Source organism: Melitaea cinxia, chromosome 10 (assembly GCF_905220565.1).
Source record: "Melitaea cinxia chromosome 10, ilMelCinx1.1, whole genome shotgun sequence".
Classification (NCBI taxonomy): domain Eukaryota; kingdom Metazoa; phylum Arthropoda; class Insecta; order Lepidoptera; family Nymphalidae; genus Melitaea; species Melitaea cinxia.
In genome coordinates this window covers 8,389,168-8,461,256 of record NC_059403.1, presented here as the reverse complement: position 1 = coordinate 8,461,256, position 72,089 = coordinate 8,389,168, and the positions used below count along the sequence as shown (strand labels likewise).

General features: G+C 32.4%; 3 protein-coding genes across 3 annotated transcripts; 1 reads left to right on the top strand and 2 right to left on the bottom strand.

Moving 5' to 3' along the window:
• Positions 1-3,439: 3,439 nt before the first annotated feature.
• On the bottom strand, positions 3,440-4,645 carry LOC123657238 (polyglutamylase complex subunit TTLL1-like). The gene has a single exon (XM_045592814.1). The coding sequence runs from the start codon at positions 4,643-4,645 to the stop codon at positions 3,440-3,442; it is 1,206 nt and encodes a 401-aa protein (XP_045448770.1).
• Positions 4,646-19,048: 14,403 nt separating this feature from the next.
• Positions 19,049-19,624, bottom strand: LOC123657237 (KRAB-A domain-containing protein 2-like). Its single transcript, XM_045592813.1, has 2 exons — positions 19,282-19,624; positions 19,049-19,197 (listed from the first exon to the last, which is right to left on the bottom strand). Exons 1-2 carry the CDS (start codon positions 19,622-19,624, stop codon positions 19,049-19,051), a joined length of 492 nt encoding a protein of 163 aa, XP_045448769.1.
• A 20,010-nt stretch (positions 19,625-39,634) lies between these two features.
• LOC123657005 lies at positions 39,635-62,252 on the top strand. Its single transcript, XM_045592608.1, has 12 exons — positions 39,635-39,702; positions 45,653-45,722; positions 46,296-46,389; positions 46,793-46,950; positions 51,346-51,492; positions 51,891-52,097; positions 53,572-53,874; positions 54,980-55,116; positions 56,879-57,024; positions 58,213-58,379; positions 60,843-60,994; positions 61,999-62,252. The coding sequence occupies exons 1-12, from the start codon at positions 39,635-39,637 to the stop codon at positions 62,138-62,140; spliced, it is 1,791 nt and encodes a 596-aa protein (XP_045448564.1). The 3' UTR covers positions 62,141-62,252.
• The last annotated feature ends 9,837 nt before the right edge of the window (positions 62,253-72,089 follow it).

Genomic DNA, 72,089 nt, shown 5'->3' with positions numbered 1-72,089 from the left:
TCCATGCATATTGTTTAAACATGTGAAAGTGATATGTTGCTAAAAACATGGGCATTAAGCTACCTACGAGTACCTTAGGAACAGACTATGTATCAATTTTGAAATGAAATATTATTATTGTGAACGCTGTTTTTTAACAGCCTAATTATTGCCAACCATAAAATTATATATTATATCGACCTTATTCTTTTTAATATGTGGTATCAAAAATAAACTAAAACTATTCTATAGTGCGCATTGGATACAGCACTGGCTTATGGCTGTTGCGCTGGCAGTTGCGGGTTCGATCCTAACATGCATGGCAAACATTTGTATTGGTTGTTACCATGTACACTCATGTAGGTACACACTGTTACTCATAGTAGGAAATATGTCCACCAACCCGCATTGGAGTAGCGCATCGTGGTGGATTAAGCTCTGATCCTTCTCCTTGGGAAAAAGGCATATGCCCAGCAGCGGGATATTACAGACTCAAGCGAACAATCAGGTTCAATTAATAATTTTATTGATTGGAAATACTGTAAGCTGATGATAAATATTAAAATATTACCAACGAGTGACCGTATTTCAAAGTAATACAATAACTGAATAACATATTATGCGTGCACAGTTAATTTATTAATATGAAGAAATAGGGACATGTATGTTTGTACATACATACTTTTACATCCAAACGATGAGAGGATATGTTGCTGGAGAGACGATTGCCGCATTACTGTCACATAAATCAAAGTTGCATAAGTAGACGATGTAGACTCATGAAAAGAAAGCAGAAAACGCAAACATCGGCCGTTTTTGTAAATATTGAAACAAAACAAACCTAAGTATGTGTTGTCTTGATGTTCATACCGTAGCAAAATGATATAAGGTAAGCTTTTTAGTATTTAATATAATAATTAAGTTTTGATAGTTTAAAAAAAAAATAAGGAAATGTATCAACAGAAAAAGGTAGAATAGGTATAATCAAATTCAAAACTACCTTTTATACTTCGTAGTTCTTTTAATCAGTACTAATGGTCTCCCAGAGGTAGAAATTCGACCAAAATCAGAAATTTAAATTAAAGAAAACCAAAACAATTATGAAAATAAATCACCTTTTTTAAAAATTTGCAATTTGACTATAGACTTTGACAATCAACAAAAGAGTATAATATACGTGTGTGTATCATATGACATGATTAATATATTTTTATTTATTATTTAAAAAAAATATTAGCGTTCTGCACTCCTTCTCTATATAAACTAAGTGAACGAAATTTCATACTACGCCGTCCACGCATATTTCGTTAAAAAGGGTACTAAGTTTTTTCTTCACGTATTAATATATAGATTAATTTTCAAAATGATTGTGATATGATTTAGTTAAACTATACAGTAGATAATAAAGAAACCAATCTCTACTTTTAAGCAGCAATGATTTATCGTTTTAGCATTCCCTAGCGGGAAGATAACAACTTCATCACATTTATAAAACTTCGCTATCTAGCCACCATAAGTTAAATAAATAAAATACTTAAACAGCTGAAATTCTCACAGAATATATAGTATTACGATACATGAAAAAACCAATCATTAAATCAGTAACAGATAAAAAGGGTATTTATATTTGGCTCATAATTTCTTGCAGCGTGACAAGGGAATTTACTTTACTTGTACAATTGCTGACCAACCGACAATATGCTGCATTGAAGCGAGGTTAAAGTCACACACGTCAGAAAAAACGCGTGCTGCATCTTTTGTTGCAGGCGTTCATAGATTGTGATGAATGCTTATAATCAGACGTGCCATATATGTTATTAACTCCCTTACTCCACCCCCCTTATGACTTAAGAGGTATGAAAAATAGAGTCCTATTCTCAGACCTACCCGATATGCACACAAAATTTCATAAAAATTGGTACTAACACTGTGACACGAGAATTTTATATATAAGATTAAACAAATGTATGTCGATACAGAACACTTTCTTTTAGAGTTCATCTAACACTTCGCCGACGGTTGTTATTAATTATACCAAAATCCATTAGAGAGAAAATATGAACGTTAACTAGTGTTTCGTAGCGATGAAAATTTATAATAAATAACATCCTGCGCTTGTTTTGGAGTAAAAAAATAAAAAAAGTTTGAAGATATTTTTCGGACGACTTTGTTCATAAAATATGAGATAGAAAATATTTTCAATTGGATTATTTCTTCACAGTATAATTTACATTCTAAAAATGTATTGGTTTATTTTTGATCGACTGTTTACATGTTATGGTAACAAAAGATCCATTATCCTGTTAGATAAAGCGTAATGCGCGAATCGTAATCCCCTTGGAGAGTACGTTAAGCTGCCAGGCCTGGTGTCTATGAGGGACTGTTAATGATTTTTCCTTTGGAGGATACACCAACCTATGGTCACACATCGTGGCTGATGATCGATTTGATTTTGGTATAGGAGAAACAGTATTTATCCAGATAAGGCTAAGAGGAGAAATATTTACACCCCGTTTATTCTCTCGACTAAAAAAATATTATTTTCAATTAAAATATTTAAAGTTTATCATCACAGCTAAAAGAATAGAGAGGGCAGCATTATATCGAGATTGAAAAGTCAACTGCAGTTGTGTTAAAGAATATTGTCTTCCTAATTCAATAAAGCTCACCAGATGGTAAGATACAGCTTCATCTATCCGAATGGACGGGAGAAAATTTCACAATAGTAAAAAATAATGTTCTAACTCCGTCCAACATTGCTCGGATGTTATAAGTTGGCTTGCGGGCCGGTCGTAACTCAAGGCGCACGTGCTGACCAAAATGCAATTTCATCTCGACTGCCAGATACCGGCATTTAAAAATAATTTCAAAAAAAAATATCACACGTGTTTTTGACAATTGTTCGTAAAATAAATATTTTGTTTGTTTTAAAGTTAAATCCTTAGTCAAGATGTAAATATTTTTTGAAAATCTTATACCATATAGAAAATACATACATACCTTATATAGATTTTGCTGTGTAATCCTTTTGTATAAGTAACTTACCAACTTATGTATTTTATTTATTTATTACTAGCTGTGCCCATGTCTTTGTCCGCGTAGAATTTAATAAAAAAGTTATTGTTCAGTTTGCAGAGTTATAAAAGAAATAAATTGTAAAATAAAAGTAACCTAAGTTACTCCTTACTAAATCAACTATCTGCTAGTGAAAGTCCCGTCAAAATCGGTCCATCCGTTTCAGAGATTAGTCGAAACAAACAGACAGGCAGACAGACAGACAAAAATTGTAAAAAATGTTATTTTGATATATGTACCATACCATCTATACATTCATATGCATTTAATAAGCGTTTATTTTAATTTTACAGATACTCCAATTTTATTTATTTGTATAGATGTATAAATTTATTTAAAATATAATATTAATTCGAAGAATTTTTTTATTTAAAACTGATTGTATTTATTTGTTGCTTAAACCTTCTTTGAGAATAAAATCTTCATCGACGAGTATTTCGAAATCCCCTAAAGCGTTTGCGTTAGGCGTTTTGTTCCATCGCGCGTCAGGAATTCCGCTCGGCGGTAAGACGAGGGATAAAATATTTTCAAAGAGATTACATTTAAGTATTCTGTCGTTTGTCGTTGTCGCAGTCATAGAAGGAGAGGCGTTAACTTCAATGAGCCACGGCTTTAACTCGTCGTCGATGATGATATCATAACCGTAACATTCGAAGCAATGTCGATCATTAGACATAATTCCAGCAACCGCTTTCAAAGAATGAATTATTATCCACTTAATATTTTCAAATAGACGTGTTGTTATTTCTTGTCCCCTTGTTCCCTCTAAAAATAGTTTTAAATTATTGAGACTAAATTTGCCTCCATGTTGTTTGTTATATTTATCACCGTGTTTTTGCACGCTAACATTTGTTATGTGAATATACATGTTGTCGAGTTCCGAAACACTTGTGTCGTATTTTGCCGTACAAAATCTGCAAAATCCGTTTCGAAACATATAAGCTTTTAAAGGACGAAACGATGTCACTAGAACGTAAATCCTCAAATCGAATTTCTTTTCTCCGATCAGAAGCGGATTATTTATATAGCGTGATATAACGTACATATTTTTACTGGTTACATTATTTTGAATATATTTCCTCGTCTTTCTAGACCATATCTTAAGTGAGGATAATTTGTTTACTAAGAAAATTCCTTCGGCTTTAGATTTTCCACATGGTTTCAAAATCCACGTCGATTGCGGAAATCTCCGGTATTCTTGTACGAAGAAACTGTAGTTTAAGGGAAGTACGTATGTTGTCGGTATGAAATCTAAATATAAATAACGTGTAACGTTCTGACCACTTGAAAGTGTTTCTTGAATTTTCTCCGCGAGCGGATGACCCAATTTCTCGAGGTTCTTTTGATAACAACGAATATTTTTAACTAACAAATCTTTTCTCACTAACTCGTAGTGATTAGGGAAATGGTTTATAAACTGATTATCTTGAAGTCTATGTCCATTTTCTGAATCGAATAAAGAACGACAGTTGAACGTATTTGACCAGTAAATATTCCAATCTTCGCACGATGCTACTTGTTTCCATCCGCGTCTTTGAAAACTGTCAATCACAACTGGATTATCGAAATCAGTAGAAAATTTTAATCGCATTTTACCTTGTTTGTTTGGTTTACCATCACTGTTTAAGTATTTATTTTTATAAATAGTCGTCATATATAATATAAATATTGCGTAACAAATGTCATTAAGTAGTGTTTTATGTCAAATGAAATGTTTTTACAATTTCGAAAGAGAATAAATAACATTAAAAATCTCATTTTTTTTAATTTTCTTAAAAAACTGGATATAAATTTTAAATAAATTTTAACATAGTAATTAAGCATTTTGTGGTATACTTGGCTTATTGACTATTCGAGAATGAGTTTATAAAATGAGAAAGCTTAAATAAAGTATTATAAAATAAAATTATATAAATAAATAAAAAACAGATTTATGTGCTTTTAACACCTTTGCTTTATTGTATATTCTCTAAAGGCGTGTACATGTACGCTCAATGCTCAATGGCTCAAACATGTATATCAATGTGTAAATCTTTATATAGAACTATACAACTTTGTCCCACATATAAATGTATGACTGCTGTTTTGTAAACAATTTATCATTACAAAATGAACAGATTAACCAACAAGTAAAAGATACATTGGTTACAACCATAAATTGCAAACAAAAGCACATAATACATAATTCCACGAGTCTGTTCCGATGTGTGCCTTGCGGGATCCGCGCCCAACCTATTAGACTCCATTCAATATGCAGATAACAGACTATTTGCAATGCAATCACACTATGAAATATCGCCACTTCGAATCAATATTGACTTTCCGAATGAAACCGCCAGCCTCGCTCGGTTTATTCAAACATTCCGTTGATCGCATGATACAATAATGTCTATACCACACTGTTAACGTTTTTTATTATTTGTTTTATTTCCTTGAAGTATGTGTAAAAACAAAAATTGACTAAGACAAATATTTACAATGTATGTATATCCAGCCTTAAAATAGACACTTAGTGAGGTTAGTCATCTATATTTTATAATGTAATCCAAGTTTGTGTTTATTTGATAGCTTTAACTTTTATAGCCTGCTTATGCTAATTTAAGGAATGCTAAGACTCGTAGACCTATAAGAATATATAAATAAATTAATAAAGCACGCTATTTATTTCGTAATTATATAAAATTAAAGTAATATTATTAGATAAAGTAAGTAATAATCAACACAATTAAAAATAATCATATTTTATCAAATATTACAATTCAGCGCCCCTACACGCAGACTCGTCCCGAAGTGATTTTCTCACGTCATTCCCACCGCTTATTTATCAGACAACTGTAAGATAAAGGACCGAATAAAATTAGTAACAGACATTGCGTTAAATCTACTAACACACAATCACAAAATACTTTTATAACTGAACAAAAATTATGTATACACATAAAATTACGATTAAAGACACGCAAAATTTAATATATTAATAAAACGAACGGCGAAGTCACAAATATTGCTCGATATACTTTTTAACATTTCTTATACGACTAAGTTGGCGAACAATGATGACAGGCGGGCCACATGACGGAAAGCGGTTACCCTAGCCTATAGACGCTTGCAGTACCAGAAGCGTTCCAGGGGCGTTACTGACCCTACTCCCGACCCTCCCAGGATCTATAGCCACCTTACCCACTACAGGAACACAACACTACTTGAGAACAGTAGTATTAAGCTGTGATCTTCTGTAAGGTTGAGATAATTACCCAATCGGGCTGCTCCCGATTTTAAGCAGGGTATATCCTTCTGTGCCTATTTTATTAAAAAATAATAATAAAAAAATTAATTAATTAATCCATTTAAATTGTTGTATGAGCGTTAAATGACTTTTCTAGTTGAAATTTTATTGAATAAGGTTTATCTAGAAGTAACGAAATTAATATTATAGAAATCTTAGATAATGCTAGAGAAATAGCCTTGACACTTTAAACACCAGAAAACTCCAGAGGAGCTGATTAATTGTGCTATTGAGAAATCTTACATGTGAATGTAAAATGTCTCAATAGCACAATTAATAATATACACTTGTTACACAAATGTTTCTCTTCGGTTCAAGGGACGTTACTAAATCCTAGTGCAATCGCGACAAGCCTGGAGACATATTAATGGGTTTACCTGGCGGCTGACTGTGACGAATGGGGCCACGCCGCCCTGTTGACCCAATACCTTCCAGTGAAGGCTATTTGTTTTGCATTTGCTATGCGCTCGTATATAAGTTGAACGTACCCTTTTTAATAAAGATAAACCTGAACAGAATTTTAAGAGTTTCTACCTACTTGGTTGGGCTAAATATTTTACAAGACATTTAATAAACTTATTTTATTTACATCAGTGGAATACTTTAATAAAAGTTGCACCCTAAAACCACTTTTCAAATCAGCAATCCAAAATAATATGATTAACAAAATGTTAATTATTCTTTCTCTGCGGTTTTTGTGCACGATGTTTCTGTCCTAATTAGAATCTGTGTCTTAATTAGAAGCTGATGTGACTCAACGAACAGAATATGTTATGCACTAACTGACGTCTTAGTATTCAAAAAAAGTTGTTATGGCTGGTATTGGGCCAGTGAAATTGTTTTTTTTTTTTTTTGGTCAACCTCACGCTAAATTTTCGATTCAATAATTTTTTATAACATTTAGGATCATTTACTTAGTATAAAATCATAAAATGCTGAAAGATCATACGTTTTTAGTCGATTTCTTGGAAACTACGCACCTTCTCTTTACTTCTTGCACCTTAGAGCAAAAGTTATTAGGACCATTATTGCAAAGAATAAAATCTTTTGTTTCTTGTAAACTTTTTTGTAAAACTTACTATTTTTGATTTATGGCCAATTAAATGTTATAGTTTTAGGAATAAATTATAACATATATTAATAATCTATAAATAATTTAATAATGTATAAATAATTCAATGATAAATAACCTACAGTTAATTTTAAAAATATATTCTATTGAACCACAATGATATTTAATATTTGCACAGCGCAAGGTTGAAAATGTTTGGACTCTACTAATGTTACTCTTGTACAACTTCAACACCATGTCTTGCAAATAAATAATAAAATGAAGCGGTAGAACATATAGTATATTTTCATGTCTTGCAAATAAACAATAAAATGAAGCGGTAGAACATATAGTATATTTTCATGTCTTGCAAATAAACAATAAAATGAAGCTGTAGAACATATAGTATATTTTTGAGATTTATTGGCCGAGATAGAATAATCGGAAATTTTGTGCTTAATAGAGATTAAATTTTATTTTTACTGGCGTATATGGATAATTAAGAGAAGATTGTGCACAACTATACACAATTATTTATTAATTGTTTTACTGGAGTGCCAACTGTCGGTGACCACCTCGTGGGTGCACCACGAGCACCTGGGCAACGGGAGGGGCAGCAATTCCACAGTTGCGGTACTCCTGCTTATCGCGGCTAACGACCGACTAGGGTGGGCGCGCTGCGCGTACCTCTCTGACCTACCAGAGTGAACCTCTAAGTGGATACATGGTGGGCACAGAATTGCAGAAGGCCCTGGGTCACTAGAACCACCGGGAACTGATCGGCCTTGAGGAGGAAAGCACGCTTAGTGTTCGAGTACTCATTCCGGAGAACTGTCAGCAGAACGGGCCTGCGAGATCAAACGCTGCCGGGATTGCAGACTGCCATAATCGCGACGAAGGGACAACCCAGGGGTTTTTGTCGATGCGGGTCCGACATAACCTACGACTCCCCCGGGCCGTAATGTATCCATAAGGGATTTCCCCTGGGTCATTACTTCTCTATTTTAGTATCATAACATGATTCTTATGAGTTATGAGTTTATTGAAAAATTGTTTTTTTTTAACAAATATGTTTGGTTCTGATTCATATTAATCTATTTATCTTTGTATTAAATATATTTTACTTCATTTAATTTTATTTTTATTTTAATATGACTTCATAATATCTTAAACATAAATCAGAATATGTTTGCGTCTAATTCAACAAAGTCAAATAAAGCTACGAAAGTTTTTAATGTTTGTTTTTGTTTCAAGATTTGCATCTTCATGAAAATTTGTTAAAATGAATGTTACAGAGCAGTCTCTGACGTTTCGTGGAACTTTGTTACTAGATTTGTTCCACCGAAAGTTTTACCTATTTGTTATAATTGCAAAATATTCGTTACTCTTACAAATAGTGTGCAGAAAGTGTCAATAAATAAATATTATATATTATATAAAAAATTTGTATATATATATATATATATATATATATATATATATATATATATATACACACCATATAAAAAATGTACTGTGTGGCGTGTCTAAATAATATTATTGAGATCCTGAAAATCGATCTATATATTTAGCGAAGCGCGATGATCATTATTTAATTACAGATGTCATCTGAACATTACCAAAATCAATGATCGGCTTTCTAGTTAGTCGGACGAATAAACGTTTTTTTTTTTTTTTTTTAATATAAATTCGATTACAAGTAAGATTAAATTAGATCAGTAGGCTTACATTATTTTTATTCAAGAGTTTCGTATGATTTATTTTTATGTTACCCACACACGAGGAAATTCTAAACAATTTTTAATATCATATCAAAAATCGACCATTCCAGCGGGACCGAACCTGCATCTCCGACTTACCGTGTCGGTGCTTTTTAGCCAATTAAGCTATGGAACGATGTAACCGCTAGATCGAAATTTTTGATATGATGATTTTATATTCGGTCTAAGCGACCGTGGCGCCGTCTATAGTGAGTCCTTTACAGCACTCGTAACTATTTAAAGTTTTACATCACAATGAATTCTTTGACAGGAGACGACACCACGCTATTTTTGATTCGTATGATTTATTTTTGTGTTACCCACACATGAGGAAATTCTAAATAATTTTTAATATCATATCAAAAATCGACCGTTCCAGCGGGGACCGAACCCGCATCTCCGACTTATCGTGTCGGTGCTTTTTTGATTTTATATTCGGTCTAAGCGACCGTGGCGCCGTCTATAGTGATAAGATGCAGGTTCGAACCCCGCTGGAACGGTCGATTTTTGATATGATATTAAAAATTGGTTAGTGTTTGTGTTTGTTTGTCGTGTTCAAAATGTTGAGTTTTGTCGTAACTTTTGGGATTGTTCTTAAATTTTAAATCTAAGTTGTATAGAAAGCTTTATATTTCATAGATAATTCATTTTTTTTCATATATATACGGAAAAATATGTTACTAATATTAGTACAATATATTGCTCTGTGATTACGACAGTAAAGAATATAGTCACCCCCTCTCTTCCCGTGGATGTGGTAAGAGGCGACTAAGGGACTTCCTACTACCACCTTGGAAATTAAAAAGACGACACAGGCCGAAGGCGGGCAGCAGCGTCTTCAGTGCGACAAAGCCAGCACTGCGGTCACCACTCCGCCTGCCCAGCATGGTGACTATAGGCAACACACATAAGTTCACGCCATTTTTGGCGCGAACTCAAGGAGGCCTATGTCCAGCAGTAGACTGCAAAAAGCTGAAGTGATGATTAGTACGATATTATTATTTTTCTACAAATAACTATGAAAGTAAGTGGACCAGAATATAACATGTACCTATAGACCATTAACCCGTCAGTGTCGAACATCTTACCTCTTTAAGCCAGTCGCCTTACATTTCCTGTACACAAAGGTTTCAAATAATCCACGGTAAAGCTCTTAGAGTGCGCCTAACTACTGTCAGGAAGGGTCTGAAAGGGAGAGACTAAATAGCGACCATTTGTTCATTTTGAAAAGGCTTGGTAGCTTAACATAAACGAGTTCTTTAGAGCACGTAATAGGATACAGTGTAAAATACAACCTATAACCATATAATGATTTCCCTTACAAATTAAATAATTTCGTCATACTTTTAGTTTGTTAAAAACTTTCACAGAATTTAACAAAGTTGTTTCGAAGCGTTCCTTTCGTTTCCGATTACGGAACTCTCAAAGTGAGAATTTATACCCGAATGAGATTATTTAATCCAAATAATTCTGGAAATCGAAAATTATCTATAGAGTTATGTTATCCAGCAAAAGGCATTCTTGTTATCCTTGTTTATAATTATCCTATCTTTGTATATAAACAATTCTGTAAACAGCTCAAATATTATACGGTAGGGGGCTCAAATATGTAGGTATAATATATAGGATGCTCGACTCTTAACTGCGTTCCTTCAAATTAAGGATTGTTTAGGTGTTACAGATTACGTTTCACTTTAAAAAAACTAGTCCGTTTTTTAATTTTACTTTGTCTTAATGTGTCCTGCCCTGGCAACGTACTTATGCATAACCTTACTTACTCCTCTGGCTCAGCGATCCGTAGTGGATCTTAGCCTCCAATACTACAAGTCTCCAGCGATCGCGCCAGTCCGCTGTCACCAGCTCGTAGGTATATGCATAGCCCTCCAATATTATTTTTCTTAGCCCTAAAAATGTTGATGAAGTGAAATAATCGCATACAACTAAAGAACCACATATGGCAACGAATTCGTTTTTATGTAAACTATTGTCGTGTTTTTTCGCGCTAACGAAAGGTACCTACGATGCGAAAAGAATCTATAAAATTACCTAACCGGTTTTTCAAAAAAAGCCAAATTTAAAAATGGGCGAAGATTTTTTTATTCAGAACGTGATTTATCATACTTACAGAACCACTCATTTGAAGGAACGTAGCTAGAAGTCGAACATCCTATATATTTTCTGTTCAACAGAGCTGCGTCTCTTACATGAACAGGTTTCTCCAGAAATTGCATTAATTACCATTACAAATTGACAAAGGAGAAAGTGGAAAGGGAACGCTTAAAATCTAATCAGATATATTAAATTTCCTAATATAATTTTCTATAGCAAAGTTTTCTATAATATTAAATTAATTTACTGAATTATATATATAATTTAAGTGCGTAAGGATAAAGATCCGATTCCGCTTTATCCGAACTAATATCGATTTGTATTTATTTATGTAAATTCGTTTAAAATAAAAATAATAAAAATTATTTTCATTTTTATTTCATTCATTTTGCAACAAGCAATACTCCAAAAAAGGTAAATAAATTCCTACTAATGTTAACATGGGAGTCGACGTAATTATTTATATTATTATGTGCCTTATAAGACGAAATATATGTCACAAATTGGCTCTCTCGTTAATAGCATGATTGAACCAACAAGGTTATTGAAAACATATAAAAAATACAAACGTCGAGTATAATAATTTTGTGTATAATCTTTATTCTTTTGTAGCTTTTACCCGCGGCTTCACTCGCGTTAATTTTTTTAAATAAAAAGTATCCTATGCTACTTGTGATATCTCCAAGAATATGTGTACAAAGTTTCATGATGATCAGTTAAGTAATTTTCGCGTGAAAACGTAACAAACACACTTACATTCATATTTATAATATTAGTAGGGATAAAATGACAATAGCGCTGTGATAAAGAACACTTTGTGAAATGAAATATACTGCAACTATTTTGAATAATTGAATAACTTATCTGCTCGTTAAGATATTTAAGAATTTACAACGAAAACAGCTCTTAAACGGAACAATGATTGAATTATTCTTATTTTTATTCCTTTTATATAACGATTATTGTATCGTTAATTTAAATAAATAAGTAATCTATACAAATATATAAATATGGAGTGTCTGTGTATAATATTAAAATAACTGCTTTTCACTAAATACATATGTATGTGAACATGGTACATGTATCAAAATAACATGTTATACAATTTTTGTCTGTCTGTCTGTCTGTTTGTTCCGGCTAATCTCTGAAATGACTGGACCGATTTTGACGGGACTTTCACTGGCTAATGTAGTAAGGAATAACATAGGCTACTTTTATTTTAGAAATTTATTTATTTTAAAACTATGTGAACTGAACAATAACTTTTTTGTTATATTCCACGCGGACTAAGTCGCGGATATTGCTAGTTTTTTTTAATATCTGAAGGTATATAAGGTTAATAAATATAGCTCATTTTGGAAGCGAATATGAATGTGTAAACTGACTATACATAACAACTATAAATCCCGATGATTACTTATATGTCAGGTTAACCTTAAAACGAAATAAAAAAAGTTTGTTCTAAATGAACTACATTGTTACATGTATAGATAAAACCACGAGATCGTATACAAGTAGGCCGTTAAAAGCATGAAACATTGCGAACATAGGAACCACAAACATATACGATAACATAAATTTATTTTGTTACGTTCGAAGTTTTGTACAAGTACGTACAGTAACTTTATTCAATACACAGGCTTTGCATTTGCGCAAGTTGCATTAAGTTTGGATTGAATGGAATACACAATACGTATAGTTTGTTTAAGTAGTAACTTTAAACTTTAGGAACTTTAATGAACTGCCAGCGCTAATTTTATCTTGGTACTTCACTTCACTTATAGTCGTGTACACGTACATTTGTTCATTAAATTTCTTTAAGTAACTTTGACGTAGATACCATTTTCATAACATTTAATTACAAGGAATAAATCGAAAATGTATTCATAAAATTTGCAATTTAATTAGTTAGGTGTGTTTTATAACTGTTACTACAAAAATTAATTCTAATAATTTTGAAATATTTTTTATACTATTTAACGATTCATACCCATTGACCAGGCTTTATTTTTATTTTCTTTTTATCTATTATATCTCTGCCTCTATTATATCAATTATGTAATACATATGTTTTATTGTTTATTACATATAATTTATGAACAATAGTTAAATTACCAAACATAAACTTAAAATACACTACTAATATCAAATCGACATGTAAAACTTATTTATATCGAATGATACAATAATGATGAAACCAAAAATTCATACAATATGACGCTTTATTACGCTGATTTATTTTTACTTTATTTTAAAATTGTACATTTTGTGTAAATATATAGAAAAGTAGTTTAGATTGAGATCATATAAAAATATATAACGATACGATTCAGCCTATAACTTTCCACTGCTGGGCATATGCCTCTTTCTCCGTGTAGGTAACGGATCGGAGCTTAATCCACCACGGTGCGGATGACGGATATATTCCCTACTATGAGTAACATTCGCTATCAGTTGTAGGTATATGATACCGGAAAGAAATATCTGCACAGATACAAATACCCATCTCGAACGGGAGTCTAACCCGCAAACCGCTGGTGTTTAGGTGCGTACATGGAACGTTAATCGGGACACGCACCACTACACTTGAACGGTTGTTATATATATCCAAAATTAGAATTAAAACTTAAAATTATGTTAATAACTGTTAAAAAAATACCTACGAAATTGTAGACCTAACATTAAATCTATCACTCAGACATGAGCACAACGTTCGACAATACGTGACTAGAATTAACAGGCATGCCAATGCCCAAACTTTACGCCTTTGGGTCATAGTGCCCAAATCACTTTGACACTCTGATACCTATTATAGTGTTCGATACGACTCATCAAAGCCACGTTTGAATTAAAATGTAGAATTATACAACCCACTCATTAGTATTAACACACCCGCAACTTCTCTTATGTTACAGATGTCCATGGGCGACGGTAGCTGTTTAACATCAGATGGCTTCGTCTGCTCGTTTGCCCAAATTGTTATGAAAAAGAAATACTTTCATGAAATGCATTATTATAATACATTATTCGTTTCGCATGACTTATAGGTATTTTATCAAATATTGTTGTATAAGCTACCCGTAAAAAGACGAACAATATTGTTACACAAGTCCCTCATTTCGATTTACACAGATTGATTCGATTATGTATAAAAGGGAAAATGGGATGAAATAAATGGAATGAAGGAGCCACGAAATTGTGTCCGAGATTATATGACAACCAGATTGTGGTGAACTTAGGTATTGTTTTTGTTTTTTCTGCATTATTGCAACTTATTCGATTAAAGTCATACGAGTACATGAGTGTGATGTAAGCTTATTTTACAGGACTATTATTTGCATCTCTAGGGGTTTTTCATTCATTCCGTCTAATAATAATACTTTTAATAAATTTATTTCTGTATTTAATTATTTATTAACGTCAATACCCCTCTGTTCAGTCAATTACCGAGCATTTAGGTGTTGCTCAGCAAAACAACACCTCACATGCATGGCGCCGCACTAAATAAATTAGGCCAACGCCGTGCATGTTACTTCAGTGCATATTTCACCATGTCTATAATCGGAGGCGCTCATTAACATTCATTAACATTAATAACATTTAAATTTAATAAACATTTTGAACCTATAGTTCTTTCTAATTTTAACATTTAAACATAAAACATTTCGCTAAGGCTCAAGCACCTTACACCCTCGGAGAATACTTAGTAGGTTAAAAAACTATACTTTCTTTTAATACTATAATTAAATTTGTAAAGAAAAATTATTCAAATGTAATAGTTTATTTTAGTAACTTTTAGACTTTATAACAGCCTTAACTATCTCACCACAATAGAAGAGAGTTGGAGCAGCTGCTTTATTGCGGGTTAAGGAATAATCCATCTGTCTACCAAGAATAACGTTTGTTATCAGGTGTCTACAACAACAATCGGGATCAATGGCTTTATTTCGTCTTCGAACAGATGACGGTCGTGACTTCGTCCAGATGGCTATAAACATAAATATGCAGAAAAACGATTTGTACAAAAACAAATACCTTCTCCTTGCGAATTAAACAATAAACCGCCACTACACTTTAATCACATACAACAATTTTTATGTATAAAAATAGCAAAAGCGATCGAATGGTAAAATCGTTGAATTTAGACGAACGTATTACTTATATACGATAATGTGATACAGAATCAACAAGCTATCTCATATAGGTATCTGATCCATCAATTCCGATCGATCCATCGATTAGCAGTAACATGAAGTTTTATATCATGATACTTAAAAAAAATACAGTAAAATAAAATGTTTTAATAGATTTTGGGGTTCATTATATTTGTTAAATTTATAATTAAAACAAAATAAATACTTTTTTAGATATCGGGATTGACGCCATTTGACGTACAACATTGATTGATATTTATCTTCAGATTTTTAGATTTAGATTGCATACCTATATTCTTTTATCGCACGTAAACGTTAAACAAATTAAAGTAGATTCTGTTATTTGAATACACCTACTTCAAAATTAAATATCCACAGCGCTGCGGGGAACTACATCCTTGTTTGCCCGCGTCTTATGAACGCTCTGTCTTAAGCTGTTGTGAAGTTTACAAATGTCACCACTTGATGAGGGTTATACGATACGACACGTGGATAAAGAGACATGTGTCTCGGTGTACTTTGAATATTAGATGATGGTGTAATTCGTGTATAAGTTTATTATATACTAGATGAAGCCGTTTTTTCCGTCTTGATGCTTTTAAAATTTGATCCACATATTATTTTTATCCGGAGTACCGACTACAATTCATTAATATCCTAAATAAAATTATTACAATCGCTACTTTATATTCAATATAAACTGTATTCACATGTAACTGTTCCTAAGAATCTATGTATAAAGTTTTTCAATGGGGACTTTGTTTTATAAATGAAAATAAAACAATCAATTTAGATTATGAACGAAAAATGTTATCTGTTAAATGTCCACCACGACCATTGTTAAAGATGTTGATTCTTTTATCAATTTTTTTATAACTTTTTGATAAAATTTCGTTAATCATGAATGTTAGTTGAATATAATTTTGATTCATAAACAAAGTTTTTGTTGAAAACCTTTATTAAAGCTTTTTACTAATTATGTCCATTTTAAGATTTAATTGAGCTTAATCAATATTTATTTTAATATTTTGAAGATTTTTTATATATCGGTAAGCGTGCTTAATGTACAAAAACAAAAGCAATAATATTTTTTTTAGTTGTGAATGCTGGTAGAGTAAGCAATTATGTACGAAATGATATATAATAATTTATGTGGAGTAATTTTATTGGAAGGTTTTTTTTCTAAAAATGGTGGAAAACATCATAACCTTAGCGTATTAATATATATGTTACCGGCCAAACCCGATTTCAGGACAAACTAGTTTTGTCTAGGCTAAACTAGTTCTTCCTATACGTGTTAGGATTAACTAGTATAGCCTAGGCAAAACTAGTTTGTCCTTAACCCGATAGGATAAACCAGCTTAGGCTAGTCCAAACTAATTTGTCCTAAGCCCGATAGGATAGACCAGTTTAGGCCAGGCCAAACTAGTTGATCCTGATATAAATACGCACACTTTAGGATAAACTGGTATGGCCTAGTCTAAACATTATAGTATATCAAGAAAGTCAAAATAAATGGATAAAATGAATAAAATACTCTGTAATTGAAAAAATAATCATTTTTATTAAAACTATAATGATTCGTCGTTAAAAATTATGCATAATTGGTAATACAAACAATCATACTATAACAAATAATAAGTGTTTTTTAATAGAAGCAATAATCATATCTCAATTATTAAAATTGTTATTTATTTTTAAACGGTTTTATTTAGCTCACCCCGTTTGTTTTTTTATTTTTTCTTTATTTATTCTTGGGTCAAATTTAGTAATTCAAATTTCACCCTCTTCCTGTCAACCGATTAATCTGAAATTTTGTATACACTTTGGATTTTGGTGACAATACAATTATGTTTATTCATTATCATTATAAATTCAAGATGGCCGCCGCTACAAAATGGCGGATAATTTATGTTTTATTAATCCCATCAATATGGGTATCAAATGAAAGGGCTCAACAAGCAAAATACAATATACTATAAAAAATTGAAATCCAAGATGGCGGCCGCTACAAAATGGCGGATAACGTAGGTTTTATCGATTCCATCAATATGGGTATCAAATGAAAGGGCTCAACAAGCAGAATACAATATACTATAAAAAATTGAAATACAAGATGGCGGCCACTACAAAATGGCGGATAAGGTAGGTTTTATCGATCCCATCAATATGGGTATCAAATGAAAGTGCTCAACCAGTATAATCAATGTACTATATAAAATTAAAATCCAAGATGGCGGCCTCTACAAAATGGCGGATAACTTAGGTTTTATCAATCCCATCAACATTTGTATCAAATGAAAGGTCTCAACAAGTAGAATACAATTTACTATGCAAAATTGAAATCTAAGCTGGCCGCCGCTACCAAATGTCTGATAACAATTTTTTATCAATCCCACCAATATGGGTATCAAATAAAAGGGCTTGACAAGAAGAATACAGTGCACTATACAACCTCAATATTTAAGATGGGCCTTGCAATAATGAAGCACTAAATGAATTAAACAGAATGCGAAATAAAAACTAAAAACTAGAAAATAAAAATAGGTAAAAAAACTTTTTAAGTTAAACGGTTTTATGTTAAACATACATTGCAATGTTTAAGATAAATGTACTAAAAACCAAAAAATAATAAAATAGATACAGTCGTGGGAATTATAAACATATGCATAGACTAGACTAAAATAAAACCGTGGGGCACGTCAATTGTCTACAAATTATCGACTTAATGTGCGATAGAAGAATCGTTTAATTCGTCGTTAAAATAGGCAGTTGGCCCGCAGACGGTGAGGAAATTGCTTACTATTTTCTTGCTCATGGAAATTCCAATAGTTATACACTCCATGTAAATAAAAGAGATGTTTCAACTAGTTTAACGTTGGACATTCACACTGCTGGCTGGCGAGGAATCGTTTCACTGCTCGTAGTTTGTCTTTAATCGACAAAACATATGATAAAAGTACTACTCGCTCACCACTATGAAACCCTAAAACTCGCTTATAATCGAGCTTGCTAGCTTGTTTCCACATTCTAGCCCTACTTATCACACGTCCATCGTTGTCGGTTGAACAACTGCCTAATTATAGTGTAACATTACAAAACAAACATTTTAATCAACGATTGTAGACAATTGACGTGCCCCACGGTTTTATTTTAGTCTAGTCTATGCATATGTTTATAATTCCCACGACTGTATCTATTTTATTATTTTTTGGTTTTTAGTACATTTATCTTAAACATTGCAATGTATGTTTAACATAAAACCGTTTAACTTAAAAAGTTTTTTTACCTATTTTTTTACATGGTTTACTTTGGTGGCACTTAGAATTGCAGAGTATGAGTGCCTTCTTGCACTGGCATCTGTTTGTGGAACAGTTTTTGTAGCAGCTGCGTCTCACAAAACCTTGGCCTGATCCAACTGAATGTTTCGTAGCTGCAGTCCTTAACGATATTTCAGAGCCTTGGTTTACATCTGCTACCTCTAGAAAAATTTGATTGCAAATGGCGAATTCTGATCTGAAAAAATAAAGTAAAAACATATAAGGTACTTTAAAATATCATTAAAGCTTCAGAAAGATAGATAGGTAAGTAATTAAGTAACAAAAAAATAAAACCTGCAATATTGATTCGTCATTCAGTCAACTTCGACAACGTTATCATTTCTATCTTCTGTTAGGTTAACATTACGATCATCTTTTATTACCTTCCTTAAATCATCTTCATCCTGAATATCATTTATGATTTCTTGCGGCAAAGAGGAAGTCGAAAGTCCTACTCTGGGTTCTATTCCAAATAATGCCTTGTATGGTGATTATTTTATCCCTGAATGGTAGGCGCGGTTTTTCATGAATTGAACGTATCTCAAACCTTCTGACCATTTCGTTGAAGCGTTGTCATTCATCCACCCTATCATATTCTCAATATCTTGATTGGCACGTTCAACTGAGCCCTGGCTTTGACTGTGTCTGGCAAGCTCACTTATAACATTATTTACAAATTCCCTAGCGTTATCAGATTGAAGAATGCACGGCGCTCCTATAGTTACAAATATATCATTCAAATGATAAGCCGCCTCTGCCGCCCTCTTACATTGTAGAGCGCGAAGCAGAACAAATTTTGTTAGATAGTCTTGGTAAACCATAATAAATTTAAAATTTCCATCTGGTTGTGTCTGAAAATCAATCAGATCTACCTGGCACCTACTATTCATTTCCGAATGAAGAATGAGCTTAGAGACTAATCCTCTTTTCTTCTTTGTTTTATTTTGATGACAGACACTACACATAGATAAATACAAGCTTATCATTTCTTTTGTGATATTGGCATATTTTTTTGATGTTTCGGCTAACATCCTGTCCCGAAATTTTTTTTAGACTATTTAGACTAGGCCATACCAGTTTATCCTAAAGTGTGCGTATTTATATCAGGATCAACTAGTTTGGCCTGGCCTAAACTGGTCTATCCTATCGGGCTTAGGACAAATTAGTTTGGACTAGCCTAAGCTGGTTTATCCTATCGGGTTAAGGACAAACTAGTTTTGCCTAGGCTATACTAGTTAATCCTAACACGTATAGGAAGAACTAGTTTAGCCTAGGCAAAACTAGTTTGTCCTGAAATCGGGTTTGGCCGGTAACATATATAATTAAAATTTACCAACCAAATAATTTTAAAACTGTTACCTCGAATTCTCGAACGAAAGTGCACGTAACGATTTTTAGAACGATTTACTGCGAAGCAAGGGTAGACTCGTAGATAGGTCGTGCCGTAATTTGCGCCAGTAATGCGTCGCAGACATGCAATTTCCTAATAAACGACAACATTGCTGTGGCTACGTATCCGCAAACACCATCTGCGGGAACGATTCGATTCAATGATGTTAACTCGTTGAATGAATAAGCCATTTGTCAAAATTAGTTTACAAGTACGTGAACAATGAATATTTCCAGTATTATTATTTTCTGTGTATTGAATAGAGAAATGTTACTGGTGACGTAATAATCAACACCCCCTTCTAATAAAAATATGTTAAGAGTTCAATTACCTCTGTAATTATATTAGACATCAAATAAATCTGTAATCTTAATAGAAAACCTGAAAACGTTAGATGGATTAGTCAGAGTAGTAGACTCACAATGATATTTTTTATACGTGCTACATGAGACAATTTTAAGGTCATATAACTAATATACCAAATATTTTCTATCAACTTCAGTCATAAGATGTAGTACAAAACCCTAATAGCGAACTCCATATAAATGATAATAAAGTGTAAAAACAATTCATAATTATATTATTCTACTAGCTGTGCCCGCGACTTCGTTCGCGTGGAATTTAACAAAATAGGTATTGTTCAGTTCACAGAGTTACAAAATAAATGATCGGATTAATATATTATGTTGACGATGGTACATAAATTAAAATAGAAATATGTAACAAAATAAGTGAGTCAAAAGTATACTTCAAAAAACTTCCATGTCATATTGGAATCGGAAAGTAATATCAAAGAATAATATATCTCTATTTTTGTCATTCCGTACACTTTGATTTCGGCTGTTTTCGTTCCCGTAGTCATTATTACGGAACATATTTTCTACGTTTGATTTTTTGTATTTCCAATTTATTACTAACTAGCTACTATCCGCGGTTTTTCTTTTACGTGCAATTCGATTGTAGGCATTGAGAATGTAAGATGATAGATATCTTCAAAATTTTGCGAAATTAAATCTTATACACTTCTTAAACAATTTGATCTCTGATCTGGGCAAAACACATGAGTTTGCGCCATAATGACTGGCGCAAACTTGGAAGGCCTATGTCCAGCAGTGGACTATATAGGATCATTTAATAAAGATCAAAAAGAGTTTGTCGTCTAAGATCCAACCTAAGTCGATCTTCACCGAGCTGATAATAGAATGAAACATATTTTATAATAAAATTAGTATATTAGATCATATTTATTTATTTATTTTTTGGGAGGAACAACAGCTGAGAAATAAAATGTACAAAATTATATAGAAATAAAAAGCTACCAATAGTTCCCCACTGGCAGTCACAGAATATTAAAAGCAAAACTTACGCTACATATAAGCCGTAGTAACAATAACAAGTATAGATTACAAAATATGGTTAGTAAAATGATGTAAGTAAACAGAGAGATATATTAAAAGTTAGAGTAATATATTAAAAATGGATTACCTAAAAAAATCCTGGCCTGACTATTGTTGATTATTTTTTTTAAATGATTTTTAATTGATAATTTCAATATCAAGATAATGAGAAAATGTTATCATGTCCATGTTTTCCAGTTTTCCATTTATGTATGAAACGTATAAAATGTGTAGTCGTTAGATTGCCTATTATTTACCTGGACGAACTACTGGGTTGCCAGGTATAAACAGGTATGTCGAATTGTCGATACCAGTTACTTTTACTTGATAGGATAATAGCAAAAATTTTATATCAACGTAAGCGCTGTTTTATTGCGAACGCGTTATTATTATTTTACTTATTTTATTATATTTAAGATACGTATAAGAATATAAAATAAATTACTAATAATAAGATGCCTCATAAACTCATTTGAGTTTTACCGGACATCAGTATTGTCGACATTATCACTAGGTAACTAGGTACGTACATAATATATTCGACTTAATGATGAAGTACATCATTTTATTTTCAAAGCATTTATTAATTATATAATAATTGTCACATATCAATCGGTTAAACGCTGTATGTCGATAGAACGACCAACCAGTTTAATTTAATTCAGTTAATTTTTTTATTTAAATTTGTGATATGGTGTTAGTGTATATTATTAACAAAAAAGTTTTTTTTAAATCTTTATGTTTTTTGCTGTTAAAGATTCCCATAAAGCTAAAGGAAGATCTCATAAAAGACGTGGAATTATATAGCTTAAATTTTTTTTACCATACAAGTTGTTGTATTTCGGTAACAGTAACATATAAGTTACTTTTTTTCGGATGACAATACTATTGTGGTATAAATCCTTAAATATTTTTAAGGAGTCGTTAAAAAATTCTTCATTCAATAAAGTGAACTTAATCTTATCATGTATAGGTATTATTTTACAATAGTCAAATAATTTGTAATAATTATTTTTAAATTTATTTTTAATTTTAATAGGTACAATTTCTTTTAAAATTTGTAATTGTAATGTATATATTTTATCTAAGTGAGTTGATATAGGATTGTCTGAAAAAAAAATTCTATTCTAATAGGGATTTGCGAGTTTTAAAGATTTAAATTCTGACGCGAGTGTGTGTGACGGAAAGATTCAAGGTAAGTGTGTCGTATAATAAATAAATAAAAAAATACATTGTAACCATGCAATAAATAAAAAATATATATACTATAGGACTCAACATTGCAGTCGCTAAAATTCTAAGTAGGCTATTGATATATTTATTATTTACTTTATCATATTTTGAGTTACAAAAACTTTTCTATTATAGATATATTATTTATTATACTTATAAGCCTGTATATGATATATAATATATACCCAAGTCAGTCAAAATACTTCGAGAAACTTCGGAGATTTTTTTTCGCTTCTTTCTTATCATGGTTAATATACAACTGGATTATCTTATACTTTACGATAATTATTGAAATGTTAATGCTGTTAGACTATCCAACTGCATTGATTTAAATACACAATAGCTATTAGAAATTAATAAATAAAATATCATTACATAACTTATTACAAAATGTATAAATATCTGAGCTGTACGGAAAAGTAGTAAAAAATATCAAAAAAATTCCCTCTGTCAAAAAATTAACATTCAAGTACAGTATTCGAAGAGATAAGAATTAATTTCAAAGTATCGTAAAACGTTCTTCAACATGCTATAAAAACTTACTTTTAGGTTTACGCCTTACCCAAAAGTTTTCATTATTCCGTTCATATCTCTCGTTTCTCCTTTGATGACTTTTATTTATTTCAATAATAGTAATGTTTATATGCTGAGTCGTTACGGCATTAAGGAATATAGCCACCCCTTCTCTTCTCGTGGGTGTCGTAAGAAGCGACTAAGGGATAACACAGTTCCACTACCACCTCGGAACTTAAAAAGCCGACCGATAGCGGGATAACCATCCAACTACTGGCTTTGAAATACACAGGCCGAAGACGGGTAGCAGCGTCTTCGGTACGACAAAGCCAGCCAGAAATTGTGGAGGCCTATGTCCAGTAGTGGACTGCGATAGGCTGAAATGATGATGAGGAATGTTTATATTGTTTCTGAACCAAACACACACGCTAAGACTGACTACGTTCTTTTTTAGTCACGTCAACGTTTCTAGGTATCGGAACGAGTTTTTCATAAAAAACAACAACTTCCTCGACAAATAAGCTATCAATAAATAATCTACTCCTCTAAAAAACGTAGAAGTGAATAGATAATACATATATCGGCCATCCCATACTTCTCCTACATGTGAAAGAGGACTATAGGCAGCAATGATACAGACTGAATCAATTAAATCGAACAAGAATGGTAAAATTTCCATGGGCTATCGAACAAGCAAATTCATAAAATTTATTATAAAAACACCCTCACTTTCAATGTTTACATCTATATCTTTTTATCATTAATTAAAATGTTCTACAGTTTACTAATTATAATTTGGGCGTCCATATGAGTATCAATCTTATGACCATGTATCAAATTCGTAATCATATGACAACTTAACAGTTCAATCGGCATTTCGTAAACGTTGTCATCAGTACCAATCAGGTAATGAATAACGCATTTCAGTCGCATCAGCATCACAAAATGCGTTGACCAAATTTAAACGAATTTATATAAATAAAAATGAATCGCTCAAATAAATGAACTCGCATAACTTCCGAGCGACTTGGAATAATTCTATTCTTTCTAATGATTTATTATCAAGACAAAGTTTCCATAAACAAAAATTAAAAACATATATATTTACCAACGAATGACGCCGCGTTGGCGCAACGATTACAGCTATGGATTGTACTTGTTGCGCTGGCTGTTGCGGGTTCGATCCCCGCACATGACAAACATTTGTATTGGCCATACAGGTGTTTCCGTGGTCTGGGTGTTTATGCAGTCCTTATGGGTCTCCCCACCGTGCCTTGGAGAACACGTTAAACCGTCTGTCCCGGTTGTTATCATGTACACCTGATAGCGATCGTTACTCATAGTAGGGAATATATCCGCCAACCCGCATTGGAGCAGCGGGGTGGATTAAGCTCTGATTCTTCTCCTACATGGGGAAAGAGGCCTATGACCAGTACTGGGATATTACAGGCTGAAGCGAATATTTACCAACAAAGCGGTGGTACGAAAATTGCTGCAACTAGTTAATGTAAAACCTGAAATGAAAAATAAAAATAACACTAATATAAAATTTTCATGTATTCTATTTGTTTTTTTATGAAATTAAGCTTAAAATACAAATATAGTTTGTAGCTCGTTCTGTCGAAAGTATACGTTGCGTAACCTATGAATAAATTATTTATTTCGAGCTGTACAGATTTTACCCATTACCTCTTCATAATTATATATTGTTCTATTGATTAACCATTTGCGGGAATAAATAAACATTTATAATATATACATAATACATAATAAATATACATTTATGGTACATGAAAAATAGTATAAGCTATTGTTTATATATAAATTTGTTGTATAAAAGAACTATTTAACAGTTATTTGCTTTTTATATATTTGTCGAAAAATAAAACGTATTCTAACTCTTTTTTTGTTAAAAAAAAAATCTTACATAACTTCATTTTAACGTGCACTTTGCACGTTTCATCATTTTATTGAGTAATTATTTTTATTCTTATTTTTTTTTTAAATTTCAATTTTCCACAACACTAGCAAAGTAAAATAAACAGTTCGACCGTAAAAATTAAAAAGTACATAATAATAAATAGATGATTTTGATTAAGTCGACAATCACTTATAATCTACAGCGAACATATTTCAGTCAATACATAAACGAGAACATTTATTTAAGCTTGCTATAATTACGTTTATTTTATTCTACAAAATTTCCAATAATGCGTGTCCATAATAATAAATTGTAACGAACAATTTTGTATTAAAAACATCTGCTGAATTGTATTTTGTAGATACATTAATATGCATGAGATTTGTGTATTCGTGTGCTAGTGATCATAATTAGAACGTAGCAGTAACGTATGATGTTCACTGAAATGTTAGTTTATTTCAACAACAACAAACAGTAATTTGTTTGTGTCGAAGTGAAGCATATTATACTATATGTATTTTTAATTGTCAATACAATACATGTTATCTGGATTCACTCAAATTAACAAGGAGCTAATTAATTATATATATATACCACCTTTTCACCATCTAGAGAGCATACATTTTAAATTTCAAGTCTCTTACTTCAATAAAAATAGGTAAAAAAACTTTTTAAGTTAAACGGTTTTATGTTAAACATACATTGCAATGTTTAAGATAAATGTACTAAAAACCAAAAAATAATAAAATAGATACAGTCGTGGGAATTATAAACATGTGCATAGACTAGACTAAAATAAAACCGTGGGGCACGTCAATTGTCTACAATCGTTGATTAAAATGTTTGTTTTGTAATGTTACACTATAATTAGGCAGTTGTTCAACCGACAACGATGGACGTGTGATAAGTAGGGCTAGAATGTGGAAACAAGCTAGCAAGCTCGATTATAAGCGAGTTTTAGGGTTTCATAGTGGTGAGCGAGTAGTACTTTTATCATATGTTTTGTCGATTAAAGACAAACTACGAGCAGTGAAACGATTCCTCGCCAGCCAGCAGTGTGAATGTCCAACGATAAACTAGTTGAAACATCTCTTTTATTTACATGGAGTGTATAACTATTGGAATTTCCATGAGCAAGAAAATAGTAAGTAATTTCTTCACCGTCTGCGGGCCAACTGCCTATTTTAACGACGAATTAAACGATTCTTCTATCGCACATTAAGTCGATAATTTGTAGACAATTGACGTGCCCCACGGTTTTATTTTAGTCTAGTCTATGCATATGTTTATAATTCCCACGACTGTATCTATTTTATTATTTTTTGGTTTTTAGTACATTTATCTTAAACATTGCAATGTATGTTTAACATAAAACCGTTTAACTTAAAAAGTTTTTTTACCTATTTTTATTTTCTAGTTTTTAGTTTTTATTTCGCATTCTGTTTAATTCATTTAGTGCTTCATTATTGCAAGGCCCATCTTAAATATTGAGGTTGTATAGTGCACTGTATTCTTCTTGTCAAGCCCTTTTATTTGATACCCATATTGGTGGGATTGATAAAAAATTGTTATCAGACATTTGGTAGCGGCGGCCAGCTTAGATTTCAATTTTGCATAGTAAATTGTATTCTACTTGTTGAGCACTTTCATTTGATACCCATATTGATGGGATCGATAAAACCTACGTTATCCGCCATTTTGTAGCGGCCGCCATCTTGTATTTCAATTTTTTATAGTATATTGTATTCTGCTTCTTGAGCCCTTTCATTTGATACCCATATTGATGGGATTGATAAAACCTACGTTATCCACTATTTTGTAGCGGCCGCCATCTTGGATTTCAATTTTTTATAGTATATTGTATTTTACTTGATGAGTCCTTTCATTTGATACCCATATTGATGGGATAAATAAAACATAAATTATCCGCCATTTTGTAGCGGCGGCCATCTTAAATTTATAATGATAATAAATAAACATAATTGTATTGTCACCAAAATCCAAAGTGTATACAAAATTTCAGATTAATCGGTTGACAGGAAGAGGGTGAAATTTGAATTACTAAATTTGACCCAAGAATAAAAAATAAAACAAACGGGGTGAGCTAAATAAAACCGTTTAAAAACATAGGACTTTCATACAAACTTCCAACCCCCGTTTTACCTCCTTAGGGGTCGAGTTTCGTAAAATTCGTTCTTAGCGGATGTCTACGTTTTATAAGGAGCCTATCTGCCAAATTTCAAGTTTGTAGGTGTTATAGTTTCGGAGATTTCGTGATGAGTGAGTGACCTTTCGCTTTTTGCAAATGTTGAGGTTCTGCGTCGAATGAATAAAAGGTTGGAGATAATGAGGATTGTGAAGGAGAGGAAGCTGCAGTATTTTGGTCACATAATGAGAGGACACAGATATCGGATTCTTCAGCTTGTGATTGAAGGAAAAATCGAGGGAAAACGCCGACCTGGCAGAAGGAAAATATCCTGGCTGAAGAACCTCCGTGAATGGTTTAATCTAAGTACTCGCTCTCTCTTCCGTGCTGCAGCTTCGAAGATTAAGATAGGCATGATGGTCGCTAACTTTCGTAGAGAAGAGGCACCGTGAGAAGAAGAAGAAGTTATTTAGCACTTTTATTATATTATCTTTATTATTACACTAAGGAATTTTACAATAATCATTATAATAAGTATAGGAAGTTGACAACGGCAAACTTATCTCTAAAAGAGTCTTCTTCCAGTCAAGTATTTAACATTCTATTGCTTAATTGAAATTGAATAAGGAAAAAAAAAAACAATAATATAACTTAAAAAAGTGCAATGGTGGTCTTATCACTAATAGTGATCCCTTACAGACAACTTATAAATATATAATTGTAACGGAATTATGCCTATAAACGGCCCCTTTCTGAAGTCAGATAGATTATGGTAATTTTTTTTTATTCATGTCATGTTTTTCACTTCATTATTTTTTTTATTTTTTTATTTATTGTCATATAAAATGAACTAAAATATTGAGTATTTTTTGTATATAACAGTAAATAAATAAATATAAAATATATATAATTAAAAAACATAACATGAAACAAGGCTGTATGGTCTTAGACCTTTGCCTTAACAGTTATTTAAACAAAAACAATGAATTTTATTATTAATTTTATATTTATGCTTACATTGCTTTGGAGCGAAACGATAAGTGGCGCGCCATTTTCTTTTTAAAGCATCTATATCTCAGTCATTAAACATCAGTTGTATCGTTTGTTAAAAAAACCGTGTGAAAACAATTACTTAACGTCTGAAATGTTAATATCAAGTGCGAAATGTGAATATAACATCTGAAAGCTACGGAACTAAGCATGGTTACCGCAAGTTGTATCGTTAGTTGATCTTGGTTGGAGTCGAGATCGTTTTTACGTACTTCTGTACGAAAATAACTTATAAAGTTGCGAAATGGCGCACGGGTGGCACTCCCCATAGCGCCGGAGCTAAGGTGAAGTCAGACGCGGAGCTCAAAGGTATTATAATAGCTTTAAATTCTTTCTCTAATCTTAAAACTTTAACCATAGATATCTCCATAACCATGGAGTTACGAAGTGTGACAGTGTTACCTTGTATAGCTTCCCCTAAAACCTCCGCCCTCCACCCCCAAAAACCCCATAATTCGGTTTTTCCTAGTCTAAAGCTTAGCCCAGTAATGTCCCAGAAGGTTTTGATCGGTATTGCACCACCAAGTGCTGAAGCCGACATACGGTCTAGGAATGCATACCCGGGCATCCTGGATATAACCCGTAAATGGGTTTGGGTAAAAAAAAATAGCCTTCTTTTATAGAAAATCTCAAGTCTAGTCTAGTATAGTCTATTGTATTAAAGTAACGGAAATTATGTTAAAATTATCTACCACTTTAATTAAAAATGTGTTTTTATTTGGTACAAATATAACTGTACAGAATGAACGGTTCAGAATTTTTTTACAAACACTTATTTAATAGTCAACAGTCGAAAGTTTTACAAAGGTACTTGTCCAAGCAGATTTATTCAAACAAAGGATTCTGTCCTTGATAACACAGTCAAACATTAAAAAAGCTATTTATTCATCTTTTGTTGCGAGTACTAACGAATAGTCGTTGAACGAAAACAAAGAAAATCAATTAATATAAAAATCTCGCTTTCTTTGTTTGTGCCGTAAAACGTCAAATATTTTTCTTAATAATAATTATTACTACCCGTATTTATTTTTCTGCTAAAAATATCTAAGTTGGTTTTTGTATCACCAGCCACTTATTACTATTTTTTATTAATTACCTAATTGATTAAACACATTAGAAAAAATTAAAAATAATAACATACAAAAATTCATTTTATGTCAGTTCAGCTATTTTATTTCTTAACAAGCCTTTCAAAACCGTCATTTAAAAGGTAATAAACCATTTTACCAGTCTCAACAACCAGACATCGCAATCTATTGTACGCACTTCGTTATTTTTAAGTGCTGTTCAACAATATTCGAGCGATATTCGTAATTGCACGGCACTGCGATCGACAAAGATTGACAAGCGTGGGGTGACTCGAGCATGACTGTTGATGCGATTATTCAACGCTCAAACCGGTACTATTAATTTAACATTAAATTTGAATATTTTGATAATAATAATAATAACAACAATAATAAATTTTGATGTCACAAAATTATGCAAAAAAAGAACATAAATTGTTAACAATTTACAGTGTTATTTTTTTGCTTTTATATATTTATATGTATTTGTATAAATAAATTAAAAGTAAAAAATCTTTTAAAAAACAAGCTTTTATTTGAATGCGCTAAAACGATTTTTTTTTTTTAATTTTTACTATCTAATTATAAAGTCATTACATAATTTATATAACATTTTATATTAAACATGCGTTATTTTGTTTTAACAGCGCGTTTAACTGTTTATGTAAGTTAGGTACAATATAATACCACTATTTACTAAGTGAATGCATGAAGAGAGCGTTACGAAAAGTGTGATTTTGTAAGGCGACCGAAGTTTAGAGGGAGATATAAGTTAGATGGAGCTCAAGAAGTTTTACTTCAGTCGTGTGGTCTAAAAAGCACACGCGTTTTTTTTTATTAGTTATATATTGTGATTATTTTTCTTTTTACTTTTACCGTGTAAAATATAAATTTAATAAAAATATTAACAAAATAACATTGAATTATATAGAGATATGAAACATTTATCAATATTAGTTTGCAATTGAAAAAAATAAATAAAAGAATGTTGAAAATATATGTTATTAGTAAGTGCTATTTCAAAAACACGGAACTATATAGACAGTTATTTTTTTTTTTATAAAACGTCAAAATAATATTATTATATAGGTATGTTAGTTAAGCTACTATCAAACGAAAAAGCTTTACAAAGTCAAAATTGATTTTCATCTACGAGTATAGTAATAAATGGAAAGCCGGTTTTTTGTTCGGTTATGCTGCGAAAACAACTGAACCGATCGGAATAATACTTATACCATAAGATGCATAATGTTGATGATTACTTATCGTGTAAAAAAGTACGGACAGACAGAGCTCGCTATATTATATCTGTATATTTCTTTTGAACGGCTAAAATAACATTTACTTTTATCACATAATACGCATTCAAACAGGATAACGCCGTTAAAAAAATAATGAGTAATCAGACAGAATCTCCCACGTGAACGAAGTTGCGGGTACAGCTGGTTTAAAATATAATTAAGACTAAAAATAATACTCATCATTAAAGCAGTAATTGTTGTGAATATTTTGTAAAAAAATCTAGTATTTCTCTTACTCTTCGTCATTTGTGTAAAGACAAAAAAAATGTGATACATAGGTTACACTACAATAAAACTACTGATAAAAAATTATCTAGCAAATAAACTAGAGTTGAACAGTGAAATAGAAAAAAACATAATTTAGATTTTACTTATACATTAGATACCGTCAGATAACTAACTGAACTTTATAAGCAGCTAATTAAATTGGTCCAAGTCGTGTGTTTCTTGGCATTGACATTGAAAGCTTTTGTGTATGAAACCATAAAAACAACCTTAACAGTTAAATATGAATTAATCCAATCTGAAAGCAATATACCGATCCTTCGTAATACCTTAATCCACTTACGGTTGTGTATCTAATTTTATTAATATGTAGTAATATATATGGAGAGGCTTAGTGACTGGCCTTTATCTCAACTTTTTTTAGTTTTTTTTATATTTTAAGAGAGTTGTAAGCGACCGCTAACCATTAATGACGTTTAAACGTAATGTTAGTATCAGTCTACTTTTAAAGCTGTCTATTAGTTAAGTATTTGATTCGCTCGAAAAAACTTTTAATCACAGTTAAAATGAAAAGTGTAAAATTAAAAAGGAATATAACGATTAGACGAAAGTCAAAATGTTAAAAAATTCGAAATAGCAAAATCATATTTGTTTGTATGTGATTCATAAATAGGAATTAATATGAAGTCTCCATAACTAAGTCTCTAATTAATGTGCAAATTAACTATTATTATTATAACGGTATTACCATAGCGTTTGTTAGACGTGTGTGTTCCTTTAAAGCCTTACTAGTGTTGAAGTAACACGTATGCGAACTTTGCAAGGCGTTGACTGAAGACAGTTTTCTGCTGTTAAAAAAATCATATTAGTATCTGGATGATCTGATTCGATTATCCAAATCTGAATTACATAAATGAATTCTTGAAAATTATAGTACATTAATATTAACATTAGTAAATTTATCATTATAAATTAAGCAGCTTTTAAATATAAATTAAATGTCTTAAACAAACACATGATCCAAGGTAAATCTAAGGTAAAGGGTCCAATTGCCAAAGGTAAGCAACTTGATGCTTGTGTGATAGGAATAGCTGAATGATATAGAATTTTATTTTAATCAGTCTTATTGATTTATAGTATAAAATCGTCAATAGATAAAAAAAAAAAATCATAATTTTACTAACTCTTTTTTGAATAGAGAAATTTTATAATAGATTAAATAATATATTGTGCTGTATGAATATTTTGTGCGCTTTGTCGGTCAATCAAAAACTTTGAAATTTCATTTGTTGTGTCAAACTGAATGTTTGAAAAAATTTCCGAATAATACGTATTAAACTACAATAGCTTTTTTTCATATAAAAAAGGCTTACCTCGCGTTTACAATCCTTGACAGGAAGTTATTTATGTTGTAATTTGTTTTAGGCATTATAGAATATTTTAAAGTGAAATTTAGTGGAGGGGCCGACCGGTCAGCAACTATGAAACCATATTTCAAAGAAACGCAACACTATTTGGTTACAACCTCACTGCGAGTGTTACGGTAAATATTTCATAATTACTCAATTTTTACCGGCAAATTCCAACGTAGAGTTTGGTATAATACCTATCAAGTATATTAAACATCACAGTTGCCATGGATAACTACAAGTCTACACTTTCCACTTAAGCTAGTTACCTGAGCTTTAAATCACTTTTAATTCTTAATTTTGCTTTATAATAAATATCTTATTACATACACATAGTCATCTGTTCCTATCGTAAGCAACTTAATGCTTGTGTTATATGTAACAGCTGACTATTATTACACCCAGACTCAGGTGGGAATCGAACCCACAACAATACTGCTGTGTGGCTAAAGCATTAAAGAGTATAGCCACCCCCTCTCTTCCCGTGGATGTCGTAAGAGGCGACTAGGGGATAAAAAAATTCCACTACCACCTTGGAACTTAAAAAGTCGACCGATGGCGGGTAACCATCTAACTACTGGCTTTCAAATACACAAGCCGAAAAAGAGCAGCAGCGCCTTCGCTGCGACAAAGTCAGCCCGCCTGCGTGGTGACTATAGGCAAAACGCATAAGTTCGCGCCATTTTTGGCATGAACTTGGGGAGGCCTATGTCCACCAGTGGACTGCGATAGGCTGAAGTGGTATATAGTATAAATTATTGAGTAAAACAAAAGCAAACTACACTTTTATGTATACGAGACTTTTTAAAATTCTCGATTTCTGGCGATTTTACAGAGATTATTACGATGTTATGTACTATGACTCGTACCGTTTAAAATTTTATTATTATTACAATTGTGGTAAATCCTTTACACGTAAAAGAATTAGTGGTGATCGTGAAAGCTTGAAAACTCCTCTAAAATCATACTATTTCATACTTAAGAAAGTCTAAATTAATATATATACAACAATAAGTAAACAAAAATATACGATTTCAATTTATCTCGACAAGTAATAAAATGAGAAATCAAATACGTATTGTTAAAGATAATACAATATCTAATCGTAAGATCTCGATCAAATTAAAATGGGACAACGTGACAAATAGCTTTTGAATAGAAAAAAAGAATTCATACTTAAATAAAAAAATAATAAATAATGATTTTGAAAAAGTTTAAAAGGAATCAAGGTCGGTACAAACAAAATGCAAAATTAAACATTTTATTAAAGTTTTCAAATAAATTCTCTATTCATAATATATACATATATAAATTTTACTCATCGGATTTCATTTTAACTACGAGTACGTCTCCGTTACGTTCACTCGTATCCTACGCGATTTGTCACAGAATCCCAGGTTGTATCGTCTTGCATATAAATCGCCTACATAACGACTGACTGTGACAAATGGGGTAACAATGCTCGCTGTTGACCCGATACCTTTACTTCGAAGCCTATGTATTTTATTCTACCGTATTGCGAATTCATGTATACGTGATGATCTATGTTTTACCAGGTGCTAATGTGCTGTTTCTTTACACAATATTTTGTTTCATTACTAACTTAAAGGCCGATGAAAATTTGTACTAATTGTTCAATTATAGAAAATACTGTAAACACAAAAAGGTGTCAGAGATATAATTTAATAGAAGACACCTAATACGTAAAGTTAGTGAGCGTGTGAGAACAGCAATCTACTTGTTTCCGGTCATTTTTCCTTGATTGGTTAACACTGGCGTCTTTATTAAGCTAACGTTTCACAGTAAGGATACAAAAAAATGTGTAGTTTAGTTTCAATTCAATAATATGACTCTAATATCAGTACTGTTAAATATTCTTTTCTTTAAAATTAAATTAAAACTGTTTATTAACATTACGCATATGCAAATCGCATTTGCATATGAAGAACTTTTTAAATTTTAAGTTACTAATATTATAAAGTAAGTTCACGTCTTCATAATTCAAATGAAAATTTATAAATTGTTTGTTTTTATTTTAAACGTAATTTATGTTTTTGTGATTATTTCATAACAAGGAAACAACATTTTTTTTTAATAATTTCTAGCAAATAAATAAATATTAAACAATTTTAAAAATCTTTTGATTGTTGCAAATTAAGTAAACGTACGCTACTTTATTATAAAAAAAATTCTCTTTTAAGATTTTTTGCTAACGCAGACAATTTACCCTATATTGAGAGAATAAAATTATATTATTAAAAACCGTAATTACAGAGCTCGAGGTAAACTTTTGTTAGAAAAACGTAGCTTTTTCCATGCGTTTGTTTAGACTTTTGCTTTGTATTTTTACTTTTTTAAAGGCTCAGCGTACTTGAAACCAGATTTATGACTACCGTTTACAACAATGAGCCATTTTGTTAAAGAATATAACGGTTCGGTATTTTTTTTTTTCTTAAAATCTTTACTAGAAACATTTCTTATTCTGATGCACTAAAGTTGTTCGTCCTAAAAGTATCATATTGTGTTAACGGGACTGACAGCTGACCAGGACCAGGTAACCAAAACTAGGAGCACATACAAATATTTATATAAATTAATACAAAATAAATATCTGCTCCAAGCGGGAATAGAATCCGTAATCACCAGTGTTTAGGAAACTACGCGCATAACTACAAAAAATTGTCATAATTATAATACATTGTATGTGAATGGAAATAAATCATTTTTAATTCGTATGCACTGGTTACATTCAACAAAAAAAAAAAAAATTAACAATAAGAACTAATGCTACTAATGATAACACACCATGTTATAGTATGACGAAATGACAATCTACTAACATGTGTTGCAGTATAATTGTACAATAATAGCTGGCAAAATAAAATAATAACATTTCATCATTTCAATTCTCCTACGTGTGTTCTGCACTCTACGTGACATTGGCGGAATCAACCGTGCTTCTCTGGCACAACTGAAAGCCATTAAACCAATCAATCAATCAAACAATCATTTCAATAATATTTCCAAAGAGAAGCTATCTAATACCTAATTCTTATGAGTTTCCAAATAATTTTATATAATGAACAAATATACATATACTACAGAGGTACATGTATCTGTCACGCTCAAAACTATTCAATACATAGGTTATTAGTAGAAATTCCTTTGGTTTCCATTTGCGTTGTTAATTAAGGCTCTTTTGCTATTATCATTTGATAAATATATCTGTTCAGCATTGTTTTCCTATACATATGAGTATATTCACATATAAGGAGATAGTAAACCAAAAAATACTAATTTTTTTAATATTTTTTTTATCTTTATAGTCGACGTATATATTAAATAACATCGTAAATTTTCGTTAGTGAGTTTCAAATGAAGTATTAGACACAATATTTGTGCAGATCACGTGAATCAGTCGTGATTATATATCCGGGCCATTGTTATTCAGCTGTTGACGTCAAATCCTGTATTCCGTACTTGTTCAAACGCGCCATCTACACGACATTTATAACGTAGATGCGAAATTATTAGTTCGCTCCACATTTCACAAAGAGAACACTTATTTTTTAAACACAATATATGCTAGAATTTTTTAGTTTAATATAAGTTAATCGCAGTTATTCGAAACGGTAAAATGGATATTAAATAATAAAATTACAAAGAAAAATAAGCGCTGTAGTGATTAGTACCCATTCTAATCGATACCTATTGTTAATATTTATGGATACAGAGATATTTGAATGCATAAATTAATTTATTTACTTTTCGTCGCCGGTAACAGGATTATAATCCAAAAACTTGTAAATCAACGAGTTAACTTTTCTGAATATATATATGAAACTAATTTAAATGTTTACCTTAGTTTGTATCGAATTAAGAAAACGAAGAATTTTATGGATTGGACAGGTATCAGCAAGCGTTTTTCAAATTTCGTAGAAAAAAAATAAAGTAATTATTGTGGTTTACTCATTACTTAAAATGATAAACTTTATTTTTTCACACATCAATTTATGATGGTTTTACAAACTTTAAATTTTCGAAAAATTAAAAAAATAACAAAGTTTTAACAATACACTCTCAAACAATAAATTCTCAAATTATTGATTTAGCTACAAACAATAAATGCAACAAATTACGGAGATTTTAAGACCAAATAGTTTTCAAAGGTTTTATTGAGTTAACAAACAAGAATTTTCAAGTTCGTTTTCAATTTAAAATCGAACATTCTTTCACAAAATACTGATGCTTTTGTGAAAGATTATTTTGCATTAGTAATTATTGTGTTTTAGTAACCGACTTCAAAAAAGGAGGAGGTTCTCAATTCGATTGTTTTTAATTAATTTTATAATATGCAGGAGCGTATTTTTTTATGTGTATTTATGTATATAATATTTTATTTGATGTTTTTTTTTATTCGAAAGCTAGTGATTGTCATGTGATCCCACTTAAATTTGACAATTCGATTTTGAGTTATGCCTAATAATGCGTACCTCTTTGCCGTTTACATGATGCTGTAGTTTCAAGTCGATGTTAACCGACTTCAAAAAAGGAGGAGATTTCAATTTGATCGTATTAATTTTGTTTGTCCTCAACTTTTTACTATGTATACTGATTTTGATGATTCTTTTTTAATAAAAAGCTCGTACTTGTCATGTGGTCGCATTTAAATTTGGTCGAGATCAGACGACTACTTTTTGAGCTTACTTGTCTATTCTTTCGTCTACCTGCGACGTATTACTTGTCGATGTAATCGAAGTCGATTTTTTTTTGTTTGCTAACAAACACATTTTTTTTTCCTGAAATAAACACAACTATTTGTTATTTAAAGGTAAAAGCATGTTTATGTTTTCGTCTTCATTTATTACTTCCGACAAAGACTTAGTACGATGTATATAATCCAAGTCGCAGTCTGGTTAAATTAACTAAGTTTTAGAAATTCCATTATACTCAAATATGTCAGACATTCTAAACTTGTCTAAGTAGTGTAGTATTAAATTTAAGCTTAAATGAACCTACATTTCATTGATTGTCATTAAATCTATATGCCTTTAAATAAGAAACTGTAAAAGTGTTTCTGGTAATTATTTATTATTTTTAAATTTCGAAAATAACCTGAGATTAATTTTACTTATCGTTGTTCTAGTTTTAACTTTTTTGTTAAATTTATCGTATTTTGAATGTTTTATTTTTTTTTATCTGCTTAATTTTAAACCTTTTTCGTTACTTTTTAGGTGTAACCGGACGATTCGTTTCATATTTTTATAGAATATTTTACACGCAAAAACGAATGTGTTTATTTTTTCACTTAGAAAATAATAGAATACTACATTATACCACAATTACATTTACATTATAAAAATATATTTTGGTAATTGTTGTGAAAAAGTTAAGTAGTCAGTCATTCAATTAAATAGAAATAATGTGCTCTGCGTTCGGCGTAGTTAATAACAATAAATAAAATTTATATTTAAAATCTCTTATATAGTGCTTCAACAAAAATATTACAGCATTTTTCTACTAAACAACGCGTTGGCGCAACTGTCACAGCACTTGTTTGTGGTTGTTGCACTGACGGTTGCGGGTTCGATCCCCGCACATATTGGCCATACAGCACATATTACCGTGGGTTGGGTGTTTGTGCAGTCCATGTGGGTCTCCCCACCGTGCCTCGAAGAGCACGTTAAGCCGTCGATCCCGGTTGTTATCATGTACACCTGATAGCGATCGTTACTCATAGCCGCAGCGTGGTGGATTAAGCTCTGACCATTATCCTACGTAGGAAAAGAGGCCTATGCCCAGCAGGGGGATATTACAGACTGAAGCGTAAGCGTATTCTACTGAAGCCTAACAACGAAAAATATTACATGAAAAAAAAAGTCCTTTTTATTCAAAGATGAAGCGAAGACGCAAGCAGTTCATTTCTACAAGGGCTAAGACTAATGTAGTAAATTAAACCAAGACTTCAATATAATGGATTGAAGGGTCGACGTTTAACGACGAACCCGACGATATAATTCATGAATAGGAGAGCGGCCTTTGTCATAAAGAAATGTAAATACGGAGAATTCGTGTGAGTATATACTTTAATCTTATAAATTTGTGTTATAGATCGTGTAGTATAAGAGTTATAACTCTTACAACTTTTTTTTCAAGATTTAATACGGAGTTTCTTGGCGTTTCTTCTCTGCAGAATTTATACATTCCGATTCGGTGGTAGCTTTATTTTGAACTATAATTATTTAGTAACAAAAAGTATATATTTTTAAACTGTTTTGTTTTAAATAAATACATCGTTTATGTATATATTTTTTTCTTCATTGGCCAAAAGGATACAAGATAATGCTAGTAGGCATTAAGTCCGCATTTTTCTTTATTTGTTGGTCAAAAAATTTCTTAAATTAAGAATTAAGAAATACAAAAATGAAAACAAAGATAACAAATTACAAATTAACTTACGCCCAGCTAAATAAAAGCAACTTTAAGTGTTTGTTTTGTATTAAATTTTTTGTATACAGAATATTTTTTCTGGTCTGTGTAAAAATATATATCTAACGTATATATGAAATAGTAACTGAATTAATATTCGATTTCAGTTTTCCATTTGATCGTAAAGAAATCGTAAAATCATATAAAGCTTTATGGTAGTTGTATGTGGCTAAGCATAAAATTTTCGTTCCGATATACGATCTAATTCGCTTTATAAGTTCATTTCTGCCATAAAATTGATTAAATTATAATGGCCCACTGTATAGGTAAACTACGTGGGTTGTTCTGTTGTCTGTTGAGTGAAATTCAAAAATATTCAAGTATCAAAGTAAGAAAGTTCAAAAAATTAAATTTTCATGTAACATGTATTCACATATAATACACGTACTCCATTATAACATCAGACTAATTAATTTTAACATATTATTTTAAAATTTACATAAATAATACATTGATTAAATAATAATATATTATTTAATTTTAAGCGGATGGGTGGTCGTAATTGGCCTTACATTGTATTTAATTCTTGTATTTTATAACGTTTTCTGTGATATACTACCTCCAATAAATAAGTAAATAATGAGAATTTTTTTATAAAAATACTTCAAATTAAAATCAAAAGCCTTTCGTTTACTACATAAGTATGAAATACCGTCATGGCCTTCTAGATTAAAAACCATTATAAATATATCAAACTCACTTCACCGCTTTAATACGCTTATAAACCGAGCGAATTTAATTTTATATATTAATTTAAAAATGAGAAAAAAGTTAGTGCCCGAAGAAAGACCAATATGCAATGCAGTGACCGTGTATCGTGAAAGAGGGTAAGCGGTAATGAAAAACAAATATTTACCGAGAGCTAACATTTACGCTAGAATATACACGTAGAATAAATCTATAACGAGGCCATGTCTGACGTTGAATATTTTATTAAAAAGTTTATTATGAACAGCGTCATTTTTAATGTTTAAAGTAAAAATGGAACTTTAGAATCTTATTTTGTTTGATCGTCGAAAACTGAATGGATTTTAATTTAAGATCGACAAAAAGAGAGTCGACATTTTAAGCATGTTAAAAGAAATTTACAGAGTTTACATTGAGTGTAAAAGCGTTTCTTTTTTACACCTTAATTTGTAATTTCTATTTATCTATCAATTTACACCCAACGTAAATAAGCTCGATAAAATACGATCTATATTTTTTTACGACGATACATAAACATATAACCCGAGAAAGTGAGTTTTTTTTACGTTTAATATAATTAAATGAGCCGCACAGTTGTACCCGCTTTTTAAGTTTGAATTAGAACGGTAGAATGTTAGATTAGGGCTGCAAATACACAGAAAATTCAAAAGGCAATTGTATTTATTTATAAATGAGCAGGCTTATGCAAATATTTTAAATAATTTAGCATCTGACGTGAATAATTAGGAGTTGTGGATTAGGTCAAGGTTCTTTAAATTTTTATTCCGTACAGCTGAAAACCTATAATCACCATTTAAAGAGTGACCTACATATTAAAATAAACTATACAACTTTTATATGTCAAGAAACAGCATCTACACGAAAACCCTTTTCATAATTGTGTAAATTATCAAGATGCGGATTAAAATAGATTTATTGCCTTGTATAACTCATGATAATGACCCTTTTGACTTACAATAGCGCCATCATAAATGTTAGAGATATTTGCTGTTCAGTCCAATTTTGAATCCCAAAAACTTTTACTGATTGATAGTGGAGAAATGCCTATAAATAATACTTAACCAATTGAACAAAAAGTGATTGATGACATTGATGTTTGAACGCAAGAGTAAAAGTGAGTCTTAGAACAAGAAGACATGAATACAATATCTAAAAAACTAAAATAACAAATAAATAATAAAAGCCTTATACTTAATGACCGGGACACGCATAATGCACAAGCACAAACGCCTGACCCAAGAAATTATATTTTATACTAGCTGTGCCCGCGACTTTGTCGGTGTGATATTTAAAAAAAAAGGCTGTTCAGTTTGCAGAGCTACAAAAATAATAAATCTCTAAACTAAATCAGCTATCTGCCAGTGAAAGTCCCGTAAAAATCGGTCCAGCAGTTTCAGAGATTAGTCGGAACAAACAGACAGACGAAAATTCTAAAAAAATGTTATTTTGTATGTACCGTGTATATATACATATGAATTGAGTAAAAAGTGGTTATTTTAATATTACAAACAGACACTAACACAAATAAATAAAATTGGCCTATTTATTACATCCTTATTTCTCAAAACTAGCATGTATCTCATACTTACAAATTATTTACTTATTTGTTTCCATTACTTACCGTTGAATAAGTAATGGTAACAAATGTATGTAAAGTTAAGTAATGTAAGTATGGTAATAATGTGTAAGTTAAATCTAATCTCTTGAACAATTAAAAACCTGCAAACTCATTCCGTATAATTAATGGTAACAAATAAGTAAATAGTGTGTAAGTTAAATCTAATTTCTTGAACAATTAAACAAATATTTTATCATACTACTACTGCTATATAAAAGGAAAGTAATAATAACAAAAACTACGTTACTACTAAGTTACCAGAATTGGCAACTACAAAGCCAATCACAATCGTGCTACTAAAGTTCACTTTGCATTAGAACAAACCGCCAAGATGATTCTTCAAAACAGAAAGAAATTTAAGGAAAGCACATTAAAACAGATGAACTAAACTTTCGGATAACAAATGGAGGAGATAATATACAAATCAAGCACATAAAAGGCATACCTAAAATTGTAAACTCAGCTCCATAAAACTCCAAGATTTGAGAAACCACCCTAAAAAAATTGAAGACACAATACACCAACCTTTAAACTACGAAAATATACGAATTATTCGAATTGCATTAGAAGTAATCATACAATAGTAAAGACATTACCTGATAAAAGCCTTAGCGTAAACAGCGCCAAAGACGAAGACCAAATTACTTCCCAAGTGACAAACAATAACGACAACCTTATAATTAACACACAATCCTTGAAGTTCCTATACGCAAATATTTGCAGTATTGCGACGCCCAGAAAATTTGACGAATTAAAATGTATCGTTCAATCGTTCAAAAGCATAATACATGTGATAGTTTTGGCAGAAACGTGGCCTTATCTCTATCTCTAGTTTCTCTCTAAATCTAGTGGATGAAAATCATTACCAATCGATATTGGTGCAATATATCGACGCTAGAAAGCAAACAGGTAGTAATCCACAAAAGTACAATTGTTCACCAGAGCAGAAAAACTTTTTGTTTTTTTTAATTTTAATCATAACTTGCGTTATAATGGACCTAGAGTTACCATTTTTTGACACTATATTTATGATTTTTTGCTAAATAGCTTATCTTAAATGGATTTAACCTAAAGTTTATTTAAAATAATATTTTGTGGGTTACGACATTTGACAATATATTTTACAATCCATTCAAACGTAGTAACTGAAGTAAGTAAACGTATGGAACGACAAAAATCGCACTTTTTTTTGGAAAGCAAAAATGTGGTAACCATCATTACTTTAGGTAACATCACCTATAAAAACCTCATAATAATGAACAATGTTTGATATTTTGTCATCAGTACGTAGTAACTAGTATTATTTTGCATAACCCGAAAAATCTAATTGTAGTAAAGGTAAATCAATTGAACTGAGTTTGCTAAACAGCCTGCAGTAAGAGTCAAAGAAATAAAACGTATATAATAGAAATAAATGTACTTTTGATATTATGTTTATGTAAAAAAATCAGAAAGTATTTTTAACATATTGTTTCGTTTTTTAGACCATAATTTGACCAATTGAATTTAAGAATACAAATCAGTTTAATTTAATATTTGAAAAAAAAAATTACAATTAGACCTAAACAAAACATGATGTACCTTCTTGCACTAATCGAAATTAAAACAATCATTATTACGTATTAATCCATAAAACATTAACAATCAACAGTTTCTGTCATAACATATAAGTATAAATAAAAAACAATTTTTGTTATAATAAACCCTACAAACCTTTAAAAATAATCAGTACTTTCTTTACCTTCAATAAACTAAAAATAATTACTTTAACAATCGTCTTCAACATCGGTGTCAGGTAAACAATCTTTGACTTTTGAGCTGGTCTTTAAATCTAAATATTCTTTTGCGAAAGCGAATCTTTTCGGAATTACCAGTTTTTCTACATTTTTTTTTAAATCTGATATTTCTTTTGACAAATTGGCAACTTTGAAGAGTACAACTTCTGTTTTGGGGTCACAAAGGGGTGGGGTTTTATGAGAAACGACCCCTAAGGGGATAAAACGGGGGTTGGAAGTTTGTATGAAAGTCCTATGTTTTTGATGTAAGAGACTTGAAATTTCAAATGTAAGCTCTATAGATGGTGAAAAGGTGTCCAAATAATGTATCTTTAGAAATCAACCCCTTTTTGGGGTTAAAACGGGGGATCGTAGGTTTACTCACTCATCACGAAATCTCCGAAACTATAACACCTACAAACTTGAAATTTGGCAAATAGGTTTTGTATAGGACGTAAAAGATAAAACGGGGGTCGGAAGTTTGTATGAAAGGCCTATGTTTTTAAAGTAAGAGACGAAATTTAAAATGTATGCTCTATAGATGGTGAAAAGGAGTCCAAATAATGTATCGTAATCTATATATATATATATATATATATATATATATATATAGATATATATATATATATATAAGAGAAGGGTCACTGACTCACTCATCACGAGAACTCAAAAACCGCTGGATAGTCCATCCATCCAGGATGGACAAAGATGAAATTTAGCAGGGAGGTAGATTATAGCTAGTAAACGTCCGATAAGAACGGATTTTTTGATATTCCACTGCTAAGGGCGTTTGATTGAGGTTGATAGTTTGTATGAAACATATACAGCAACTATAATTCGCCTGCTAGGTTATTTATACTGCAGCCTGAAAATAAAACTAAAAATGTGGTGTATAGAGAGGTTTTATAAAAATAACTAATAAATTATACTAAATTGTGCGTTAGAAAAAGTTACTCAGAGTGATAAGTATTTCAAGTGACTGAAATAAAAAAATAATTTGCTTAAACATCTTGATTGTAATGTATATCTCCATAACCACGCGAACGTAGTCGCGGGCAACAGTTAGTGTATTATAACAATAAGTCCCCAAAAGTGTATGTGATCGATTCCCTCAAAATTTACTGAACGGCTTTTCATGCGGTTTTACCAATGGAGAGAGGGCTTCAAGAGGAAGGTTTACGGAACGCCTAAGCCGATTTTGATGAGATTTTGAGTTTCACTGGAAGTTTGCCGGGAAAACTTTGTGACTCACTGATTTAAACGCGGACGAAGCCGCGGGCACAGCTAGTTTAGTATATATGCGTTGTGTTGAACCTAAAATCTTTAGTAGTGTTGTGAAACAAAGTTACTTGTTTCATTGAATCCTTGTAAATGGTGTAAACAAAGTGAAAAAAATAAAATAATCCGTGTAAAGCGTTATAAGCATCACAATATAAAAAAATATCACCTACTAAAAGGTATTAAACGCAAGTGACCATAATTTTACGAGCAGCAAAATTGTAGTAACCCGCATTAGATATGGAATTATTGATGTTGTAACTTTTAGATTAGTTTTTTTTGTAGAAAACAAATTGTCGTAAGACACAGAGTAAGAAATAATACCTGTTTTTTTGTTATTTACATCGTTTTATTGGTGCAAGAATGAAAAAAATATGGCAATTTTGAAAATCCTATATTTTTTATTATCAGTCGTACAGTTACTTGACATATACCATTCGACGCGTAATTTTTTTCTTATTCTAATGACGCAATAAAAAAATATTTCGATGGGTGTTGGTTACTACGTGTTTGCTTTCTAGCGTCGATATAAACCTGGCAGAACTAGCGTTAAAAACTTTTTAGAAACTTTTGCATTATAATTGAATCAAAGAAAAAGGGCCGTGCACGGGCCGTGGTATTTGGTGATTTTAACCTGGATCTACTAAGCCCTGATAGCTCTGTTGAAGCATACACAGATACACTATTAGAAAACGGGTACGCAATAAATAATTCTTTTTTTGTTGGAAAGGGGATATCCCTCCCGTGGTACCATGATAAGGAAACCAGGATCTGATGACGGGATCCCAGAGAAATGAATGAGAAACCTTTGAAAATCCGCATAACTTTTTACTGAGTGTGCCAATTTTGATGATTTTTAATTTAATCGAAAGCCGATGTTTATCAAGTGGTCACATTTCAATTTCATCGAGATCTGATAACATCTTTTGGAGTAATCTTTGATATTAATGCGTATTAACTTGACTATTTTTTCATCTACCTACGTTGTATAACTTGTCGATATAATTGAAGTCAGTTTTTTTTTTTGTTAGCCCGCAAACACGTTTATAATTTTTTTCTGCATAGTGACGGGTCTTACCACCGATGTAGACCGTTTCTACCCTCACTTTTTGCTTTTTGTGACGATGTTTACTGACTATTGTATATTACCGACACGCTTGGCTAGAATTATTGTAAACTTATAGTTATTTAAAAATGTATTCTTTCAAATGTATTTCTCATATGTGAATTTGTAATTCTTATGAGAATAAATATGTTTGACCTGAATTACGGTAGATAGAAATGACGAAGTAAGGGAAACAGGGAAAAAGTGTAGTAAAGTTGAAAGGGCTATGAGACGATAAACGTGTATCAACATATACATAACCCGTAGACTCGTGACAACGTTTCCATCCACAGAAATTACTTGCAGCGCTTGGAGCAATTCGAGAAAGCAATTCTCGCTTACAACGAAGCTCTACGGTGGAATGTGAGTAACAAATTTTTTGTGAATACAAATCATGTTTCTCATAACTGAATTTTATAAATAAATTTTTGCGTCAACGTCTGGCTTGAAATACGTATGAATGTACTTCATAAATCAAACGAATATCTCTTGAATTGAATACAATATTTATTATTTATTATTCAATAATTTTATTTAAAAATGTATTAAAAACGTTATGTACCTACTAATTTGTTTTTGTTAGATTATTATAAAGTTTGAATTCAAGCCAGTAAACTTAATGAATAGGTAAATGCATGCAAAGTTTGTGACCGATCATTTGTTTAATTCGCTAACATGTAACCAATAACTTTGACTAAGTTACTGAGTCACATACATAATAAAATATTTACACCAATACATTTTCGATCGAGCAAAATGATATTTTGCTGTAATGAAACAAATATCTTGTGAAGTAATAACTTAGTAACGGCACATAAATCTAACACAATGTTCTAATAAAACTTGGACATGTTACTGAAACTGTGAATTTTATTAAAAGAAAACTTATTCCTTATAATGAGGTTTCAAACGATCTTGTCTGTTTTATATTCGCAGAACTCCGACGTCGGTTCCCTCCTCGGTAGAAGTTTGGCTCTTGCGAAGGCTACTCATTATGCCGGTGCTTTAGAAGATGCTGCACATGCCGCTCGTATGCTCTTTTAATATGATTACGATTATGCTCTATTAATATGATAGTAATATTATTATTGAACGGAAAAATGGTAGTTCATCCATACCGTCCTAATATTATCAATATAATTTGTTCAAAATAACGAAACACAATGCGACAACCTTTAATATAGTTATTATTATTTAATATACTTTATTAATGTTTGGAGTTTGACAATTTTCTTTTATGCGTTAGCATGTAATCCTTAAACTTTAACTTTAAGATGATATTATATAAATTTATTAGAATATAAAAAGTGAGGTTTTTTGCTTTTATAAAAAAATGATTTTTTATTTGATTTGGGTATATCAATTAAAACAATTTATTAAATAATTAAAAAAAAAAAACTAATAATGTCTGCATTATAATTTCTTTCATACAGAACTGGAGCCTGAAAATATGACAGCTCTGCAAATAAGAGCTCAAGTAGAATATGAAAAATGTGAATTTGAAAGAGCCTTGGTGCTTGCTTATAGAGGTCAGAGATGTAGATTTTTTCCACCGAACTTCGCGGACTGTATCCGATGTGCCGAAGAAACGGTACTTATTTACATATAAATTTTGTATACTAGAACTATAGTTATAAAATAAATTATTTAACATTGATAAGCAAACCACCATTATTTATAATTCAGCATTGCAGTGATTTCAATATATTAACATTATGAAACAATTGAATTTTTTTTATGGAGAACTCGTACTAGAAAAATCTTTCTTGACAAAAATTATGTTCTATAATATATAAGATATAGGATGTTCGACTCCTAACTGTGTTCCATCAAATGTGGGTTTTGTAGGTGGTATAAATTATTCCTAGCCCATTTTTATTTTATTTTTTGTCTTAAAATATGAGCTACTCTAGCAAGGTACTTCTGCATAACCGTCCAATACTGTTTTTTTTAGCCCTGAAAACGTCCATAAAGTTATATATTAATACTAACTGCTTTATTCATCTAAAGAACCACATATGGAAACGAATTATATTTCTTGTAGAATGTTTTTATTATAAATTATACTTACGCTTACTCACGCGTGAAAGGTATCATATGGAACGTCTATCAAAGTGGCGCGTCTATTTAAGCAAAGTAATATTTAATAATGGGCTTGGCAGACACACACAAAACCTTCCTCTTTGAAGGAATGCAGTTAAGAGTCGAACACCATATTTATATTGCAAATATAATTCTCATTAAAGTCACCAGCAACTTCGTATGCGTTAGGATTGGGTGTAATGAAATTGATTTTATCTACACTAATGTTGTAACATTCTACTTATGTTTCCAATACTTGACTTATAATTACTACTGTTATAGCGCAGACAACAAAACACTCAATTTAAGCAATTTCACATGATGGTATAATATCCACATCGATATCGTAAAATCTCATTATAACATCGCGCGCATGCGCGCAGCTGCGCTCTCATTGGTTAGATTTTAATGGCGGCAAAATCACTGTGACAATACACGTACGCGTGAATTTAATTTAATAAATTAAAAGTTAAAAATGGATAGCGACGATGATATTTGTACGCCTCCGGATATTCTAGAATTGGCAACAAAATTAACTCACAATCTTTTGCCAGAAAAATCTAGAAAATTATATGAAAAAAAATATAAACTACATCATTTTCTGAAAATGTCATTCTTGCGTATCTCAAAGACCTCTCCGACAAATTCAAGCCATCTTCTATGTGGGCTAAATATTCTATGCTCAAGTCCACACTAAGTATCTACAACAATATTGATATCACGAAGTATTCAAAAGTCATAGCGTTCCTGAAACGCAGTTCAGAAGGACACAAGGGAAAAAAGTCCTTGACGTTTACATCAGGTCAAATAAAGATGTTCCTGGAAGATTCACCAGATATTTTGTATCTTTTTGAAAAGGTAAGTGTATTTTAGTTCTGTTATTTAATCTACCTAGTACTTACGTACTACACACGCAAGTTATCTAGACACTCCGTTTAAGCGCTTTGTGTATAAATTTGGTAGTAGGTACCTACACTTTACTACTTCATAAATCATAGTTTTTGCCTTGGCTATGTACCTCAAGCTTATTATATCGTTTATTGTTACAGGTTGCACTAATCTTCGGCATAATGGGGGCATGCCGAAGGCAAGAGCTATACAAAATCCAGTTCGATGAAGTCTCTAACATAGATGACAGTACAATCATGGTGAAAGTTTCGAAAACAAAAACGAAAATAGATCGTTCTTTTGTTGTGACGGGCAACTGCTATGCCGTATGTAAAAAATACATGGAACTTCGACCAACCCCCTGTCGAAACCCTGCCTTTTTCTTGAGCTTTAGATTGGGTAAGTGCGTCGATCAAAGAACTGGTATTAATAAATTTGGTGCTCTGGGAAAAACTATCGCAAGTTTTCTGAATCTGCCTAACCCAGCGTTGTACACGGGGCATTGCTTCCGGCGCACCTCGGCGACCCTTCTCATAGATAGCGGTGGTGATTTGACCGCACTGAAACGACACGGAGGGTGGAAGTTTTCTACTGTGGCTGAAAGCTACATTGATGAGTCTTTAATGAATAAAATTCAAGTCTCAAATACGATCTTGAACAGTATAGAAAACAAGACGAATGAAGTAATTATAAATATTCCGACTCCGTCTACGAGCTCTACTGCTTGCCCCGCGACTGCTACAGCTGCTGGATCAATAATTAACATTAACTTTCAGAATTGTACCATCCAAAATTTGAACAATTATTATAAATAAACTATTGTCAGCTTTTACTCTTGTTGTTTGATTAATTGCATTAGTGAAGATAAAGTAGTGTATGCAACTGCATATAACACGGGTATTAAAACACTCGTTACTATTATGAAACGAGCGCAGTTTTAATACCCTTCATTATATGACAGTTGCATAAACTACTATTATTGAATTACTAGCTGACTCGGCAAACGTTGTCTTGCCGCTAAACGCAATTTAAAAATAGGGGTTGGTGGTAGAAGGGTGAAAATTTAGGGTCGTATGTATTTTTCAACGCCAAATCATAATAAAATAAAAAATAAATTGTTGTGTATTGGCCTCGGTTTTCCGCATTTAGACGCAAAGGTGGTCCATTATGCGTGAAAAGAGGGCTGACTAGTTCAGCCAGCCCAGCTCCTTCCAGAAGCTCAGAAGCCTCCTGGGGCGTTCACAGGCTTCTCGGAGCGTCCTTATTTCCTTAAGGATGGTAGCCCGGTGTGCGGCCACTCCCTCGCATTCCATGATTACGTGGGCGGCTGTTTCCTTAGCAGCCAGACAGCCCCTGCAAAGAGGGCTGTCTGTTGCATTCATGATGAATAGGTGGTGATTAAGTGCCATGTGGCCGGTAATTGTGCCAACAACTATTTTGATGTCCAGGCGGTTAAGACTGAGCAATCGGCACGCTAGGTGCGGTGACTACCCTTAACATTTAGGGGGATGAAAAAATAGATGTTGTTCGATTCTCAGACCTACCCAATATCCACACAAAATTTCATGAAAATCGTTCAAGCTGTTTCGAAGGAGTTTAACTACAAACACCGCGACACGAGAATTTTATATATTAGATAGATTTAGGTAAATAAGCATTTATATTCATAATTCGATAAGTTTAGGCAACTCAAGGTCTAGGTGACATCAAAGTTTAAGTTAAACATAAAATCAGAAAAAAAAGTATTTTAATGTTCGTTACTTAAAATATCTCTTTCTTAAAAAATCTCTATGTACCAACTGCTCTTTAATTTAACGATTTTTTTTTAATTTGAGTTATTTTATTTATATTTTCTAACAAATCTAAAGACTTCAGAAATCCTTCCTCTAAAGGCTAATCGAATCGTCACCTGAGAGTTAATCTAGTGATTTTAGTTCTTCGACTTTTCACGAAAACTGCTTAATCGTTCGGATTTAAAAATCCTTAACTGTAACGGCTTATAAGCTACCATCTTTCCGAGTTTTATTTGAATTCAGTTTCGATATTAAAGAAAAAAAATGTTGGAGATTTTTTCAGTATTCTATGTACAGTATATTATTACTTCAAATTTATTGCAGTTATATGCAATTTTATTACGGACTAGCTATTCCCGCGACTTCGTCCGCGTAGAATTTAACAAAAAAAGTTATTGTTCAATTCGCAGCTATAAATGAATAAAATTCTAAAATAAAACTAGCCTAAGTTACTCCTTATTATATCAGCTATCTGCTAGTGAAAGTCCCGTGAAAATCGGTCCAGCCTTATCTGAGATTAGCTGGAACAAAGAGACCAACAGACAGACAGACCGATAGACAGACAGACAGACAGACAAATAAAAATTGTATTTTTTTTATTTGGGTATATGTATCGTGTATACATCCATATGTATTTATTAAAAAGCGATTATTTCAATATTACAAACAGACACTTCAATTGTATTAATTTGTATAGATAGACTTTTGTTCGTTAATTTTTATTGTTATAATTGTAAACTGTGCTCGCTGTGTATTTTAATAATTAGTATAAAGCACTTTTATACTGGAGGGCCAATTAGTAAACTGGGATAGAGTTCGAAAAAAGGCAACAAAATATTCTACAAACGTTAACCCATCCTTGTGCGACCCAGAATACTCACACCAAGCAATATCACGGATCGAGAGACACAAACTGTCCTTTATTGCAACCTGTAATAAAATTCTCATCGTTCCAGCTTCATGTTGAACGCTTGAAATAATGAATACAACAAAAATACAGCTGTTCAATTTATAAGTTTTAAAAATGATAATAATACCAATTTGCAGAAAAATGTTCAAGTGAAACCGCAAATTATTATTATTATTTTTTCACTTTAAATATAATATAGGCAATTTTTCCCAGTTAAGAAATTTAATATCAACCACAAAAATTACATCTCGGCAAAAGAATTTGTAGGCATTTTTTTATTTTACATGTAAATATTTATATGAAATATTTTAAGATACGAGAATGTACTGGTGATGTCGCTGCAAAGACTTTGTCAACAGTCAAATTAATACATGAAATAAATGTGATGGACAAGGCTTTAAGTGTCACTGCTAATGTACCCGTACGAAAACCCAGAATGCAGCCGCGTACAAACCGCCAAGTAAATACATTGTTCATTTCACTATATGCTGTTAAATATTCACTTCAGCCTATCTTAGTCCATTGCTGGACATAGGCATCCACAATTTCGCGCTAAAAATGGCGTGAACTTATGTGTGTTGCCCATAGTCACCACGCTGGGCAGGCGGGTTGGTGACCGCAGGGCTGGCTTTGTCGCACCGAAGACTCTGCTGCCAGTCTTCGGCCTGTGTATTTCAAAGCCAGCTGTTGGATGATTATCCCACCATTTGTCGGTTAATATCATCATATCATCAAATATTAATTATCATCAAACAAGCACTCATTTAAAAGATATCCAAGTGATTTGTGTATTTAAACTTAAACATTGAATTAAATTAAAACTAAAACGAAAAATTCCTTGCAATCTTTACGTTTTAGATTCAAGAGATATCTCGAGTGGAAAAACAGAACGCTGAACATATATCCCGTGTAATGGCTTCCAAGTATTTGGAGCAAATGGCTCATGACAAATATTTCCTCACTAAACTTTGTAAAGATGAAAGACTGAACTCCGCAAATAAACAAGGATCGCAGACACTTCAAATGTTGGCTAAAAAAGCGTTGGCCGATATCGAAAAAAGACAAGTATGTCTGTGATATTAAACTTCGAAATACTACTTTACCATAAAACATAATAAGAATCTTATAATTATCTAGCTAGCCCGATAGACGTCCTATCCATCCCTCCCGTCTTGAAAACTATCACACACTTATATTATTAACACGTGAACTTTAATTAATTTTACCGCTTTTTGAAATTTTCTGAATTTCTGTTCTTCAAAAATTTAGAAAATTGTCCTAATTCTTAATTTCATAGGAACCTTCTACAAAGCATTAGAAAAATTAAAAAAAAAAATAGCTGAATAGATCGAGTTATTTATAGTTTTAGACACATATTTAGTAATAAATGTTTATTATAATAATAAATGCTCATGTCAGCGAGGTCAGCAGAAGAATACACTACACATTTCACTCTCTCAAGCGTCTCCAATATTTTCTTCCTTTCCAAACCAAAATTATGCTTGCGCAAACCCTTCTACTGCCTATCCTTGATTATGCTGATGTATGCTATCTGGATGTGACTGAGGAGCTACTTACAAAGTTAGAGCGTCTCCAAAATCTTGCCATAAGATTCATTTTTGGCCTGCGAAAATTTGATCGCATCTCTCAATTTCGTGCTCAGTTAAAATGGCTCCCCATTCGTCTTCGGCGTGATATGCACATCCTTTCCACTCTCTTTAATATCCTTCACGATCCAAATGCTCCATCGTATCTTCGATCCCGATTTCACCTACTGCCCTCTCCTACTCGTTCCAGGCGCCCTGGCATTACAGCTAAGCTAGACATACCGAAATGTAATACAAAATTTAAGTTAAATTCTTATTCGGTACGCGCCTCCATACTATGGAACAAACTCCCAAGAGTCATTCAAACTAGTCCTTCCCTTGTTTCCTTTAAATATAAATTAAAGAAACACTTGCTTTCACTAGCTAATGTGTAATCATCTGTATATTATAGAATATGTATGTATTTACTTATATATTATAGTGAGTATGTATATGTATAAGTATATTTGTATTTTGGTATGTATCTTTATATGTATTTGTTAATATGTAGTATGTTACATTTTTGTATATATATATATATATATATATATATATATAAATTTTATTCTTTTATTTTATTTATTTTTTCTTTTCTTTTTTAATATTTATTATTTATTTTTTATTTTCTTCTGAATGAATACTTCTTGCACTGTTTGCCTCGCTATATGAAACACTTACTCATGACCATGGGTTGACTGGAAGAAATCTCTTTCAGAGATAAGTCCACCTTTGCCATAAACCTTTCTATTATTGTATGTTTTATATCAATTTTTTGAGTGCAATAAAGTATATAATTAATTAATTAAATGTTTATATAAGTAGAAGTAAAGAAAGATAAACAATATAACAGTTGATATTAAAAACAAACAATTTAAAAAACATAGAGTTTTGTGCTATATTTAATATAAATGATTTTTCATATCATGATAATTTCTGTGTCACTACAACTTAAGGCGGTTCTTCGTGAGCGCAAACCGTTGTACGCTGCGAGAGCCTCCGAAGCCGCAGCCAGAGCCAGACTATCAAAAGTTCGTAGACTTAGAATTGGTAACGCTCAGCGCCAGCACGCAACAGATGCACGACGTCTAGTAAATACTGCTCAAGACTTATACGAGAAACGTGATACGGCGAAATGCCTCGAAGCAGCAGAGTTCGGAATGGAGCAAATATCGAGGATTCCAAGCAACATGCTGCCCGGCAAGGATACTTTCTTACAACAGTTGTATAACATCGTCGCCAATGCATTTTTAGATCAGGTAGTTTCTATTACATAAGTAATATAAACACTATTTAAATGATGTCATAATTTTCTTAGTATTTATTTGAGTAGGAACTGTGGGAAGCAACCACTCTGGTGTGGTGGTGGGCGTGCATACGCACCTTAATACCGGCGATTTGTGGATTCGATTTCCCACTTGGGTAGAATATTTGTATTTGTACAAATACTCCTTTCCAGTTTGGATGTCTGTCCTTTTTTTGTTGGTATCGCAGGGGAACCCATTTACGGGTGATATCCAGGATCCCGGATGTCTGTTCCTGTTGGGCTCCCCTCCGTGCCTTGGAGAGCACGTTAAGCTATCGCTACCGGTCGGTCGGATAATCATGACAACTTCACTTGACAACAATTGTCACTTATAGTAGAAAATATATCCACCAATCTGGAGTAGAGCATCGTGGTGAATTAAACTTCAATCCTTTTGCTACATGGAGAAAGAGGCTTACTCTTACGCTTGTCGTGGGATGTTACAGGCTGAATCACGATCGTGAAAGTATAAATAATAATATGTTTGCAGGCAAACGAAGAAAACCCGACTTCAATTATATCGACAAGTAATACAACGTAGGCAGACGAAAAAATAGTCAAGTAAATCCGCGTTATCAAAGTGACATGATTAACATCGGCTTTCGATTAAATTAATCATTAAAATCAGTACACCCAGTAAAAAGCTATGCGGATTTTTGAAGGTTTCCCTTGATTTCTCTGAGATCTCATCATTAGATCCTGGTTTCCTTATAATGGTACTAAACTGGGGATATTTCCTTTCCAACAAAAAAAGAATTATCAAAATCGGTTCATAAACGACGGAGTTATCCCCGAACATACATAATATATATATATATATATATATATATATATATATATATATATATATATATATATATATATATACGGTCGAATTGAGTAACCTCCTCCTTTTTTTGAAGTCGGTAAAATAAATAAAATTATACAATATATGATAAATATTATGGTACCTATATTTACTATCAATGAATTTTATTTCATAACTCCTCATAATAACAACGATATTTTTTTTTTAATTCATTCCATAGCAAAATTTTTATATCAATTTTTATTTACAGAAACGTGTGAGAGACGAAATGAGCGAAGCAGATCGTGAAAAGAGATCCTTTATACTGCTGGGAATACCGATATCGCGCGAACCGAGCCGTGATTCAATTTTGCGTACGCGACCTCCGGCGCCCGCTCGCGACGCCAAGTTAGAAGCTTTACGTGAAAATATTTCAAGCTCCCACTTTATTATTGCAAATTTTTATTTTAAATTGCACGTTTTTGAAAAATAGGCTTCTTAAAGTGTACAGGGAAAAAGTACTTGAAATTCATAAATATAATAAATATAGTAAAAATCCCAATCCACGTTGGCAAAATTTCGCTAACATTTATCAGTGACAAGTAGGGAATGTATCCGCGCTAAAATTGATCAGTGACATACATAGTAGGGAATGTATATGCTAACCCGCAGTGGAGCAGCGTGGTGGATTAAGTTCTGATCCTTCTCCTAAATGGAGAAAGAGTCTGATCAGCTGTGGGACGTTATAGGCTAAATTTTAGCCTACGATCCCAATACTACGATCGTGATCACGAAACGCCGCAAAATCGTTATCATTATTGTAGTATTAAAACATTATTAGTGACGATGAAACCGAATAATATGTTTAATAACTCTTAGTCATAAATTTTTAAAACTTGCAACTTATATACATATATTTTTTTATACAACTATATAAGAATCGAGTAGATAATATTAAGCATATTAAAATTAAATAAAGATAGATATATTTGTACATTCTTAAAGTCTGGTCACTAAGCTATAAAAATACAGGCCTGAGACATACGCTTATGTAATTTTAGTAAAGAAAACCATAAACATACTTTATCATTAAATTTGATCTATGACATAAAATTCATCCGTAATGGAAAATATTTTAAAATTTGTACATTATTGTTTCAAAAGTACAACCACCCGTTTTAAAAATACGCAAAACAATATATACCCTGAAACGACGCGACGACGTAAAAAAATAATAGTGTACCATAAAATAACATGCCTGTTCAATATATTTCTCCAAAAGAGTGAAATACACATGTGCAAATACAGTACATAGACAATGACCTGATATTTCAATAGAATATTTCGAATGTACAGTAGTAAGCAATTGAACCATTAAAGTCTACAATCTTCCGATCGTCATTTCTTTATTTATTTTTTATGTTATAAATAATTTCGTATGTTGTTTTCTGGAACTTTAATAAATACACTAACTTATAAAAAGCAAGGAAGAAAGAAAATATCATTAAAATATGGAATATCTATTATAATCTTGGAAGTCTGGTGAAAATAACTATCGTATAATAGACACGCTGAAACTGAGGTAGGACACAGCAGGAATTTCCTGCCCAAAATATGGAGCAGCCCAACTGGGGTAGTACCTCGACCTTACAGAAGATCACAGCTAAATAATACTGTTTTCAAGCAGTATTGTGTTCCTGTTGGTGAGTAAGGTGACCAGAGCTCCTGGGGGATTGGGGATTGGGTCGGCAACGCGCTTGCGATGCTTCTGGTGTTGCAGGCGCCTATACGCTACGGTAATCTCTTACCATCAGGTGAGCCGTACGCTTGTTTGCCGACCTAGTGACATAAAAAAAAATAACTTTGGTATACTTGAATAGTTTATTATGTCCTGTCAATCATTATTATATTCAATGTCGCGTTCTTATAAGCACATAGAGGGCAATCGCCTAGTACCTACAGTCTATTTTTTTCTCGATCCAGATAGCCCAGATAGATCTCTCAGGAATCCAGATAGCCCAGACAAAAACAGACAAATGTTCTATGTCTTCTAAAATTTTGAATATTCCTTTAGGTACTGTCTCAGTCGGAAAAAAGTGCTTAATTATAAAATTAAATCAAATATAAATAATGCATATGTTAAGTACCCACTACATCATGACATCCCCAGACGCCGGCTCCGCACGCTGGACCGCGCCCTCGCCGCGAGCGCCCGCGCCCCAGAGCGCTGCTACGTGCTCCACGAGCTGGCGCGCCTGCACGCCGACACTAAACAAGCGCACCGAGCAAAGTTCTACGCTTTGAAATGCCAAGCAGGTAAAATAAATGTGCGTGTGTGTGTGTGTGTGCCTGCGTGCCAGCGTACGTGTGTGTTTTTAACCGACTTCCAAAAAAGGAGGAGGTTCTCAATTCGATTTTTTTTTTAATGTATGTTCAGATCTTTTGACTGAGTGGACCGATTTCGACATTTTTTTTTAATCTAAAGGTGGTGTGTGTCAATTGTTCCCACTTAAATTTATTTGAGATCTAACAACAACTTTTATAATGCGTTTTTACTTGACTATTTTTTCGTCGACCTACGTTGTATTATACCGCATAACTTTTTACTGGGTGTACCGATTTTGATGATTTTTAATTTAATCAAAAGCTGATGTTTATCATGTGGTCATATTTAATCAAGATCTGATAACAACTTTTTGAGTAATCTTTGATAATGCGTATTTACTTCACTACATGTTCGTCTCCTTACATTGTATTACTTGTCGATGTAATTGAAGTCGGTTTTTGTTTCGTTTGCGAGCAAACACAATTATCATAATGCTAACAAGTTAAAGTAATCGTCATACAGAACTACGCATTGGCCGATGCTCAAATAGTTAATGGTTCAAACTTAAAGAAAAAATTACTTCCGTTATAGTGGATAACTAATATTGATTTCTTGTATGAAACATAGTCAAGTAAGATCCATAAGTTTTGACCCTCGTCGATATTAAGGAACTAAAATTTTGGAAAATAAATACCGAAAAGTTATTTGGTTAAGTTATGCGCACTTACAAGCTTGAAAATGGAGGCAATTTACAGGTACCTAATGTACATATATAAAAATTTTAGTAATCTTCGTCAAAGTAGAAAGTTTTTTACTTTTATTTAATCATATATTGTTCATCTTTCATTATTGCTCGTCATTTTTATGAGTCTTAACTTGCTTCCGACCCTTGTAAGGTAAAAGTTATTCCAGAAAACCTCGCATTGTTGGACTTAGACCTTTAATCCGTTGAAGAATACGAGTGGGAAATTCAATTGAAATTTTTCACGATCTACTATATTAATATTTAAAGCATTCAAAAATTTTTATTTGTGAATTTTATATAGTTTTATCTTGGAATGTTAAATAAATTATTTATTATAGGGACAACTCTCACCAGTCAATAAAATTTTCCTTTTTTGAAACTTCAAATGCTTTATATTCCAATCTGATCAATAATAAATATTTACTTTAAACAGAAGCGAGATCAGCAGGCCAACGTGCGTGGTTGTTGAATGCAACATTTCTTCTGGCGCGGTGTCACATCCTTCAGAACAACCGCCCAGAGTCGAGAGCAGCGTTGATCGAGGGAGCGGGACTGGCGCGGTCGTATGGCTATAACGATGTCGCGGCTTTCTTTGATACGGTATACGCGATTTAATAAATATCTTCTAACGTTATATCTACTGGCATAGATGACAATATGATAAATTAAAGTTTCGTATTAAAACTTTTATGGGATTCGTTTTAGGTATTTTTTGATTGTACTAAGGATCTGACGTAATAAGGTTAAGGCGTAGTAACCGGTCTCTTTCCGTATATAAACTACATACCCACATCGTACCCAAGATACCCACTTACAACAGCTAAGCAATAGGTCTCTACAGGTCGTTATAAATTACAGTACGCAAAAAAAATTACCGACAGCTTATTTTAAATGATATGTTACTTTTCATACTAATGCTATTAGCATAAAAGTAATATAATTATTTAGAAATTAAGACGAATGATATGAAAAAGTAATGATAAATCTTTTATTAGTTTTTAATATATCAAAAATTAGATCAAAATTTTTGATATGATGATTTTATATTCGGTTCTAAGCGACCGCGGTTCGGTTTGATCCCCCAGTCGATTTTTGATATGATATTAAAAATTGTTTAGAATTCCCTAATGTGTGGGTAACATAATAATAAATCTTATGAATTAAAAATAGCATGGTGTCGTCTCCTGTCAAAAGATTGTCTTCTTCTTCTTCTTTTATTTTTGGCATACGAAAAGATTTTATTTTAATATGAAACTTTGAATAGTTACGAGATCTATAAAGAACTCACTATAGACAGCGCCGCGGTCGCTTAGAATCGAATATAACGATGGCTCCTAAGTATACTGAGTCAACTCTACTTCTAATAACTTTATTTTTTTGTTACATAGGTAGATAGGAAATGAAGTAAATGTTATTAATATCTTAAAAAAATGAAATTGTCAAAAGTTGTTAGTTGACTCAGTATACTTAGGAGCCATCGATAAAATCATCATATCAAAAATTTAAATCTAACGGGTACATCGTTCCATAGCTTAATTAGTTAAAGCACCGACACGGTCAGTCGGAGATGCAGATTGATCCCCGCTGGAACGTTCGATTTTTGAATATGATATTAAAAATTGTTTAGAATTCCCTAATGTGTGGGTAACACTGAAATAAATATTCTAGTAGTTATTTATATTTGAACAAGTATTTGGTATGGCATTTTGAAGTTGTTTCAATTCAACTTTTTTCATCTATAACGCAATTTATTAAACAAAACATATGCATACATATCTCACCAATCAATGCTTTTCGTTAAAAATGAGCTAAATTGACTCACCGATCTGCATATTTATATCAAGTCGCTGATAGCGCTATTATAATAATAAAACACCGTATTTGTATGCATTCTGCATTCAATCTCGTTCCTCCCGTTCAGATGAACTATTGTTATTTATGCGCTACTATTCCTAGTCTACAGGAAGTAATAACAGCATCAAGTACACACACTACTCTTCATAAATATTCAGCATATGTGCATTTTATTTTCCACTGTTTATACTTTATATCTCTCATGAAAATAACATTATTTTAACAATTGAAAAAGTATATCTGATCACGTACATCGTTAAAACATTTCTTATTCAAATTTCTGATTCAAAATTTTGGACTTGTAATTTAGTAAAATAATTCTAAAAAGACCTGACTATCGTACCTGATACTTCCGGTTATTTTAAAAATAAAATTTTACAGCCTTGCCCAGACAAAAAAAAAGTTAATTCACTATATATGTATATACGGGGTATTCGACCAAAATGATGACCAAGATTTTTAAAATTGGTCGATTTGGCATGTAATACCCCGTATATTTTTAATTTACTCGCTTATTTGATCATCTTGATAAAATTTTGTACGAATAGTATTATTTATAAATTTACCTACTATTTACTTTTCGTATTAAAAAAAATACGTATGAGTATCTGTGCACTGTTATTATGCAGAGCATTTATGGAACGCCTGGAAATGGGTTCGATAGTTAAACGCGACGCATATTTTATTAACGATCAACATAAACTGTATTTACATACGTACTGTATTTACATACGACTATATTTCTATATTTACACTAACTGACGGACTTAAAAATTTAAAAAAAAAACTTTAAATTTTAAAACTTTATCACACGTGTGTATATTGAGTCTCAAGTTTAAGTTTTATATCACTAGGTCGGCAAACAAGCGTACGGCTCACCTGATGGTAAGCGATTACCGTAGCTTATAGACGCCTGCAACACCAGAAGCATCGCAAGCGCGTTGCCGACCCAATCCCCAATCCCCCCAGGAGCTCTGGTCACCTTACTCACCAACAGGAACACAATACTGCTTGAAAACAGTATTATTTAGCTGTGCTCTTAAGGTGAGTAAGGTAGCCAGAGCTCTTGGAGTAGATGAGAAGTTAGGGCCGTTAGAGTGTTTACAGTGCTCTTAGGTTACTGGCGTGCATAGACTACGATACTCGCTTACCATCAGGCGGAGATAGTTTTGTTTTTGGATTTAAAGTGTTTAAATGACATAATTACAGTGTGTCGACGTATCATTAGAAGGAGAAATTGGATCAATTGACTCGATATTAGTGAAGCGCGAGAAGGCTATGGTGAGCTTGATGCAGGATGACGATATGCGCATGGCAGCCGAGCACTTGTTTCGAAGAATGTCCGTCATACCTGCTTCCAGGTGAGTTTCATACTTAGGTCATTGTGCTATATAAATCGAATTATAAAAGTAAAAGGAATTCGAACAATTCGAAACTTTTAAAATTTATTACATACTAGCGAATCGGCCCGGCTTTGCACGGGTGCAATGCTGATACTAAATATATTACAGAATGTCTTTATTTATAGTGTGAAGCTAGCTTATAGCATGGTTATTGACATAATAACAACAACATTCAAATATGCGTCGTTAGATTACGCGTTGTTACAGAATGCATTGAAGAAATAAAGTTTCACTGTTCGTTCCCGGTAGGTGATAGCGTGATAATATTTAGCCTATATGTTGACCAGACTTCTTAATAATATTTGTGCCAAATTTGAAGTAAATCCATGCAGTACTTTTTAAGTTTATCCCGGACATACATACAGACAAACAGACAAACAGATAAAAATTCTAAAAAACTATATTTTTGGCTTCGGTATCGATTGTAGATCACACCCCAAGTATTATTTAAAAAAAATATTCAATGTACAGTTTTGACTTTCCTACCATTTTATTATATGTAAAGATAAAATTTATCAAAAGAATATTTTTAGATTAATATACATATATATACACACATGCGACAATAGTTTTCAAATCAAAATCAAAATAAAAACTCTTTTTAACGCGACAATGTTAATTTACTCGTAGTACGTGTGTGTTAACTGAGGTAGGGCACAGCAGGAATTTCCTGCTCAAAATATGGAGCAGCCCGAATGGGGTAGTGCCTCGACCTTACAGAAGATCACAGCAAAGTAATACTGTTTTCAAGCAGTATTGTGTTCCTGTTGGTGAGTAAGGTGACCAGAGCTCCTGGAGAGGATTGGGGATTGGGTCGGCAACGCGCTTGCGATGCTTCTGATGTTTCAGGTGTCTATACGCTACAGTAATCTCTTACCATCAGGTGAGCCGTACGCTTGTTTGCCGACCTAGTGACATAAAAAAAGTATTCTAAAAGTTATCATCACTCTCACAACGTGCAGACGTTTCTCCGTGCTGCCGGGCGCTCGCGCGGAGAGCGCGCCCGCCGCGCGCCGCGTCTCGATCGCGCCTCAAACTCAGCGACCGGCGCGAGTCGCTCACAAAACTAGGCACCCGCTGGGATTCCAAGATTTCGACTTTTAATGCAGCACTACTTTTTCTTTACGATCTCTGTTTTGACATGTTGTGTGTTTTCGATGTTTTGAGACTACTTATATTTCTTTAAAATTTATCGAAATAAATCTAACTTTAATAATGGTTTTTTTTAGCAAAGTTACTTCTTTGTTATAATTTATTTAATAAATAAAATTATAATACACCTATATAACGTATGTAATTAACAAGTTAACAATATCTTGTTATTTAAATAATTTGATTTAATTTAATTATTATATATTTTGATTTCAATTTATTGAAAATCACAATTAACTTGGAAATAAAATACGTACATATACTAACTACGATCGGTTTATGTACTAGACAGGGGCGATTCGAAAATTACAGAGGTAATCTTAAATTTATATTTATTTATAATAGATACTATTCTAACATCACATTCTTTCTAGTCTACTATGCCTATACAATAGTCTATTATACTACCTATACTTACGCGTACATTTTTGACGTCAAGTTGTAACTAGTGGGGCGCCAGCGATTGCGCTACTATGAAACGAAGTTTAGTACGATTCCTAGAACTATGTTCAATTATTTCGAAAGAGAAACATTGACTCAGGCCGGCACGTGAAACAAAAGATTTCATATGAAAAATTTGCCTAATCTGGAGCGTCACTTACGTGCGACCAATAGCGGATCCAACTTTGTCGCCAGGGGTCACATAGTCACGGTCAATCACAAGAAGCTATAATTTAATTTTGATTATAATAGATACAGGTAAAAAATAGGTATTTTTTTAATGTATGTACTGTACTTAAAAATATCTATATTGTGACAAAAAATATATAAAAATATTGTTCAACAATTTTAATTAGTGGTCCACGTAGGTCCTGGACCCAGCCCAGTGTGAGATCATGACTCCCATGACTCCCATGACCCTCGTGACTCCCATGACCCCCATGACCCCGCCCCCCGGATCCACTCTGCGCGCGACTTTGCGAAACTGCGATTTCGGCCGCGCCGCACGCCACAGGGATAAGAAGCCTATGCGCTGTTGCCGTTCTAGTATAAAAAACGTGTCTGGTGTTTGGAGCAAGCGCAAGCAGTGGTGGTGAATCTGCATAGCAATAAAGTTTGTGTACAAATAAATAAATGGTAAGCTCTAAGTTTTTCGTTAAATTTTTGGGGAAATTCCATTAACAAAATGTCACGAGCTACTTCTAGTACGTAGGTATACAAAATCAATCATCTCCTGAAAACCTAATTTTCTATTTAAGAATTTCGCACCAATTTATATTGCTATAGTTTTTTGATAAGTCTATTTATAAAAGTGTCATGTTGCCACATGCATGTAGGTATCAATGCTAAGATAGTGCCACAAGCGAATGAAGCACTCCTTATAAATTCTAAGCTATTCGAGTGATAACTAAGACAAAGAAGGCGCCGCAAGCAAGTGGGAAACTCTCTATGAATTTCAAGGTAAGATACGCCAAGACCACGAGGTATCTCAATCTACTCACGCTCCTTTATACGATTAATTTGAATTGGTAAATTCAGTATTGATACGCTGCTTAGTAACTAAACAAGTAGGTGGTCCATCAACTTGTATAGCAAACGGTTTAGCCATTTGGCTAGTGCAGTGGTTCTTAACCAGTGGTACACTGGTTCATGTCATGTACCACCAGTCAGCATTCGAAGTGATCCGCAAAAGCATAGGTGTATTTACCGTAGTATCAAAAGAGCCATGGCCCGGGGCGACATTCTGCGAGGGACGGCGCAAGCTGAGCATACGTACTAGATATGAGAAAAAATAATCGAATCTTACAATAATTGTGTTTGCGGGCAAACGAAGAAAAACAGACTTCAATTATATCGACAAGTAATACAACGTAGGTAGACGAAAAAATAGTCAAGTAAATACGCATTATCAAAGATTACTCCAAAAGTTGTAATCAGATCTCCGTGAAATTTAAATTTGACCACATGATTAACATCGGCTTCCGATTCAATTAAGAATCATCAAAATCGGTACACCCAGTAAAAAGCTATACGGATTTTCGAGAGTTTCCCTCGATTTCTCTGGGATCCCATCATCAGATCCTGGTTTCCTTATCATGGTACCAAACTAGGGATATCTCCTTTCCAACAAAAGAAGAATAATCAAAATCGCTTTATAAACGACGGAGTTATCCCCGAACATACATAAAAAATATATATATAATATATATGAAACTTACACAGAATAGACGACCTAAAAAAAGTCACGTGAATATACAACAAAATATCTTTACATATTTTCCATAAAACTAGATATTGGTCCGTGACAAAACATGCATTTTGACAAATGGCCCTCATCACTAAAAGGTCAAAAACCATTGATCTAGTGAGTTGTCAGACGGCTATCAGTCTACCGATTAATTAAACAACAAGTTTCTCAATTACTTACTGAAACTACGACAAGTTACTGAGTGTTACCTATGGCAACAAATTTTACGACTGCCTGAGCAATTAATCAATTAATTATTACTTAGCTACTGCAATACCCTGGGCAACAATATAAAAGGAAGATAAGAAAAGAAGCTTTTATTTGCAACATATATTAAATAGCTATCCATTTTTTTATGAACCCGTAAAATCTATCCATTATCAAATTATATAAAATCTGATGTCTCAAAGTGTATAAATGCTGAGAAATATGTGTTTTGTTTTTTTATAATACCAGACTCATCTTCAAAATATTTAAATAAAAATATTGTCTTTGCGCGTTATTTTATTTAAAAAAATATGTGTGATCACAGATTATATATGACAGCTGAAAATAGAAATGATTAAAAGTGACTTAAAATAAAGTTCAATTAAATTTCATAAATGTTTTTGTAGTTGGTTTTTAAGTTTTTGTTTCTACTCCATTATACGTGATATTGGCGAAATTATCTATGCTATCTTGGGGCTAGTGAAAGCAATTAATTCTAAATAACAAGTTTTTGTTTCGACTTTAAGAGAATTATATTTTTTAACCGACTTCCAAAAAAGGAGGAGGTTCTCAATTCGACTGTATTTTTTTTTATGTATGTTACATCAGAACTTTTGACCGGGTGGACCGATTTCGGCAAATTTTGTTTTAATCGAAAGGTGGTGTGTGCCAATTGGTCTCATTTAAATTTATTTGAGATCTAACAACTACTTTTTGAGTTATATCTAATAATGCGTTTTTACTTGACGCTTTTTTCGTCGACCTACGTTGTATTATACCGCATAACTTTCTACTAGATGTACCAATTTTGATAATTCTTTTTTTGTTGGAAAGAAAATATCCCTAGTTTGGTACCGTGATAAGAAAGCCAGTATCTGATGATGGGATCCCAGATAAATCGACGGAAACTCTCGAAAATCCGCAATAACTTTTTACTGGGTGTACCGATTTGGATAATTTTTTATTTAATAGAAAGCTGATGTTTATCATGTGGTCACATATAAATTTTATCGAGATCTGATAATTACTTTTTGAGTAATCTTTGATAACGCGTAGTTACTTGACTATTTTTTCGTCGATCTACGTTGTATTACTCGTCGATGTAATTGAAGTCGGTTTTTTTTTCGTTTGCGAGCAAACACAATTATGTTTATATTACAATCGTTCAAAATCATTTATGTTGGTGTAAGGTTGGGTGTAACTCAAACTATAAAGAGTCACAATAATCTTAAATAGTTATTTTCTCATTGTTATTAATAATTATACTCTTGGTATTTTTAAAAAATTATTTTCATACTTCTTGAGTGACAGTAGAGACACACACACAATACACACATAACGGTTGACATAAGCATCACGATCACAATTCAGCCTTTAACATTCAACTGCTCTCATATGCCTTTTTCCATTTAGAAGGAGGATCGGAGCTTAATCCACCATGCTGCTGTACTGCGAGTTAGCGGATAATATATACTACTACTAGCAGCGATCGCTATCAGGTGTGAGGAGTAACGTCCACTCCGAGGCACAGTGGCGAGACATTCGAACCGAAAAAAAAATATTTGTATAAATACAAATATCCATCCCAAGCGGGAATCGAACCCACAACCGCCACTGCTTAATTTTGTACATAACACACGCACCACTACACCTGGGCGGTTGATTGTTTTGTATCATGTATTGGTGAAACATAAATATGTATTTCAGCATTTTTGAAATTGAGGGAAAATCACTAAGGTACATCAAAAACATTGACATTTTGCATGAAAATCTTATTTTTATATTATATTTTTTATATTATATATTTTATATTTATAGACCTTTATTTCTGGACTCCTTTTGAAGTTATAAATAATAATTATAACAATCTTTATTCTTAAAATCGATTAGGATCTTAATTGAAAAAATAATAATAAAGAACTGTAACTGTACTACAGTCTTCATGTAATTTTTACTCCTCAATATATCTTAAATGTTTTCCTTAGTTTCGGAAAAAACCTGGCTCAAGTCGTTGGGTCTCTTAAAATAATAACAGCGATACGAACAAATATGTGCTGATAATAGAATATACTTTTTTTACGAAAGGAGTATGTTGTTGGCCCTAGCGAACTTTACAGCGTTACTGGGTTGGGGGGCCTGAGACACAGGCGTGAAAGAAAAGGGGAGACCTACTAAGGGCTCGGAAAGGCTGTTCACCCTAAGATGTCTCCTAGCGAGATCGCAACTCTGCTTAGGACGAAGTCGGAAGGGAGGCAGCGCTATGCGGAACGCTAGGTCGGACTACGGGCGGCCTGCGTCGGTAGGAGAGTGCGGGTCTACAAAATGTACTAAGTTCTAAAAAAAATGAAAATTAACGAGCGTTTTTTTATTATTATTATTGCATTTTGCGTAGATTAAGCTTGCCGTTCCACGACGACAGTAGTCTGACGTCTAATCGAATTTTAAAAAAGTAAAGAGCCATTCCAAAGATAAAAAAAGTAATTATAAATTAGACACAAAACAATAGTTTTAATTTTATTGTAGGTATTAATAGATATGACATTTTGATTAAATTGATCCCCTTAAATACTTTGTCCATTACATAATAAACAAGCAACATAGAGAAATTGCGATTTTTTCACAATTTTGATTAAAAAAGTGGTAATACAAAATGTGTTTTCATATCAACTTTTTAGAGGAATCTAGAAAATAAGCTCTGATCTCTCACTCCTGAAACATTCCTAGGCACTTTTTATTATAGTTTGCATACAATAAAATGTAAGCTTCCCGCGCTAACCATAAACGAAAATGGAAGCTATTTTTAGGAATGTTTTTTGGCGTTATTTTAAATAAATGCAACATGAAATACGTGAAAAGTTAGTTGCATTTTTATAAAACTCTGTACCTAAAATGGTTTTCAGAATTTACTTTTAAATTGCTTTAGTTGAAGTCTTTAAAATATATGAATGACACGTTTTGTTATATTGGTTGAAGACTGAAGTCATGAAACTTTCAACGAGCTATTCTTTGGAATCAATAATAATATGAATAGTAATCAATCACATACGTATAGCTTTTTTTAATACACGATCAATAACTAGAAACGCCAAAAAAGATTTCAGCCAATTTACTTTACGTATAAATCATTTAACGAACAGATTGAAGCCTGTTCTATTTTCTCCTGAGTTGGGCTGTTTTGCCACGGCCGCTTAGGAGTGATGTAGAACTACATCTATGTGAAAGCAGCGCGTAGATTTTTATATTTAACACATAATTAAAGAGGAAACGCACAATATGATAAAAGAACTTCTCTTTTCTTATTTCAAAAAAATGAGTCATCATAACCAAACAAAGTCTCATTAGTACTTACTAATATTTTAATTAGAAGTTATCGGATTTTTATTAGTGTTGACATGTCACAACCTTAAAGCACCTACTGGTAAGTTAGATTAAATCATTTTTAGCCTAGTAATGTATCAGAGCAGTGATAAAACTCTTGCAGTAATGGTCTAAGATACACCTTAAGAAATATATACCCTCACGTGTTTAATGATAATGATCCACTACACATGGCAGATAGAATATATATAAATATATATAAAGGTCTTTTAGCCCATCCATATTATCACGCAACAACGACGACGTAGACGACAACGACAACGACGTAGAGAGGCTATGCAGTAATTTGAAACATAATTATGTGATTCATAATGAATGCTTGCTTTTTTTTGTTGGAAAGGATATATCAAGTGTGGTACTATGATATGATAAGGAAACCAGGATCTGATGATGGATCCCAGAGAAATCGAGCGCAGCCCTCGAAAATCGTAGTTACGACTAGTGCGTTTGTTAATTTTTTTCGTCTACTTACGTTGTATTAAGTACTTGTCGATTTAATAATTGAAGTCGACTTTTTTCGTTTGCGAGCAAACACAATTATTCAAATAACAGTATGATTGCTCTGCAAACACTATTACACATAATTATATATTATTTACGTTTCTGTAGATACTAGGTACATTCATTTGATTATTTACGATAGTTTCATTAAATGTTTATGAAATTATTATTATTTTCTGTATATTATAGGTAATACACATTATTTTAATACTTAGCATTGTACGTACTTATTTACAATTCACAACTTAAGAACTAAATATTTACAGACATTTACCTAAGGTACAAATCATGTCTGCGTGCAATTGTGCCAAAAATGCTGGCAGCACTTCTCCGTTGAATCGCTATGCCGATTCTCTGGGTAAAAAATGTACCCTCTTGTCACCAGTGGAGGCAATAAAGCGAGGAGTTATCTTATTAAAAAAAAATTTTTGCACTGTTACTCAAAGGTTCACGAATTGCGACTGCAAACGATGCAAAGATGTAATTTGGAATTAGTGACGAATATTTTTGCCGTTTATAGCTTTTTCCGGCTCCATAATATAATTGATTTATTTTTATTTTTTTATATGTCACTAGGTCGGCAAACAAGCTTACGGCTCACCTGATGGTAAGCGATTACCGTAGCCTATAGACACCTGCAACAGCAGAAGCATCGCAAGCGCGTTGCCGACAAAATCCCCAATCCCCCCAGGAGCTCTGGTCACCTTACTCACCAACAGGAACACAATACTGCTTGAAAACAGTATTATTTTGCTGTGATCTTCTGTAAGGTCGAGGTACTACCCCAGTCGGGCTGCTCCGTATTTTGAGCAGGAAATTTCTTCTTTATTTCTAGGTCTTTAGATAAATTTGACAATTATTGAAACTATAACTAGTACGGCTGAAGTATTTGTAGTGGCACGAAATGTACAAAAAAAAATCTTTTTAACGTAAGTCGTACTTATAACTTTTAGTTTTATATCCAGCTATATTTCATTAATTTATTAAGAAACTTCTACTACTTCTTCTTTATAATGACTTCTAACGAGCTATAATTATTATTATAATAAATAAATTTTCTGTAAAAACGCAAGTTTAATTTTTTTAAATAACCCTTTTTAATCAAGGTCTGTCCTGTAACAGTTACCATATTACCTACTTGAAATTTCACTTTGTATCGAACGACACCTATTTGATATCTGTCGACCTCTTTCAATACACACTACGATGCCGGTGTGGCGGCGGCGTTATGTTATCGACGAATACTTGTCATTACCACAGTACTTCCACAAAATCATACGATAAAATTACGGACATGTGACGTTATAAAACACTGATATTTTCTGTTTGGTGATTTGCGAGAAATCTTATTATCTTCTTCACATCTAGCTAGCATTTTGTTCTCTGATATGACGTCATATATTATGTCATTAATCATTCGTCATGATTAAGAGGCACAGCAGGTTACTAAAACAAATCTGGAGCAGTCCATACTGGGATGTACCTCAACCTTACAGACGATCGCAGCTAAATAATACGGCTTTCAAGTAAACAAAATATGTACAATGAAGTAGTATTACTGTGTCCAATAAAACTTTAATATTAACTATTATCTATCTGCTGTGTGGTTACGGCTGTAAAGAATATAGCCAGCCCCTCTCTTACCGTGGCTGTCGTAAAAGGCGACTAAGGGATAACATATTTCCACTACCACCTTCGAACTTAAAAGTCAACTGATGGCGGAATAACCATCCAACTGCTGGCTTTGAAATACACAGGCCGAAGACAGGCAGCAGCGTCTTCGGTGCGACAAAGCCAACCCTGCAGTCACCAACCCGCCTGCCCAGCGTGGTGACTATGGGCAAAACACATGAGTTCACGCCGTTTTTGGCGTGAACTTGTGGAGGACTATGTCCAGCAGTGGACTGCGATAGGCTGAAGTGAGTGAGTGAGTGATTAGCTGCTATATGTAAGTAAAAATGGTATGAACTAGCTATTTTACCAGTAGAAAATTGTAAAAAATAATAAACTCATACTGCCAGACACCTTCTGTCGGCAGTATTTATTGCCAGACACTAATCAGATTATATTTTAAAATCCATTCAACATATTTTAGCAACTCCTTACATATTTTTGGCTATCAGAAAATAAGAAAGGTCTAGGCTCTGGGATCTTGGACTATAACGCCCTAGGAAGTCAAAATTAGCCGGATGTCTCTTTCCACAGGTTGAAATGCATTATTTATGGCCGGGTACTGTACTTGATATGGTTAATGCTGGACTAAATTTTCGTTAGCAGTTCTGTCACCATCGTCCAGAGAAAAGACTCTCTCTTTTAGTATTAAAATTGTCATAATTTTTACCAAAATAATGAAATTGTATATAATAAATACGTAGTTGGGGTTTCTACAGATTATGATAAAACCACATTTTATTAAAAAATCATTTAAGAAATCCAAACATTTTACTATTTCGTTAAATTTTAAATTTTAAACTAAATTGAAATAATTGTAAAGCTTCTAACATAAACGCATCTCGTCTACCTAACACGACCTTTTAAAACGTATATATTGAAGTGCATTAGAGCGAAGACATCATTAACATTACTGCTAGAACATGTTAAAAAATATAATTTACGCCTCCAGAAAATAATTTCGTCATTAAAAATAATTATATGAATATTTCGATGTTTTATTTCTTGTGATTAAAATAATTTATGAAATGCGTATTTCATCCTACACATTTGTACCAAATTTTTTGAAATGGACCGTAACTGCATTTTAGACCCTGCTATAATTATAAATATGTATCGTATGTATGCAATATTCTATGTACTTACGTATCGTACATATTAGTGATGTACGAATATTCGCATTCGCACTTTCGCATTCGCGAATATTCGAAATTTTTTTGACTACTTTACTGATTTTTATTTTTATTTTATTGTTTTTAACCGACTTCCAAAAAAGGAGGAGGTTCTCAATTCGACTGTATTTTTTTTTTTTTTTTTTTTTTTTATGTATGTTACATCAGAACTTTTGCCCGTGTGGACCGATTTCGACAAATTTTGTTTTAATCGAAAGGTGGTGTGTGCCAATTGGTCCCATTTAAATTTATTTGAGATCTAACAACTACTTTTCGAGTTATATCTAATAATGTGTTTTTACTTGACGCTTTTTTCGTCGACCTACGTTGTATTATACCGCATAACTTTCTACTGGATGTACCGATTTTGATAATTCTTTTTTTGTTAGAAAGGGGATATCTCTACTTTGGTACCGTGATAAGGAAACTAGGATCTGATGATGGGATCTCAGAGGAATCGAGGGAAACTCTCGAAAATCCGTAATAACTTTTTACTGGGTGTACCGATTTTGATAATTTTTAATTTAATCGAAAGCTGATGTTTATCATGTGGTCACATATAATTTTTATTGAGATCTGATAACTACTTTTTGAGTAATCTTTAATAACGCGTAGTTGCTTGACTATTTTTTCGTCGATCTACGTTGTATTACTGGTCGATGTAATTGAAGTCGGTTTTTTTTCGTTTGCGAGCAAACACAATTATATGTATATTATTTTGGTGTACAAGTGCGAGTAAAATAACAGCAGTCGTGGCTTCGATTTTCGCTCGGGATGAATAATT

Coding starts and splice junctions, on each gene's coding strand:
- LOC123657238 (XM_045592814.1), bottom strand. CDS start 4,645: ATGCGATTAAAATTTTCTACTGATTTCGATAATCCAGTTGTGATTGAC.
- LOC123657237 (XM_045592813.1), bottom strand. CDS start 19,624: ATGAATAGTAGGTGCCAGGTAGATCTGATTGATTTTCAGACACAACCA. Junction 19,198..19,281: donor TTCAACGAAATGGTCAGAAG/GTTTGAGATACG, acceptor TATTTGGAATAG/AACCCAGAGTAGGACTTTCG.
- LOC123657005 (XM_045592608.1), top strand. CDS start 39,635: ATGAGAAAAAAGTTAGTGCCCGAAGAAAGACCAATATGCAATGCAGTG. Junction 45,723..46,295: donor ACGAAGCTCTACGGTGGAAT/GTGAGTAACAAA, acceptor TTATATTCGCAG/AACTCCGACGTCGGTTCCCT. Junction 46,951..51,345: donor TCCGATGTGCCGAAGAAACG/GTACTTATTTAC, acceptor AAATATTTTAAG/ATACGAGAATGTACTGGTGA.